Source organism: Plecotus auritus (genome assembly GCF_963455305.1).
Source record: "Plecotus auritus genome assembly, chromosome: 8".
Taxonomy (NCBI): domain Eukaryota; kingdom Metazoa; phylum Chordata; class Mammalia; order Chiroptera; family Vespertilionidae; genus Plecotus; species Plecotus auritus.
Genome location: NC_137782.1, coordinates 153,729,821 through 153,801,909, shown reverse-complemented (window position 1 = coordinate 153,801,909; position 72,089 = coordinate 153,729,821). Strand labels below are relative to the sequence as shown.

Below are 72,089 nucleotides of genomic sequence, written 5' to 3'. Positions count from 1 at the left end.
GAGTCCCATTTTATTCTTCTAAAAACATAAATCTTATTGAAATGGAATAAGAGTAGGTTGGAAAAATTTCAATTGTGATGGTGAAAAAAAAAAAGCAATGGAATACAAATGAAACTCAACAACTGGTAACGCGTAATGCAAGATAACATTTGAAGTTTAACTAATCCCTGAGTAGCTTTCAGAGTAACCAGACTGAAATATATTGGACTGACAGTACCTGATATTAAGTTAAAATGCATTACTAAAGTCGTATTTCAAAAAGACAAAAAAAAAAGAATTGACAGTACAGACAAAACTCATAATGATCATATAGGTTTGTAAAATCAAAACACACCTGAGGAATTAACTGTCCTTTGTATTTTAGGTTGGATTTCAGTGATGCTGACATGCATACATATCAATCACAAAGAAACGTTATGCTCCATAAAATGTGCTCATTCCAGGTTCTACATCTATTTTAAGAACACAATTTTTTAATGCAGTTGCATTTTTGTTAAATTAAACCATCTAAAAAGGAATGGCAGGTCTCTAAAAATATGCCATCTTTATTCTCTGTGAAGTCTACAGAATACAGTTAATTCTATTTCCACAGTGAGTAAACATCAAATGAGATTTTCTGCTGTTCTCTCCTAATGAAGAATTTTAATTTTTCCTGTGGGCCTTTATCATCAAAGAATGTTAAGTGTCTCTGGTCATTTCTGCAGTCAGAAGCAAAGAGAGCAGCTAGGAGGGCTAAGATCTCAGAGGGTCCATTGAAATGGTATTTCCACTGAGGACATGGCAGCCATCTGCCTGCTCCTTCACTGCTGCCCCTCTAGGCTTAGTGACAGCAACCTTGGGATCAAGTTCTCCTTAATTTCCTTCACACATTTGCACAATAAATCAACATGCCAGCAACCTATGCCCAGGGTAGTTATTCTGACTGAAATAATCTATATCTTACCAAGGGCAGGCTTAATGTTTAAATTTAGGCAGCTCAGACTCCTCCACTAGATTCAGAACCCACCTTCAAAAATAGTTCTTGTTGACATACACTTGAAGATTTAGACAAGTATTATCATCATCAATTCCCAATTATCTGAAGAAAGAACTGTGAGACTTTATAGTAATAAAATCTTTATTTGGGGTCTGTAATTCAAGTTCATTTGCCTGAGATTTTCTGGGAGCCCCATCTACTCCAATATGGCAGGGATACCTAAGGTAAGATCTAAACTACTTAGAAACTGAGTGTAGGCGTACATATTCAAAGTCTTATTTTGCAGCACTGGCCTGGATTCCTATTCAGGAAAAGGGAGAACAAACTTGAAATCTCCCATTTACACAATTTGTGGATTGCTCCCACCCACAAATCACTAATAACTGAGGAAAGATTATGCATTGCAGATCTATGAATATAATGATCAGTTCAAACTACATCCTGTTTTCCATTCCATTTCTATGCTCTTTATATCCAAAAATAATTTATGAATCTATTTCTTAATTTTGTTAAGTTTATAGGGGTGACATTGGTTAGTAAAAGTACATAGGTTTCAAGTGTACAATTCTATAATAAACTATCTGTATATTGCATTCTGTGCAAAGCACGTGGCATTTAAATGTGTATTGACCACGTGACTGTGGGCCAGGCACCATCGTAGGCAGCATAGACGCAGCAGCACAGACAAGTCCCATACTATCGTGGAGCTTACAGTCTACAGGAGGGACAGTGATAAACAATTAAAATCATAATTATTATCATTTCAGAAAGTGATCAAATGCCGTGAAGAAAATAAAACACAGGAATGTGCTGAAGAGTTAAGGAGTAATAGTAGGTTAGCCTGGGGGTAAGAAACATCTCTGAACTGAGACTGATTAACAGGAAGTAGGTACTCATCAATCCAATGTTCTAGGCAGTGAGAATAAATTCAGAAAAAACAGGTGGAATAAATTTGGCACATTCAAGGAACAGGAAGAAGCTTAGAGTGACTAGATCCAGTGAGAGATAGGGAGAATGGTTAGGAATGACATGAGAAAAAAAAAATAAGCAGAAACAGAGCAAGTTGGATTCTGTAATCCATTGCAAGGTGTTGGGTTTTATTCTAAGGACAATGGGAAGCCACTGAAGGTATTTAATGAAGAGAATTACATGATCTAATTTACACTTTAAATTTTCCTTCTAGACTCTGGGACCAGAGTGGTGGTTCACTCCGGGATGTCGGAACTTCCCTGGCCTGAGGTGACGTAAGGTTAAGTCACTCTGAATGCACCACAGGAGGTACTTTATTCAACACCAATACAGCACCCAAGCCTAGCTCCAGCCCATTCCCCAGCCTGAGGAGAGGTCACTCTTCCTGCCACTTAAAGCCGTATCATTTCTTGAAATAAAGCACCAACAATGCAAGTAAATCCACCAATTGGACTGTAGCTGGACTACAACTGCAGTTACAATGGAACAGGCATCTAAAGATGCTGGAAAAGTCAGTGTGCAGAGAAGAGAAAGATAATAAATCCTGGTTTGTATCATTCGGTGATTGCACCAAGAAGTAGCAAGTCTATTTGTCCTGAATATAAATGTGAAAGACAATGGAATGTTGCCTAGCAAAGGGGGAAAATGCTTTGCCTTACAATAGTTCTGATTGTTGTTTGTTAGAACACGAAGTGATTGATATTTGCTAATGCATATTGTTTAAAAGGCACATTTTTCTCTGGTGATTAGTGACATTGAGCACTTATTGGGTAGGGAGTTGGGGGGGGGGAGGCATGGGGTCATCTGTAATAGTATCAGCAATAAATAAAGACAAATATAACAAAAATATATAAGGCACTTTTTTATGGGTTTTAGTCCTGTAAACAATTTTTTAATGGTCATGAATGCTCAATAAGCTGAAGCAGGAAAATAAAAACAAATCTCCAAGGTGAAATAAGCCTACAGACACCAAGCACAGGAGGAGAGGAAAATAGGAATGACTGTGTCAGGCACTTTCAGTGATATCATTTCACCCATCTCTACCACTGAAGGTACTACCCCTTTATTAGAGATGGAGAAGCTGAGGCTCAGACGTGTTACAGAGCTTGACCAGTATCACGAGTAAACAACAGAGCTATACCCGAGTACAGAGCCTGATTTCTCTCCATTGCACCATGCAAGGTCAAAGCCAAGAATAAAGTAATTGGATGCTACATTCAGGAGTGAAGCAGGTGAATCTCTGGAGAACCGAAGCATAAAAAGAACTCATGTGTCCTTCTGGGAGACCTTCCATTCCCACCCTGCTGACCTTGGCTGCTACCAAGGTCTCAGGACAGGACTGAACATGATCTCTCAGCCCCCTCTTTTGGTTTTGTATCCTATCCAGCAATGCCTTCCTGTTTTGTTTTCTTGGCCTAGATAAATACCAACATCTGCTCTCAAATTCTTCATTCATGTTAAGATGGAAGTAACTCATACCAAGCAGACAAATCTAAAGGAGATATTCATTTTATAAGAATGAGAGATTTAAATTATTAAATTTACCTCCATATTTTTTTAAAACTGATTCCATAGACAGGGATAACTTGTAGAGAACCAGGACCAATCTCAGATCCTGAAATCAATCTGCACAGATGGTACTTAAGGTAAACTCTGGTCCAATAATTGCCCCATTAAAGTTTGCTTGACTTATCTCCTACTCCTCTCCCCTGCAACCAGCCCTTCTAAATATACTTTGTCCCTTTCCACCTCTGTAAATTAGCCACTGCCATAAATCCCCCCTGAAATTCTCTCCTTTCTCCTCTTTGTCTACAACTTATCCTTACAGCTCTTGCTTGGGGCCAGTATTTTTAAAAATAATATACTAGAGGCCCAGCGTACGAATTCATGCACAGGTGGGGTCTGGCTGGCCGGCCCCCAGCCAGGGGGAGAGGCCATGGGCAGTTGGCTGCGCCCCTGATGGGGGGGTGGAGGTGGGGCAATTGGAGGCGGGGCCAGCTGGGGGGAGGGGCCACAGGTGGTTGCCTGGCCAGCCCTGACCTCTGGCTAAACTCCCAGTTGAACTCCCAGTGGAGGGGACAATTTGCATATAAGCCTTTTATTATATAGGCTGTTATTAGTATGAAATACTTTCAGTGTTAAAAACTTTAAAACACAAAAACATATAAAGAGGAAAATTTTTTAATCAGTGTGATTCTATCACTGAGATAACCACTTTTTATAAGATTTACCTGTCCTTAGGGTTTTTCCGATCATTCCAGGTCTCTGTCCTCAATCTCTCCTATCTCTTTCCCTCTCCCTCTCTCTTTTCTTTAAACTCCTTCAGTTTACTAACTATAATAGGCAGTTGCTCATTATTTATTCAGTTATATATACCCTTAAGAAATGTTTATTAAGCCCACCTATTCTGTATTAGACATCTTGCTACTAGTAGATTCCAGAGTGGTAAATGGGACAGATACAGTTTCTGTCTGCATGATATTTGTAGTCTAGTACCTATAATTATGACTTACTACTTAATACAGCTAACTTACTAACTGAACAATCCATGCATTTTATAAGTGAATACTGTCTCCCAAGATTCTATGAATATTCCAGTGAACTGAAACTCCTTGAGGTCAAAAAACACATAATGTCATTGTGATCAAACACATAGCCAGTACTACTTATCACAATGCTCAAAGGATACAAAAAGTCATAAAACTAGCATTTTTTTCATATCAAAGATAGCTTCGATTATGTGGGAGCAAAGCCCTATTAATGAGCATATTGTTGATTTGTGAATCTTCTATTAGAGTCTATTACATTCTATATAGACCATTTTAGCTAACAATACAGGATGGAGCAAAAGTGGGTTTTTGACCATTTTCCTCCATCCCACAGAATATTAAGTACCTACTATGTTTTGCAGAAGCCTGCTAGCATAATCTTTCTGGACAATCACAGCAATATCCTAGGGGAAAAAATTCCTTTGTGTCTGTTATTCTTAAGCCTTTCTAAAAGATCACATTTAAACAAGACTATTAAGTCATACATACCTATTTGAGTCACAAGACACTACAAAGTCTCAGAGTATATCATAATAACCAAAGGACTTATATGCATGCATATTAGCATAACCAATGGACACTGACACTGGAGCGGTAGGAGCTTGCCCCGGGTGGGAATGGCTGGGGGGAGGGTCAATTGGGGGAAAAGGAGACATATGTAAAACTTTAGACAATAAAAAAAAAAAAAACAGTATTCTGTACTATCATAGAATGAGGAATTCTACAAAATCACATTGTCTGATTAACAAGAGATTATATACAGACCGCTATATGTATATACACATTTTATACTTGAATTTAATACTAAACATACATTGAACATGGTCAATTTTTCTTTGACTATAAAACACAGCAAAATCTTCCAAAATCTTGAGATTCTCTTTTTCAAGATTACCTTTTTTTTAATTGTGAGAGATCAACAGATTCACAGCAATGCCAGGTCACCGATACAGTATCAGAAGAGCTGGATGTACCAGTTTTCGCTATAAGTGGTGCTATAGCAACCTTTATTTTTACTCTAGCAATTGTCCTCTTACACAGGAAAATTCTCTGGTATTTCCAGGGTTAAATGCAATTTTATAAAGGGTTCTTGGTTAAGGTGATAAAAATCTTCCAGACAGTTGCACAATCTTGTGAATGTACTGAAAACCACCAATTATGTGCTTCAAAAGGATTTTATGGTATATGAAGTATAGTTCAACAAATAAAGGGTTACGCTTCTCCTTAATAAATAATCTGATCTATTTAATATGCTGTGCTTAAAGTATGAACATCTTACTGTGTAATTAATAGTTTACTTAACTAGCCTTACATTAAAAAATGAACTCCTTGAGGTCAAGGGTTGTATCCTCATTAAATTTTAAATTCCCAGCATTTAATATAATCATTGGCAAAGAATAGGCAACTAAGAAATGTTTGGTGAATAGACAACGTGAATAAATATTTAATAAACAAATACAAATTAAATAACACTGTCACATAAAGAAAAACAAGTGGTAGGAGGTGAAAGAAAAAATGTAATAACAAGAGGGGGGAAAAGTCTTCTAAAATGAAAAGAGGAAGTGTACTAAAGTAGCAGAAAAAGACCAACTTTCCCTTCCAGTCTGCAAATGGCTTAAATTGCCATCGTGGCAACTAACATGAGGACTTTAGATTCCTAATCCATTTTGGACTTGCCCCTGAATCTCAGATGGTTGGTCGCAGCACAGAATTCCCTTTAAATTCTGAGTCTGGTGGCAGAATTAACTGGAAGAAGCATGAAATCTTTTTTTCTCTCCTTAAATACTAAGAATTGTTTGCATTATGCTTAGAAAGACAAAGTCATTTTGCAGCTCCACTCTTCATAAATATGTGTCTTAGAAACTTGCTGAATACAGCAATAATAAAACATCCCATTTTCACTGGCTTTCTTTAGAGAAGAGAGAAAGCAAAATTTAAAAAGAATTTTTAATGGCTGCAGAAATCTTTGGCTTAAAAAAAACAACAACAAAGGTTCAAAAAGTATGCATGAAATTAAATCCAGTCCAAAAGCCTATGATTAAAAAGTTGCTGGGCTATTTTTCATGGCCACCTATGTGATCAGTTATGTAATATCTATGAACTTGGAGCCAAGAGACCATGATATCAAGTCTTTGTCTTTGGTAAATCATTCAAATGCTCCGAGCCCCAGTCTCCACATTGTAAAATAGAGATATCGTCCCAGCCTGCCTCACAAGATTATTTTTAAAATCAAATTCATACACTTGAACATTTATTTTAACAAGCACTGTTTAACAAACACTCTTCTGGCATCAATGACACAACTGTACATAAAGCAAAGTCCCAGCCCTTCTAGAGCTTACAATCTAGAGAAAAAGACAGACAGAAATCAAATAAGTAGATGAATATGTACCTGCAAGGAGTAGTGAGTGCTCACAAGAGAGGTAAGCCAGGATAAGGGGATAGAAAAGGGCAGGGCAGTCACGTGTTTGTTCTGGGAAGAGACATGTTCTCTCTGAGGAACTGACTTCTGAGAGGAGATATGAGTGAAGTAACCTTTTCCATCTTTCACTCCTTACTCCCCACCACACGTTACTACAGTCTAGTCCACTGTCCTCTGAACAGCTCACAGTATTTCCCTGCTCCTCTTCACTTGTGCCATAACCTATACTCAGATTTCCCTCCAAATCCACCTTTGAATATCCTGTTTCTGTTTTAAAGGCAATTCAAGCCCAGCCAGTATGGTTCAATGATTGAGTGTCAACATTATGAACCAGGAAGTCACAGTTCAATTCCCAGTCAGGGCACATGCCCAGATTGCAGGCTTGATCCCCAGTGTGGAGCATGCAGGAGGCAGCCAATCAATGATTCTCTCTCATCACTGATGTTTCTATCTCTCTCTCTCCCTCTCCCTTCTTCTCTGAAATCAATAAAAATATATTTAAAAAATAAATAAGGCAATTCAAAATACCACCTCAGGAAGTGATGTGATCTCCCTAGCCTCTGATTCCCAATAGCATAGCAATCATGCATGCATCTTTTTCACTCCTCGGCCATGTATTTAATGAGCGCCTACAATGCCTTTTACCTCACATTACAGTTATTTTCCTCTCTCTTACTTCCCTTTCTACCTACCCTACTAAATTGTAAGCTCACTAAAGACAGATACCTTTTCAGCTTTATGTCCTTTATAGAACCTGCCACAATGGCAGGCATCTAGGAGACTAAACTCATATTGTCTGAATGGGAAAATGTTTGATTGCTGTACTCTAATTAGGAGGCACTATCTCAGCTCTCTTAAAAAAAAGAGAGAAATGAAGATCAGCTGTCCCACAACTCTTCCAATCCATCTTAGAATTCTCCTACCTCAGAACCACATGTCCTATAGAAGGATTGTGTTCCCCCTCAAATTTGTTCTCACTTCCCTCCATTGGGGTCCATTAGAGTGTAGATAGGCAAGGGGTATGGGTCTATAGTGCACTTACATCCAGTTTGGAACCAACCCAAGCCAGGAGGATGCAGAATCCACTCTGAGCACCTCACAGACTTGGAAGTGACAAGGCAAGCAGAACAAAAATCTGTGACTTTGAGCTCATCAGCATTGGAGCCCCATCCACTACAAATTCCATGAGGTCCCAGGGAAGGAAAGGCTGGGGATCCAAGTCCTGGCTCTATTTAACTCCTCACTCCTGATATATGAAATCTGTGAGAACTAAAGAAAGAATACTGTGAGATACAAACAAGGTTAAAATAAAATAAAGAGATGTCCAAAAATGTTTATTGGAGGTTACAGAAACTGTATAACCATTTTGAGAAAACATCAACTTGTTCTGTCAGTGAGTGTAAAACTACCCCTGTCATTTGTCCACGTGCGCTAAAGCTACAAGAATATCTAAAAGGAAGTTAGTAAAGGAATTTGGACAAAATATAAAAGCTTGTGCCAATTTGCAATGTTCATACAACACTCTAATACTTCACTACCTGAATTCTACAAAAAGAAACCCAAATTTGATGAACTTTTGGGCTCCAGAGTTATGAGTATTTGATCTCGATGAGTACACATATATTTTTTTCTGCAATTCAACATGTTCTAAATATGCTACATTGACAGTCGCTGGTATAATTGGAGGTTACTTGTTTTGGCTGTTGTTCCCTGACTTTAGGTAAGAACAAAGAGTTAAGTGTAATGGCATGTTCATTTAGAATTTCATGTGCATTTCACTGATGTCAGTATTGCAATTAATTACACTGAAAAAGATTTGCTGCATCTGAAAAAAAAAGATCAGTCATGTGGAATAGTACACAATTTTTAAGTACAAATTCTGAATCTTAATTTAGAAAGCCCAATACTCACATAACCCCTACAATGTAAACTTTCTGACCTTCAGATAAAGCCTTAGAAATGTTTAACATTTGTTTCTTAAAACACTAGAATGGAAAGTGTATGCTCCCTTCCCTCAGGCTTCATCATTCTCCAGTGTTTTATGGAAACATTTGTTTCAATTTCTGAGTTGTGGGGTCAAAATGGTGTAACCAAAAGCTTTAGATCATATTTTCTTTGTATTAGAGAAGATCTGGATTGATCATCTTTTTGTGCACCGCATATATTAGAGTGGCAGGGAATGTTTTTCCATTGTATAAAACTTCCCACAACAAATACCACCAGCAATATATTTTTTTAACAACTAAATGTAACACACACACTATTTTCTTCAAAGTCTAACAATGAGTAAAGTTAAAAGTTTCCTACAACTTTTTAGAACTATAGCTGAAACTACAATTCACATTGCATGTTTGCACACACACAAACACACACACATTAAGTACTCTTTCAGCCACCCCACCCATGACTCCCATTGGTAGGTTCTGAAAACCACCAGAAACCGTTGGGGGTAGGATAAATTTGTGGCTGTAAAATGAGGAAGAAAAGAGATCCAGAGAGAATATTCTGGAACAGCCCAAAGAGACTATCCAAAGAAGCATCCATACAAGATAAGGGGGACCAGTTGTAAAAACATGCCCCTAAACTAAATAGAAACAGACTCACAGATACAGAGAACAGACTGATGGTTGCCAGAGGAGATGGTGAAAAAGTGAAAGGATTAAGAAGTACAAATTGGTAATTACAAAATAGTCACAGGGATGTAAAGTACAGTATAGAAATTATCTATCTACACTAATAAAAAAGAAATATGCAAATTGACCATACCTCTGTGACGCCCACCAGTCAATCAGGAGTGAGTATGCAAATTATCCCAACAAAGATGCCAGGTTAATTTGCATACACAGGCGTGGAGCGAAGACTGAAGGCTCCGGCCAGAGTGAAGACTGAAGACTGAAGACTGAAGAGGCTTGGCTTCTCCGCTCCACTTCTCCGCGCGGCTGGAGCAGAGAAGCCTTGAGGCTTGGCTTCACTGCTGTGGCCAGAGCGAAGGCCTGGGTCCCGGGTGCCAGAGGAAAACAGGTGCTGGCAGCCAGAGAAAGGAAGGCCTATCTAATAAAAGAGTAATATGCAAATTGACCATCACTCCAACACACAAGATGGCTGCCCCCATGTGGACACAAGATGACCGCCACAAGATGGCCAGCAGGGGAGGGCAGTTGGGAGGGACCAGGCCTGCAAGGGAGGGCAGTTATGAGCAATCAGGCCAGCAGGGGAAGTCAGTTGGGAGGGACCAGGCCTGCAAGGGAGGGCAGTTGGGGGCGACCGGGCCTGCAGAGAAGGGCAGTTGAGGGGGACCCAGGCCTGCAGGAGAGAGCAGTTGGGGGTGACCATGCCTGCAGTGGAGGGCAGTTAGGGGCAAACAGGCTGGCAGGGGAGCTGTTAGGTATCAATCAGGTTGGCAGGGGAGTGGTTAGGGGTTGATCAGGCTGGCAGGCAGAAGCGGTTAGGGGCAATCAGGAAGGCAGGCAGGCGAGCAGTTGGGAGCCAGCAGTCGTAGATTCTGAGAGGGATGTCCGAGGCAGTCGGACATCCCTCAAGGGGTCCCAGATTGGAGAGCGTGCAGGCTGGGCTGAGGGACACATCCCTCCCCCCTGTGCATGAATTTCGTACACCAGGCCTCTAGTATATATATAAAAGGCTAATATGCAAATTAGCCAGAGTTCGACTGGGAGAGCAGGTGTTCGATCACTTGCTATGACATGCGATGACCACCAGGTGGGACACGGAACAAGGTGGACAACCAGCAGCAGGGCGCTGAGGGAGCGAGGGAAGGAGGAGGTGGGGAGGCGGGAGGTCAGGCCTAGGGACCCTACTCTGCACGAATTTTGTGCACCAGGCCTCTAGTAGTCAATAATATCGTAGTAACTGTGTATGGTGCCACATGGGTACTTGAAATATCGGGATGATCACTTTGTAAAGTACATGATTGTCTAACCACTATGCTGTATACCTGAAACCAATAAAAATAATATTAAATATAAACTGTAACTGAAAAATAAAATTTTTAAAAAGAGGGCTGACAGACTACCACAAATTTGTAATTAAGATGTTATAAATAGTTGTAATGTTTTTCTTGTTTCATTTTCTGCATATTTGTGTTTCCCTAATTTTTTTTTTTTTGCTGTAAATTATTTTAATAATAAAAACGTACAAAGAAGTCTTATTTGTTTTCTAGGTTGTAACACCCATATTTGTGCTGTCACAAAAAGAGCTCAGAAGTGGGAATCAAAAGACCTGAATTTGAGTGAAAATCTGTTGCAGTCTAATGGAATGGCTTTAAGCAAGCCCCCTAACCTCTGCAACAATAACCATCATCGATTGGCCTAATGAACATGTACTCTAGATCAGACACTTTCCCAAGTGCTTTGCCTGTTACGAAGATCCCATCAATGAAGTAAACAGGTCTTGTGCCACCATTATATAGATGAGAAAACCGGGACCTAAAAAAATTAAATGATTGCCTAAGATTACAAAGCTAGCAAATGGTAAAACTAGGATTAGAACTCAGAATTGACTCCATGTCTCCTAACCTTTTCACCTGTAAAATAAAGAAAAACTGCTTCTTGAACTTTTCTACTCAGGAGTTCCCTGGAAGGCAGAACTCTGTTACTTAGAGCAGTGCTTAAAACATAGTAGGTACTCAGTAGATATTTGTTGAGTGTAAGTATCTGCAGAAGAGATTGAACTCATGGCTTTGAGAATTCTGGAAACATTTTCAAAAGTCACTGTTTCACCTGCAACCTTAAACTTCTTTAAAGTCTCAAATTTTAACTTGAAACTTTATGGGGGATTCATAGTTGATATTTTATAAATATCACAGACGTGGCTTAAATAATAATGTCACAATGTGTAGTTTAACCTAAAAATCGTTTTTCAAACTATTCAACTCTTACATAACCTTAATCTCCTTTCCCTCACCAATAAGTAATATTGATGATTCTACAAATCTATCCTATGGTATTTATCCTATTTATCCTATCTTGCATGCCTGGCATGCTTTACATGCCACCATAGGTACGTGCACTTGGACTATGTAACATGGATCTAAGTGGCCTCTAATGTTCTCACTAGCTCAAAAATATTATGCTTTTGGAAAAGAACACAATCCACCAGATAAAACGGAACTAATGAGAAATAGTGGAACTTCTTTGTTCTGGACATAAAGATTTTATGTCTAACATCTAAGACTGTATTAGTATTTTTTTGGCAGCTGAAATAAATTAGCTCATTTTAAGCTTGTAATGAATTAAAAGCCCTAGACCTTTCTCACAGGAACTACTGTAAACTAGATACACCCTACCGTATACTGGCATATTTTTATTTTTTAAAGCTCTGTGCAGGATTTTCCATTTCCTCCCTAATAAAATTAACCATTAGGTTCAGGGCATCACTCCAGTCTGTTGAGAGCTATATTAAATCCAATTATGTCATCTATCATAGTAGCCATAGGACAGAAATTGTTCACATATGCCTTCTGTGTCTTCATTCAAAGCATTTATTCAAAAACAAAACAGTGCAAGACAGAGCTTTAGGGCATGCCACTAGACACCTTCATCTAGGTCAAAGATATTCACGATTGAAAAGGACCACTTGCCTAAGTTAAAGAATATATCAAAATCCATGTGTGGGCATGAGATATTTTTATATTTTTAAAAAGATAAATTAGCTTTAAAGGACTAGACACACTGAACTAGGATGACAAAGAATAATACATCAACATGCCAGGTACTGCTGATGAGTTACCTGTGAATTTGCCCATCTGCACTTTCTTCCACTTTTGTTTGTAGAATATAGAAAATGGTTAACTGTATGAGCTTCTAAATCAAGAACTCTGAATGATTTAGTTTCATTGCTTTTTCTCTGAGAGTTCAAAAACAATACGCTGTTTTCCCCCCTGGAAATTAACATCCGTTTCACTGGTATAGATTCTGGAATTCTCCTTTTATACTTCGCTTCTATCCATCTGTAGCAGATGTTAACAAACCCCATGCATACCCCTTCAGTCTTCCCCAAAGGTCACTGCGAGGTTCCTTCATTCTCTGCTAAAGGAGACTGCCCAAACCCAAAAGCAAGGCAGAAGGAATTTGCCAGAGGGCTAATGCCCCAGGACATCCTAATAAGGGGTGACCCGTTTGGTGGATAAATACCCCAGCTGATTCTCCCTTGGTGAGACAATTCTGAGGCGCCTTCCACAGTCTCTCAGAAGGACACAAAATGGCATGAGCAAAATTTCCAACAGAAACAACGCACTAATCAATGCACCTTTGTTGTTTTTCTTCATCTCATTTCCCCATTCCCATTCTGTGCTTCCTGGAATCACTTCCCAAAAACCCTACTTGCACCCCAAATCCTTATCTCTGAATATGCTTTGGGGAGAATCAAAACTGAGACACTATCTCTAATTTCCCAAACTGATCCATCTGTATTATTTTTTTTCTAAAATTAGTGAGTTTGTCCTATCAGATCAAATATTATTTCACTACCCATAGATGCAATGCATTTGTGCATACAGACTGGACATTATTGAAACACCCATGTATGGGTGTTTTTTTACTACTGCTCCATCTCTCTGTGATTCAATGGCTCTTCCTCATGTTTATTCTACCTTTTACAATGTGAAATTCTTCTTGCCAGAGAAGAGGAAAACAAAATAAAAGTTAAACAGTATTGTCTTTTTCTCTCTCAAGATTCTGTAAGGTCATATTGAAAGTCTTCAAAAGAACCCACGGTTAAATATATAGTGTTAACACTAAGCAATATCCAAATATTCAGTTGAAAAGTCAAATTAACCATTTATAAGATAGCATCTATCTATTGAAATACAAAGAGACTAACTACTTTGGCAAGTGGGAATATTGTGTTTTTATCATTCAAGGATCTAAATTCCAAAGTAGGGTTTTATTATTCTTTCAACAAATACTTCTTTAATTCCCAGTATGTGTCAGGCACTGTACTAGAAAATGGAGAGCTACATCTGCAAACAAGTTATGGCCCCTGACTCTAAGGAGTTTACAGCTCAGTGAACAGTGCGGGGCTAGGTATGGAGAGGAGCCATCCATTTGACCACTCCACACCATTCCTATAGAGCCATTCAAGTTGGATCTTGAATTTCTGTATGACCATATTCCACCGGAAGTAAATTATTCTCATATAAACAGATACTTAATTCACATCCTAAAGCTTCTGGGTCCTTTTAATGAACTGGCATGTTCTTAATCCTATACTTTTTTGTTGTTGCTTTTTTTCACTTTTTTTTTTTCCATTTTACTTTTCCATTACAGTTGACATTCCATATTATTTTGTATTAGTGTTAAGTGTACTACACTTTTTTTACCCAGGTGATCACAGAGAATATAACCCACAGCTCCAAGAATTCTTTGTGATGGTCTATTCCCCTCTTAATTCTCTTCCATTGGAATGTTTGGTTTGACTGAAAGTGAATGGCACCTTGTTAAAGGCACAAGAGGATTATGCCTGAGGGCAGAGGCATTGAGGAGAGTATGCTGAGTCCATGTAAAAGGGCTGGTCCTCGTGGGAAGCCTGCCAGGTAGCACATATGCCAAAGGGCCACCTGTAGTCAAGAACAGCAGACTGCCTGCGGAAATAAACCACCAAGGGCACCTTTTCTGAAACTGCCACAGAGCAGATCTATTCCAAATGAGCCTAATGAGCACTCAACTGCATTGAACCTTGGTAAGAAGCCAAGTTCCCACCACAGGGTTTCATGTGCTAACTCTGAAGACGGACTTAGGGATATGTCACTTCAGATACTGCTGGTCTTTGCCAGAAACCTTTTCAGACTAAATACAAAACTAGTTCACTATAGACATATTGCTTGTGATTTTGTATACCGTTTATAATGACCATTTTCAGGAAATGTGCTATTGACACAACTCATTCCTTTTTTTAGAGTAGCATAGCAATTGATTTTAGAAAACCCAGCTATTAAAATACCTGAGTTTAAAAGACGAAATGCCACTTTCTATTATGCTTCTTTCATTAAAGTGAGTCGGATGTATCATTGCTGTTTAAGTAGAATCGTTTAACAAATTTATTCTGGGAGAAAACACTTCAGGAAGCACAGTAAGAGGTTTTTCAAGCTCTTGCTATGGAAAAAAAAAGTCTGCTTATGTCCCATTTCCCTGCCAACTGAATATCTATGATATCCACTGCTGAGCTGATGAACTATGAAGACCGAGACACTGATTTTCTGATCCCATACTAGCTTCGTGGCCTTAAGAGATTCACTTCGTCTTTCTGAGACTCCGTTTCCTTTTCTTGAGTGGATTCTTTAAGGATTAAAAGAGATGATCTATATATTACAAAGCCTGGCATAAAGCTGCTACTCTGTAGAGTAACTGGTGGTAATGGGGTAATAACCGCCATAGCAGTACCATACCCTGGTTGTATTCCCTGGTTCTGTGAGTCCACAGGTTGGGAGATTTCCCATTAACTTGCACTCCTGAATGCACGTTGGATAACTGAAGTTTTCATGCACACACAGTGATGCGGGATCAAGGACACCAGCCTTATCCAGTTTGTGAGGTTGTCAGCCCAATGACACTAACATGTCTACACGTAACTTATCATTGTTCACAGAGGTTTTTCTCTCCTTATGATAGAGGATAACGGAGAGACATCCTGTCCATCCCAAAAAGGTCTCTTCAGGAGATGCACCTGTTTAGCAAATATTGTTTATGTACATCAACTCTTACTTCTTAAGTGTTATTGCATATTCAGATTCTTATTAAAGTGGGAATTGCTTGGAACATTAACTCACTTGATATGGGTATTTTTGAACAATATTAAATACTGAAGAATAAAAAAATCTGTCCCATTCGACATACAGAATGTTTGATATACAGGTTAATGTCAAGGTAGTGACACTTCTAGACTAAGCACTCGGTATTTGTCAGCTTGTTTTACTTGTCAACTGCATTACCCTATATTAAAACACATAGTCAAAAAGCATTTTTTGAAAGGGCATTTCTTTTGTTGGTTTGCCTGCTTTTTCTGTAGAACTAATAAGCCATGACAATTAGCATAGGATCCAGTCCCAAATGAAACAGGATTAACTGAACTGAAACCATGCTACAGGCAAGTCACTCTAATAAAAATGAAACACGAGACAGAACACAGGCAAAAATGCTGTACTTCCTCAGGCTCATGGCAGCCAAATACATCCTTCCTGACACTTGTCAGAGTAATAAACGTTTTATGGGCTTGTAAGTTTGGGTTTTGTTTTTTTAAGAACGCTTACACAAATGGCATTTTAATACAGAAGACAATCCAAATTTGTAAATTGTCCACATTTCAAGGTAAACGTTCAGACAATATTAAAAAAAATTATAGATGAAAAAAATCTCAATCTGTAAAATTCAAAATTTATAACAAGAAAATCAACATGAGACCCCATTTTTTTGGAGGGTGTGGGTATTGCTGTACCACCTTAAAAGAATTCTTTATTGAATGTTCAAAAATATGAACTCTGAGCATGTAGCAGCAGCATTTCCATACACTGTGTTTCCGTAGTCTGGTCTAAGTAGAAATGTTCCACTGGGTACAAAAAGTATGTATTGGAAAAAGTAACCATTTGTCAATTGGTGGCAACTGAGACCTCTGCAGTTCTTTAACATGCTTTGTTGTTTAATTATCATATGATGTGAGAGTACATTGGGACCCACAGATTCCTCAAATTATGGATTTCTTTTTCTGATCAATGAACACTTTGGATTTTTTAATGAAATAAACAGCAAAAATGAAACTCCACTTGCTATGAAGGTGATAATCACCACCATGAGAATAAGTTCTTTTTAGTCAAGAATTGGGATGAGTTTAGGATGACCTCTTTAGGTAACGTAAGTTTACGATGAGCTCATATAGGTCCAACTTGTCACTTCTTACAGGTGAAGTTAAGCCAGAGAAAGATGTCATTGCTCAAGCAAGGGCCATTTTATGAATACTGAACAACCACCCTGGTATTTTATGCTCCTATAATTTGTTTCCCTTTCAATTAAAGAAATCCATTATTCTGAGCTTTCCAGTTTTCTTCAATGCTACATAAAATAAGAAATTTAGTTTTGCTGTTTGCCTCTGCAGATACTTAAGAAATTACAGTTAACGTCAATATATGCAAATCTTACTTTCCTAATGGGAAAAATATTGTTTATGATATTCTTACAACTACAAATTTGTCTTCACCTAAGAAGGTCATTTTAAGAAGAATTATCTATTATTCAAAATAAACACAGATTTAGTGCAGAATTGTCTACAGTGTTTCTTGGGCATATTACTCTAATGATGGGAAAATCTCAGAAAACTTACTGAGAAAAATTCATTCCAGGAATTCCAATGATCCATTTTACTGAGTCATCAGTGTCCTAATTACTCAATATACACTCTTGCTACACCCCATTTTTATTGGGAATGATCTCTGCCACCAATTTGGTGATTGGTTTCATTATTTTAATATGTCTTACAAAAAGGAACATTTATAGAACCATTTCATTTTAGAAAGACTTGTACCAATTTCAAAGAGTTTCGGGAAAAAAACAGAATTTAGGGAATCAGCATAAATTCAAGACCACCAGTACACTGCTTTGTTATCTGCCTGTTTGAAAAATCTCAATAATACACTGGAAGACTTATGGAGTGTTTTGCTTTGGTTTTTCTTCTTTGTTTTTTACTCTGGTGTTTGGTTAAGATAGCCAGAGTCCATAAAGTTGAAAAAAATTATCAAATGACTGGCCTGGGCAACAAGAGATTGTGAGTGTGTCATTAACTGCATGGATGACCTGCACTACCATTTAATCCTTTAGGACCTCAGTGTCTCCTATGCCAAAGGGACATGGTTGAACTAAACCATTCCCAATGTCATAGTTTATCTTTATAGCTGTTAAATATTAGGACTCGTCAAAAATTTTCTAATATAACAACCAATTTTTTAACAAATATTTTTAAAGATAATTAAGGTAAGAGCAAGACACCCATGAAAAACACATATGGTATCAAAACAAGCCAAAGGAAAATCGTTTGGGCAAAAAATGAAAAAGGAGCCCAAGTCAAATTTATAGAAAAGATTCCTTTATTAACTTTTGGTCGAGAATATGTTTGTATATTTTCAGAAAGCAACTCCAAGACCATGTGGATTCCTGCAATAGAGAGGAATTAACAGGACTGCTCCAGCCATGAAGACAGAAGAGAAACAGTCCAGAGATGGAAGATGCTGATGACACCTTGCCATACTAGCAGTCAGCAGCTGTGCATCGCTGCAGGTTGCCCAGGACCAAACCAGAGAGGATTGGACCTGCATTACCACCATTTGTCCACCATCCAGAACTGATATATCATTGCTGACATGTACACATAAGGAACTGTTTGACATTGAAATTGGGACTCAAAAGAACTGTTGGCCCAGAAAGAAACTCACTACAGACTGATTCATTTGCCTCTCAGCATAACCATTATTGCTTGTCTCATTTTTGGTTCTTATAAGTGTATTTCTAGTATCACATGATCTAACTCATCTAGGGGAAATAATGAACAACATAATCTGATGAACAAAAACAGACACAGAGACAGGGAAGCAACAATCAGACTGTCAAACCTCAGAGGGAAGGTAGGGGGGGGTGGGGATAAGGGGGAGAGATCAACCAAAGGACTTGTATGCATGCATATAAGCCTAACCAGTGGTCATGGAAAACAGGGGGGGGGCATGCGTGGAGAGGGGTCTGGGATGGGAATGGGGGGATGAGGACAAATATGTGATACCTTAATCAATAAAGAAATTAATTTTTAAAAAAAAGATAGTTAACAAAAAAAAAAGGTAAGAGGATAGCCATATATTTGCATGTATCTTGAAGAAAAGTTCAGAAGGATACATAAGACAGTTCATGGGAAGTGGGGGACGAGGGGACTTTATCTATTTACCTTATATTCTTCTGAAATGTAAGAATGTTTATACCATGAGCATGTAACTTTTGCAATTAAAATAACTTAAACTAAATAAAATATACATGAACACTGCAGTACATATATTAAATTTAATTATTTCTCCAAAATTACTATTTTTGAATTTCAAATATGCAATTATTATCCCATGGCTGTACTGATATTGTATGATCATTTTCTTCAGAAAATACAGAGGTTTAAAGTCATCTTAACCCTAATGTCTCTCCCTTTAGTCTGCTTATTCAGTTTCTACTTAACTTTCACGTCCTGCTCACATATCAGCACCTTCTCCTTCCTTGACTTTTCATCAGCAACTCCACTCTGGGACCTGCATAGTAACGTAATCATGTTCCTATGTCTCTCTAGGCCCCAAAGAGAGAGCCTTGTCTTACTCTTCATTACTTCCTCCCAAATCCTTAGCATAGTCCCTGGCATTGGGTGGTGGCTCTGTATATTTTATCCCTACCACACATTATGATGAAATCTGACACCTTATAAACTGTATTTGATATATTTTTAATGCCATTGAAAACTTAATAAGAACGGAAAAGAAAATTGTACTGCATACTATAAACATGTGCACCTTAGGAAAAGTAACAATTGGAGCTAAATGTTAGCGTAAGTATGTTAACTGAATATGGATCTAGTTCTTTAGGCCGAGTTTGCTTGGGCTTACAGAGTAGACTCAAATTCACTGACAATGTCCAAGGAATTCTGTCATTTCGATTTTTTAAGAATAATCGTTATTCATAGCCCACACTTACTATTATTACACAAAATTACACAAAAGTGGTTCCAAACAAAATTGCTGATCCTTGTTTATATACACAAAGAGATTCAAAATATAAATCTTCATATTAGCACAGTTTGTGAAATGTAATTCCATATGTGATCACTTCCTATTCTGTAATTTTTGTCAACATCTGAAAAAAAATATCATTAAATTATTACAAGATATTGCAAAAATACACTCTTTCCAAAAAAACTTGCCTTTTGCCAGATTTGAAACAAAAACAAGCTTGGAAACTCTACCCTGCTCCTTTATTTAAGGCACTACTATCCTACTGTGCTATAGTTACTTGTTCACATTCTTCTCCAACATTAGATCATAATCTCCTTAGGGCAAGGCCCATGCATAATCCATCTTTATAATTCATACAGCTTGGCACCTAGAAAGTGCGTCAAAAGTGTTTGTGGAATTGAGTTACATAACAATCCATCCTGGTCTTCATCTTCTGCATTGGCTTCCCCTACAATCTGGTGACACAATATTTGAGAAAGCATAAAAAAATACCTTCCTCATAAAAATGTTGAGGACTCTTTTCAGAAAAGGTAGTTTAAGGGCCATATTTGAACTTTCAAAGGGTATTCTTTTGAAAACATTCTGAATCACTATATTACATCTATAGATTTCATAAATGGCTCTGATTTTTTAAAAAATCTTCTCTCCTATTCCTACCTAATTAGCAAGAAGTTTAATCTTAGCATTAATAAGTCTCCAAGTCAGGCTCACTCAGGAGTGGCTCCCACTAGACCAGAGGAGTATAAAGGTAGCTGAGCTCAGTCAAAACCTGGTTAAGTATTAAGGCTTATCTTAGATGTGGGTACCATGAATCCTTTTTTGCTGTATTCACTGTACCTTTGTCCCTATGAGTCTTGTAGTAAGGTCTTTACTAGTATAGGGTAGAATCAAAATAGATTTCTGGGCTTCTGACTTTATCAGGAACCCCAATTAGTTCTGCTCAGGGGATGGAATCATGTTTCCATACCTTTCCTGGATTTTGGCTGACCAATGTTCAATTTAGTGTATACCACTGTGCCAATCTTTTTGGTTCACACCTCCCTATAAAGATTAATAATAACAAATCTCCATAAGATCTAGATTTAAAAGAAAATATTCCTTTCCGTGCATTTTCTCTTCAATACCTCTCATATTACACAGGGAGCCATAAACTCTACTTATATGTAGTCCCAAGCCTTTAAGTTTCAGGAGAAATGTAACCTTCACTATGCCAACACGCACACACAGCACCAGCACCATAACCACCACAACCACCACTCGCCACTACCACTAGGCCAATAGTACAATTTGGAAAACAAAATAGCAAATGATCTATATATATGAAAGGCTAAATGCAAAGTGTCCCCTCGGGAGTTCGACCGGGAGACTGGGTGTTTGATCATTCACTATGATGTGCACTGACCACCAGGGGCAGCATGAAACATGGAGGGCAACCAGCAGTGGCAGCAGGGCACTGAGGGAGCGAGGGAAGGAGGAAGCGGGGAGGCAGGGAACCTGATCGACCCTGATCGCCAGCCAGGCCTAGGGACCCTACCCGTGCACGAATTTCGTGTACTGGGCCACTAGTGTTACTCATAAAACAGCTAAGCAGATGAGAAAGAAACTTATTTAGCAGAATAAACTATAATGAACAACAACAAAAAAAACATTGTAAAATGTTTGAATAGGATTTAACACCATAAAAATGAATCAATATACTTAATTTTGGTTTGGAAATGTTATTTGTTCTGTCTAAAAATCCATAGTGTTTAAATAGGAAGGAAGGAAAGCTAAAAGTATTACACTTTCCCTGTACACCCCCAATCTGGAATATTTAGAATAGAACCAACTTCTTGCTAGCACTCTTCTCTCTGTCTTTCCCATCACTTTAAAGCCCCACATAATCATATGCTCAAGGGACTTTTCAGGAAACCCCTAATATTCTGAGAAAATCGCAGTATGCCTTTGTTGCGAAGGGAACCATGCTTCCCCAAAGACAGGCTGTTATGATTTCCTGCAAAGAGCATGGGTTTTGTAGTGAAGGCAGACCTGGGGTTAGCTCCTGGCTCTAGCTATGAAGACTTAGGTTTATTACCTCTCTAAGCCTTCTGCAAAATATGGTAATTTGATCCCATCTCTGAGTGTTACATCTACTTTAAGAAATATATGTGGTTTTTTATAAATGCTTTGCATATGATTTTGTTGCTCTTAAACTGAAATGGAGAAGCAGTTTCTGGACAGCATTTTAATTAAGTATAATTAATATCATTCAAATTTGTTATATAAGTGCTTTGGTTAAGTAGGCCTCATAAAATGGCCAAATAACACATCATCAGCTCTCACCTTTTCTTGTCACTTTTTAATTATTTGCCCTTTTGGTTTTGGCGAGCAACTGACAGATTATTTGCCCTCTAAAATCACCCAAGGAAATAAGAGTATTTGTTTTTATATCCTGAAGTTAAAAACATAATCAAGTTTCTGATAATCTGCTATGCTGGCAACCCCAAAAGAACATACGGGGAAAAGGTGATGAATAAGGCATTATTTCCCTGTTTGATCACATTTTCATCAAAACAGCGAAATTCAGCACTGCTTAGCAGCTTACAATTTTTAACAGTTTATATTATAATAGAAACAGAAAACTATTTCCAAGACCTTTTTTTTTTTTCTTTGTTGAAACAGTCTGCTTGGTAACCAGCTACATGGAAAATAACATTTAGGCAGCAGCATTCAAGAAGGTATAAAATCATAAATGACTAAGACCATTGTTGCAGTGAGTGAGGGAAGGGAAAAAAAACATTTTTCAAATGTTATGATGGTCCTCTCCTTGCATGCCCCATTCCAGAGATAAACCTCTTATAGGCCAGTTATAAATATACTAGACAGATACAAGCCTGGTTAAAACAAAAGCTTCAAGGGATGGGCATTATCTGCTTTAAACCACCTGAATAATGATTGCAATAAAATTGTTGACTTAAAAAATAGAGTCTATTTCAATGACCCTCTAGTCTAGCCACTCACTCCATAGAAATTCTCCTGTAACAGATCCAACCGCTCCAATGAAGCTAGACAGGCCTCCCCTGAATCACCATTGTTCCCTCTGTGGAGGAAAGACATATTTAATGACTTCTTCCTCACCCTCAGAGGACAAACTGAGGAAGCCTGTGCAGAGGAATTGGCTTTAATACCTACTGGGCTCAGTAATTAACAAGACTGGATATTACTATGGTGATAACTTCACAAATATTGAATCATTACGTTGTATACCTGAAACGAATATAATGTCATATGTCGATTATATGTCAATAAGAAACTGGCTTTACATTTAACTTCTCACATGAATTTTCTAATGAAAAATGTACTTCCAACATGTGAACCAGCAAGAAAATTAGACGTTACCAATAGTAGGCACTGAACTCCAGCAGGCCTAATCCAGTGGCCATGTCTTATTCACAATGTCCAGAGCAGTTCACAAACAGGCAGTCAACAAACATCAGCTGACCCTAAGCAAAAGGCTGAAATGCATGACCTTCCCAAGCATTTCTACACGTTGGGGATTATCAGACACAGGGGTTCTCTGCCAGTTTTTCCACATCTGCAATAAGGTTTCTGTACCCAAGAATTTGCAGAAGGCAAGCCTGAAGAGAGATTCCAATCTAAGGTGTTCAAGAATAGGAGTAACACACATGAGGAAAAATAAAACATACTCTTTCATTTTTCACTTGATGTGTGTTTGACAGAACTTTTCATATTTATAGAATATTTAGGAAATTGCTGAAGTAGGATATATCTAATAGAAGCAGAATTTCTTACTAAATCTCCGCATGGAGAGCTGTGGAAATTGGCTAAAATTTACTTCTCATTCTGGCCTTTTCTTAAGCCAAGTTGCAACAGTGTGGCTTAAAAAATAAAGGTGCTCTTTTCTGCAGGTGACTTAAAGTGAGATATAGAAAATATGGGTAATAATGAGTTCTTAGGGATCATTTAGCCGCCCCCTTGCCCAAGGTGGGTATGTGAGAAACACCTCAAAAGGGTGTCGGATGTGTGTGCATGGGCACATGTGTAAGTTTGCGGCGGGGGCGGGGGGGAGCACTGAGACCATTAGAGGTAAGAAATTTTCCAAAACAAAAGGATTGAAGACTTTGTTATTGTCTAGTGTATATTCAATATACATATGAGGATTATAGCAACATCGTTGGTTTAGTGAGGCTAAGGAGTTGTTGATAACAATTAAAAGAGAGGAATTCCTAACACCCACCTTATTGCTGCTAACTTGGTTAAACAAGCTCTAAGCAGATTTTGTGTTCTCCCACTGCTGGTATCAGATGAATGAATTCATAAGTCAATTTCACACAGGTGGATTCCAGCTTGTTTTGAGGGGAGAGAGGGAACTCTGCCTTAGAGATCTTTCTGACCTAAGTGTGATCCATTTGCAATACCTGGCACACAGTAACTACTCAACAGTGCATAAATGTTTGTCTGAATAAAATAACATTTCTCTTTAAAATCTACCTCCAGATATACTTTGGGAATGGTTTTCCCATTACTTCTCATTTGTTCTCCTACACGTTTCTTTCTTGTGTGTTTTCTCCTAATAACTTACATTCACTTTAGTGTTCTTTTGCATATCTGAAGGCTCCTGTCCAGACCTTGTCATCTTGAATCGTCATAACTCCTTAGTTTGGATAAAGCTCTCCTCTTAAAAGATGATAAAGTCTGCAGAGTATAAAACTGGCAAAAGCCTCTTCCCTCAGTTCCAGTGGGACTTCTACCTTACAGGGGTCCTCAAACTACAGCCCGCGGGCCACATGCGGCCCGCCGAGGGACAGTTATCCGGCCCGCAGGGTGCCGCTGCCTGTCCTGCTTAGCAGCCGACTCGTCCCGGGCCCGCAGTGCACATAGGAATTTGTTCATAGTTTTTTTTTAAACTATAGTCCGGCCCTCCAACGGTCTGAGGGACAGTGAACTGGCCACCTGTTTTAAAAGTTTGAGGACCCCTGGTACACAATTCTACCTGCCATGGCTAATTGTTCTAATAGTAGGCACTGAACTCCAGCTGGGCTAATCAGATCCTTTTCCCTTAGAGTTTTGATTCTAGTAGTACAGAGGATTTTCTTTAATGCAAACCTAGCAAGATGTGAACATAAATGTTCTACATGATGACCAAGGTTCTAGCCACAAGAATGACCTGGTCTGAAAGTATAAAGACAATACAAGAGGCAGATAATAGAAATGTTAATAAGAGGACCCTGAGGGCATTCAAATCCTTAGCTGCCATCCTGTCCAAGGTCCAGCTATACCCCTGACATTTTATTTCAGTCATTCCATAGATACTTAATACGTACCTACTATATGCCAACCATTTTGCAAGGCACTAGAGATGCAACAATGATCAAGACAATGTGGTCTCTGCCCTGGCAGGGCTTGTGAGCCATTAAATCTACATCCACTTTTTCGCTCAAATTAGTTTGAATGGGATCCAAAAAAATTCTAACTTCAGTTACATTATAAATTAAACTTCTGTGGCCTTACCTGTGAAGCTAATCGTAACAATTTTTAGGACAAAATCTACTTTCCAAACAACTAGATTACCAATAAATTTTGGATCTTGATGTTTGCCTAAATTGCTTAAAATTTCCCTGATAAAAACTAGAAAATCCTCTTCTCACTTACTCAACACCTAAGAAATCTCAAAATTTTTCTTTCACTACGTTTAAAAAAAAACATCCTGAATTTAAGTCTAATGTGATGTAATACATAGTTTTTCTTCAAGCAATATTATTTTATTTCCCCAACTACTCAGTAAACTGATACAGTATTTTACACCTTTTCCCAACCTGGGTTCTTTTAAAATAAAACATAAAACTCTATGCCTGTAGATGATGTTAGACCACATCTCCAAGGCCTTCCTAGTGCTAACATTTGAAGATGATAATAAGAATGGCAACTATTTTTAATGTACCATAATGTTAGGCAAAGGAAAGTGGTTCACCTTCTCCAATGTGATCTTTCCAGACTGTGATATGAGGTCACTGCTTAAGGTCCAATAAGATAGATTCAAAGGATGTGAAAAAACACCCCTTCTTCCTGATACCAGGCTGGGACGCCCCGCTGCCTGCCCTCACCCTTCATGCTCAGGCTGTCAGGACCAACCCATATGAGCAAACTAGTGGCCTGGTGCACGAAATTCGTGCACATTGAAATGGTATTAATTAGAGGAAATAATTTAATATTGCTATTTGCCCTTTCTCTGTAATAGAAGTGTGAGAGATGAAAGAAAATTAGTAAAATGTATATGAAAACTTTCCTCCTGTCAGAGTCTGGGGCACACCATGGGACCCAGAGTCAAGTCCCCGCCCACCCACATGCGCCTCAAAATCGCGTGAGACCCAGACCTAGCCTCCCCCCTACTCATTGGGATAGATCCAGACCTGGCTAGTCCCACCCTTGTCAAGCCCTGTCAGGCAGGGAATGTAGCCTCAGGTCCCCTGGCCCAGCGACAGGATGGGGGGCATGGCCTGAGGTCCCCCAGCCCAGACCAGGGTGGGGGGCATGGCCTGAGTTCCCTTGTCAAGCCCCGCCAGGCAGGGGGGGGCACAGCCTCAGGTCCCCCGGCCCGGCACCAGGAGGGGGGAACAACCTCAGGTCCCCTGTCAACCCCCATCAGCAGGGGGGTGCAGCCTCAGGTCTCCCCTGGGCGGGGGGCATGGCCTCAGTTCCCCTGACCCAGCACTGGGGGTGCACCTTGAGGTCCCCTATCAAGCCCTGCCAGGCAGGGGGGTGCAGCCTCAGGTTCCCTGGCTCGGTGCTGGGGTAGAGGATGTGGCCTGAGGTCCCCTGGCCTGGTGCCAGGGTGGGGGGCATGGCCTGAAGTCCCCTGTCAAGCCCCACCTGGTGGGGGGCGTGGCCTGAGGTCCCCCGGCCTGGCGCTGGGCAGGGGTAGCAGCCTGAGGTCCCCTAGCCCAGTACCAAGATGGGAAGGGCACCTTGAGGTCCCCTGTCAAGCCCTGCTGGGTGTGGAAGGCGGCCTGAGGTCCCCTGTCAAGCCCCACGGGGGCCGGGGAGGGCGTAGCCTCAGGTCCCTGCTGATTGCTTGTTAAGGCTCCTTATGGGAACTTGGCCTCAGCTGTGGGTGCAGCCATCTTTGTGATGGAGTGATGGTCAATTAGCATATTCCCTCTTCATTAGATAGGAGGATTCAACAAGGAATTCACAGGGACTGGGTCCACACTGAGCCACCCCCCCTCAATGTACAGCCCCTCACCACCACCAAGGAGGTGGCCTTCCCAGATTTCATGGCCCAGGGCTGCTAGCCCTCTCCCCCACTCCCACCCTGACAGACTTCTTCGTAGTTTTGTTTTTCAAAAAGGCCTTTGGGGAAAGGGGGGGACAAGCGGGGGCGGGGGAGAGAGAAGGAAAAAAAAAAGGTCTTTGAGGATCGCCAAATCCATTAAAGTAAAAAATTTAAAAATCATACCGTTTCTCAGCAGCATGAGGTTGCACATGGATCCTAAGGGATAAAGGATAACTAAACGCCTTCCCACATTCTTTACGTTCATTGCATTTCTCTCCCATGTAATTTCTCTTGGGCATAATATGGTTAGAATTCCTTCCAATGGCTTTTCCATATAGGTTATATTCCTGGGGTTTGTCTGCCGGTTGAGCTGGTGTCTGTTGATTAAGGGATAAGCAGTAGCTAAAGGCTTTCTCACTTCGCTAACTCACAGGAATGCTCCCCCATAGAAAGTCTGCATCTTCGCCTGCCATTAGATGGTTTCCCCCAATCTTCATTCTGCTTTTCAGTGGTCTGTTTTCACGTTGAGACTACAGTTCTGCACAGGTGTCTTGGAGAAGTCAGCCCTCCTCAGTCCTCAGCTGCTCCTGCTAAGCCCAAGTGAGCAGCAGGCCCCACGGGGGCCATGTTCCAAACGCTCTCCAGCATGTGGTCTCTGTCCAAGATTTTCCGAGCAGGGTCCAGCGATGCCCACGCATCCTGGCACCAGTCCACAGCCCCCTCCCCTAAGGTCACCGAGTCCTCTGACCGGGTTATCAGCAGCCGGGGAGCCATCACTTCTCCTCCACGTGCTCCTCCTGGAGACAGTTCTTGAAAATGTCCCCTCTGAAAGAGACAAGGACAGCAGCTGTCACCAGTTTATGTGGTGACGGTACTGGAGATCCCAGCCAGGAGGTAAGAGCTGGAGCTGCTTTTAGGTGCCAGATAGCCAGGAAAACAGCGGCGCTGGTACAGAAGGCAATGCGCTCTGGAGCCACTTGCGCTTCTGGTTGGGGCTGGGAAGGGGTGGAGGCCCCGCAGCACCTGGCACACCTGAGGCTGAGGCTGCGAATACACAATGCCAGAGCCTACAGGATAAACCTGTGTTCAAGTCTTTTTGCCCGGCCACTGCCTTCCTTCTGGCCGGCCTCTTTGCACTCACCCACCTCCACCCTACACTCTCATTACTTATCAGCTTCACCTGACCACACTGAGCCTGTCAGTTTCCACAAACTTGTGGTTCTAACCCTCTCTCATCCAGCCAAATTAACAGCAAGTTTCCTCTGCCTGCAGGAACCTCTGTCCATTCTTTTTTTTTTTTTAATCGTTCTTGTTGAAAGATTTTTTTCATTATGTTATCATGTGACATTCTATATATGTTAGACTTTTTGCCTTAAAATTCTTTTTTTTCCCTGAGATTAATGTAGCCACACCTGGTTTCTTTCATTAGTAATTGTCTGATAAACATTTCTCCACTGTAACTTTCAGCCTTTATGTGTCCTTAAGCTTTAGATGTATCTTTGGTAAATAGCATTTATCTGAATGATTTATCGGGACTAAATAAATAAAAACACCATTTCATCATTAGATAGAAAAATTATTGGGTGAGAAAGGCTTAAAGGTAACAAGACATTCATACAATGTCTCATAGCATCCTAATTAAAAGCAAAGAGAAAACTACATCTTACAATGTAGAGATTTCACATTCAAAACTTAATCGAATACGTATGCCCAACTGTGGGACAACCTGGTATTAGCTGTTCAGTGTGATGCAATAATAAATACCAACATTATCTATGTGATATCTTGCCAAAAACAGCCTGATTTTAATCTTGAGAAAAACATTTTCAAATTTCACAAGGTAGGACATTCTAAACTAGACAATAAGTTTATGCTCTTCAAAAAAAATTCAGTGTCATTAAAAACAAACAAGAAAATGGCAAGTAGAGTGTCTGGATCAAAAGACTGAGGTAACATAACGACCAAGTAGAATGTAAGAACTTTGAGTGGAACTTGGATTTAAAAAAAAAATACTGTATTTCACTTATGTGTAAAATCTTAAAAAAAAAACAAAGCTAACAAGTACAACAAAAATACAGAGAACAAACTGGAGTGAAGTAACAGAACAACCAAGTAGAATGTAAGAACTTTGAGTGGAACTTGGATTTTAAAAAAAAATACTGTATTTCACTTATGTGTAAAATCTAAAAAAAAACAACAAAGCTAACAACAACAACAAAAATACAGAGAACAAACTGATGGTTGCCAAAGGAGAGGAGAGTGAAGGATGGGTTAAACAATTAATGGAATTACAAAACAAATAAGCCACAGAGATATAGTGTACAGCACAAGGAAGTCAATAATATCATAGTAAATTTGCATGGTGTCAGATGGTTATTAGACTTATTGTGATAATCACATCATAAGCTATAAAGTATCAAATTACTATGTTGTACACCTGAGATTATGATACTGTATTCCAATTATACTTTAATTTTTCAAAAATGTAACTATATATTTCCCTAGTATCTATATATATAAAAGACTAATATGCTAAGTCTGACCATCTGACCGGTCACTATGACGTGCACTGACCACCAGGGGGCAGATGCTCAACACAGGAGCTGCTGAGCTGCAGTGACTTGGCAACGATGGTTCTCGGGTGACGTACTCTGAAACCAGAGAGAAGGGAGCCCGATTCCACCTGCGGCTGTGGGTTATGTTGTTGCTGGGGCACTGTCAGCCCCCAATCTGGTTTACTGCACACTTGCATTTGCATTCCACACCCTGTACGACAGCAACTTTGCAGAGTGCTCTTTCACACTCAGGGACCCCCTCGGGGGATGTCGGAGAACCAGTTTCAGACCTATCCCTATAGGCCAGGCCGAGGGACCCCACCTGCTGGAGGGACCCTGCTCACTCTGCAGACGCCAGGGAGGGACCGAAGGAGGTTGGCTCCAGGGTGTGTCCGGCCCATCTCTCCCAGTCCTGCCCTGTTTGGCCACCTTCTAATTAATTTCCTTTCAATGTGCACGAATCCGTGCACCAGGTCACTAGTAGACTATAATAGTATACTAGGTAATACTATTGAATTAATATTTTAGGTACGAGATTGGCATTGTAGTTATGCAGGAGAATGTCCTTATTCTCAGGATTTACAAGCTGAAATAGTTAAGGGTGAAGTGTTGTGATGGATTCAACTTAGAATGATGGGGGAGAGCAAGAATGAGAGAGAGAGAGATGACAGGGAAAAGAGAGAGGGAGATATAGCAAATTTGACAAATATTTACAATTAAATGAAAGATATATATGTCCATTTTCTTTAGTCTTAAAATTTTTCGAAATAAAAAGTTGGGGGAAATAATGTAGAAGATGATTCATTCACTCATTTCCCTTCACAAAAAAAAAAAAAAAAAAAAAAAAATCTAATTCTGAAATGTAGCCTAAAAGGATTTAGTAGGAACACATTTCATAGTGAAGGCTGATATACACTGAAACAACTCTCTACACAAGTTGGGGCATCTCCTTGTGGGGAGACCTTAAAACTTAGACTGGGGTTGTGATTGTCTAGAAGAGTTGATGTTACAGTCACCCAAGTTAAATATCTGGCTGAAAGCTAACAACTCAATGTCCCGTCTTGCTTAGGATTTTCTGGTTATTAACTTACTTCAATGATACTTATTAGCTTATAATTAGTTGAGAATTCTATAGAATGATACATCAAAATAATGTATTATTGAGAGTCTTTGAAACTATTATTCAGGCTTCAAAAATGTAGGTCAGCACACTGATGCAATAGACTTCCAGTAGTTAAATTGTGTCAATATTCCATATCTCTCAGAGAAGTTTAAAATAGAAGTCAATGGATTATGGAAATAAAATTTCTACAAGCCTAAAATCAACTTCTGGCCAATCTGGAATGTTGAGCCATTTTATGCTAAATATATTGTTAGCTAAGAATGTGTTTTACTATGTACATTGTGCCCTCTTTGAACAACCTGAGAATTTTAAGGTTGAATACACGATTAATGTTAACCTAAATATTGTCAATATGTTAGGGATCATAAAAGCTCTTGGGACAAATAAATATTTTACAAACATAAAATATTGTGAAAAAATGAGAAAGTTACAAGGGTAATTATGAAACAATGCAAATGTAAATATATATCAATTTCTAATTTTGTAAGTTATTTCTCATTTGCATTAAATACAAACATAAAGTAAGTCATTCCTATAACTACCAAAAATAGATGTAGTAATTAAACAGCAAGTGCTTTAAACGATCTACAAAAAATATACCACTAGGGCGTACAGCTGGTATATGAAATGTTGAACAAGTAATCAATCTGGCCTAGATATTGAACTATGTACATAATAAAATGCAATTATTTTACCAATTGATAAATTATCTGTGACACTTGTTAAATGGTCTATGGAGATATTTACTCAAGGCTCAAAAGAGCATTTTATCCAGCAAATACCTAAATCACCTAAGGAACTTTTGGGTATGTTTTTGAAGATTTCTAGGGTTGAAGATTTGTCTCGTTAATTAACACTTTTATCATCAAGAGCTTTCTTCTGTTTACAAACGTTATCCCTGGTTACATTTGATACCATTTTTCACGTTTAAAGTGAGCAAGTCAAAGTTTGTACTGATACAGTGCCATCATACTAATCAACTCCAATTTATTTCAAAAGGACTCATCTTGGATTCTGTTTTCCTGCTTCTCTGAATCTCTCTTGCAGTGGGGTGACTGACTGGTAGAGATGGAAAGGACCACTGGACCGCACAGGTCAGTGGTTTTCAATATGGACTCTGAGATTCTTCATGCTTTTCTCAGACACTTCTCTGTCTCCTAACCGGCAATCTGGGAAGCTGACATTTAGGGTAAAATCTTAACATATACATTTGAGGCTCGTGTACTTGTTTATTTTCTTTTATTTAGTTCTTAAACTTTTCAATAATTTTTTTTTTCTTTTCCTCTGTGGACCATTAATAACAAAGTTTCTGAATAAACCGTCAAATTTATCGACAGTAAAGTTGGACATATGGATATTTCCCCCAAAATTTATAGTTTTCAAGTGAAGTGCTGATCAAAAAGTAATTACAGTAAAATCTAGTTGTAATTTATGTCCCATATGTTGCAATTTGATTATTTACAATGCCATGGGTAAAAAGAACAAGATTAAATTTAAAATATATATATAAAAAAAAGTTACAGCTATGTTGCTTTAAGAAAGATGTCACGAGGATAATCATTTATTTTATTTTTAAAATTATAATTGTTTTTATTTTGTTTTAATTGATTTTGAATAAATAATATAATCACAAAATTCAAAAATCAATAAAGTATGAGAATGTCCAGTGACAGCCTTCATCCTTTTCACCCAGTCCCCCACCCTTCCCACAATTTCAAACAGGGTAACTGTCATTATTGTGTGTTTATGTACCACCTTAAACATTTCATACATATAAAAAGCAAATATGCATATGTATTTATCTATCCCCCTCCATTTTGCACAAATAAGATACTGTAAATCATTAATTAATGTAGGTTGGTATCGTGATAGACTTTTACACTTATCTTCAAAAGAAAGGATAATATTTAGTTGTATTAAGCATAGTTGACTCTGTAATTTATTTCACTTTTATTGTATAGTCTCTCTGAACAGCACCTTATATAATTTGTGGCCATTTCGGAATAATGAACAATAGCTAAACATATATTACATTATTGATTTTACGTTGAAGATCCTGACCTCAAGCAAATGCCTAATCAAAGTAATTTTCATCATGGATTTATTAATACTTGGTAATCCTTGCAATGTTACTCATCTGAGTTTCTGAAGCATAAAACTGTGAGGCGTTAAGGGCAGGCACCATGAATCATTCATAATTGTACCAGTACTGGGCCTGACATATAATAGATATTCAATAAATGTTCATTCAGATAAACTAAAGTATAACCAGAAGGCAGTAACCTGAGTGTTACATCAATTTCATTCACTGTTAGTAGAGGCATTCTGTGGTATATGTGAAAAGGCTTGCATTGGTCAGTTACTGTTTCACTTTACTTCCTCTTAGACATTTTTAAAATTCCAAACTGATGAGTAACCTCTCTAATCTCATACAATATAAACACTATGAATGTAATTACTATATTATTTTACTAATACATTACTTTAAGCCAAACAAAACTTAAACTCACCCTCCTCCCTTAGGGCTATTTAAAGGATAATTCAGTGGTCCTCAAACTATGGCCCGCGGGCCACATGCGGCCCACCGAGGACATTTACCCGGCCCGCTGGGTGCCGCTGCCTGACCTGCTTAGCAGCTGACTTGTCCCAGGCCCGCAGTGCACATAGGAATTTGTTCATAGCTTTTTTTTAAACTATAGTCCAGCCCTCCAACGGTCTGAGGGACAGTGAACTGGCCCCCTGTTTAAAAAGTTTGAGGACCCCTGGATAATTAAACATGTGCAACTAAAGAACAAGGTCCTTACAGGTGAAACATTATTGTTTCATCTACCTGGACAGACCATCAAGAAAGCAGAAATGCCCTTGTGATCACTACTGAGAAGGTAAGTTTATTTTTCCTGGGTTGTTGCATGGTGATGCATGTGACAAGGCCAACAAAGTGGAGGGAGAAGAAAGCTGACCTATCTGTGAAATGACCGTCACTGACATAGCAATTCTGGTTTCAAGAACCCTTGTGTGCAAATACTACAGAATTCATTTGGATGAAATTCCAAGCAGATGAAGAATATTTCTGACTAAACTCATCAAAGAATGAAATACTTTATATATACGTGCAGATTCGACATTAGGAATTTTCCCTTTGAAAAGATAAAGGCTAAAAGGAGGCTTGTTTAAAATAAATAAAATCATGTAAATGAACATAGATCGGGTCTACAAATGTGACAATACTAACTGCCATATACTTAATGTGCACCACCCCCCTTCAAATTCACATATTGAAACTTAATCCCCAGCATGCTAGTATTTGGAAGTGGGGCCTTTGGAGGTGATTAGATCGTGAAGGCAGAGCCCTCATGAATGGGATTAGGGCTCATACAAGACACCTCACAGAGCTCCCTCACTCCTTCCTTCTATCATGTGAGAACACAGGGAAAAGATAGTCATTTATGAAGCATCTGTGGGCCTGTATCAGTCACTGAATCTGCTAGCACCTTGATCTAGGACTTCTCAGCCTCCAGAATTAGTAAAAATAAATGTCTATTGTTTATAAGCCACTTAGTCTATATTTTGTTATAGCAGCCCAAACTAAGATACTAATGTAATATGTTACTTATAAACTTGAAATTTTTTCTGATATATAGTCTCAGGCAAGGGGAACAAAAGAAAAAATAAACAAATGGTATTATATCAAACTAAAAAGTTTTTGCACAGCAAAGGAAACCATCAACGGAACGAAGAAACAACCTACTAAAAAGGAGAACATATTTGCCAAGGATACATCTGATAAGGAGTTAATATCCAAAATTTATAAAGAACCCATACTACTCAACAACAAAAAAATCCAAATAAAAAATGGCCAGAAGTCCTGCACAGACATTTCTCCAAAGAGGACATACAACTTATATGTAATTTTAATAAGTAGAGTTTTTTCTTCAACACCCAGATGCTTCAACTGCCACCCCTACCAGCTAAATAGAAATGAGCACCAAACTCTTTCTTCCCATTGCTCATACCTGAAGAAGCATAAGCTCCCATGGTGCATTTGATTGGTGAAGCCCAGGTGTATTCTAGAAGCAAGGGAGGCTGCTGGGAATTTGAGTTCTGACTTCTGCAATAATAAGCCACCCTCATAACTGGGGATTTTCCAAAATATAGAACAACTAAACAAAAGATGACGGGTAAGCACAACTATGACAAATGTCCAATAAATAGTGATAGGGCAGGACTCACTGTACTCATCGTTCAGAGAAATTATGTGCAGTAACTAAGATCACAACCAGGATATGGCAGACTTCCCAGGACATTCTTTTCCTGATTGAATGTCCAAGTCTTCCAAATTAATACTTCTAAAGAGACTAACCACACACTAGATAGCCAGTGGACAAATTTTAACACGTAGAGGCAAAACTGCTTTCAGATCCAGTAAGCTGTGTTTTCTCACCCAAGGGAAGAGAAAACTATCAATGTCTGAGGATTCATCACATTTACACATGACACCATTGACATCTCAGCTTCTACTGAAGGCTTCAAAACAGTGAGTCTAAGGAGTTGGACAAAGGACAAATTTTGAACTGCGGTCCACTGGATGTTTCAGAGAGCTTGCAGCATATTTGATCATTGTGGACAAGCAGAACCTTGGTATTCATGTTTGTGGGAATTTTATGTGTGCTACTTAAATTGTGAATTGCAAATGGGCAGGAATCCCACTCTCACACTATTCCAATGGGCATTGGCTGTAATTCTTCCTTGGCGGAGAAGAAAACAATAAAGCCTCTCTCAGCTGTCCCTTATTCTCCTTTTCTTTATCCCTATCTCCCATTTTGCAGGTCTGTTCTTGCAGAACCATTTTTAAGACTGAAAATGATGACAGCAAAGCATGCCAATGCCTGATATGCTGAGAGAGGATTTCATACAGCTGCTGGCTTGACACATGCAGGACAGGCACCCTTTGTGCATGAGTATTGACTCATAAGCTCTCAGAGATAGAATAGTCGTCAAAACAATGGAACTCAGCTATGTTCTTCCTACAAATAAGACTGAGAAAATATAAAAGTAGATTTGGGGTCTCTCTGTTCATCAAATGTAGCTACTATGGTTCTCCAAATGACTTAAACTTTTCATCCATACCAGGGCACTAAAAGATACAATACAAATTGCATTTTTGAAATCTCGCTCTAATAAATATTGGTATTACTAGGAAAAGGTACTTTGGGACATGTACTAATTAAGGGGCACTGTGACTTCAAAGGACTTTTACCCTGAGGTTCTAAATGCAGACATATGGATATCTAAATCCTTCTTAATACCATAATGAGGAGGCTTGGTCTATATAATGAAGAAAAGCTGTTTTGTTCATTTATACTGATTGTGCCTTGCCCAGTACAACTACAGTGAAGCTAAACTGCAGTCTAGAAAAATCATTCAGGTAACTATCTATGTGACTGTCGATGTCAAATCTGCAAAAGTTACTCCGTGTTATATCAGCAGATGCATCTAAAAGTATAAAAATTGAGAAGTGAGGAAGCACCAAAGATCCTTTAAAAAAGCATTCAATTATCTATGATTTAAATGACTAGAGATTACTTAACAGTTTTCTAAAACAATTTTTTCAATCCAGCAGATTTTTTTTAAAAAACAAAGTTAATAGAATCCAAAATTTTTCGTATAAATTTTAAAAATTAACTAAATTTTCATGAAAATATTGAATTTGACCTCTTTATTCTGATTCCATGAAAAACAGTTTTAGATTAAACTAGAATATTAAAACTGCCACGGAGAATTTTGTGTTTTTGGACATCATTCCATATTTTATCTTGAAAAATCTATTTTCTTTGTGCCCTCCACTTTTGTCCTTTTCAACTCTACCCTACATTTTTATTTCATTATCGGCATACCACTCAGAAAAATAACAGTGGCAATGATTTATTGAAAATTTTATGAAATTCAAAGTGAAGTAAAATAGTGGGTTAGGAAAGAAAGTGCTATCCTGATTCTACCAACAGGTAACCTGATTTAATCTCTGGGGTGGTTTTGTTTTGGTGGGGGGGAGGGAGGGAAGAGATTCCAACAGAAATTGGACTAGGTAACTGTGCAAAGTCCATAAAATGTCTTTAAAATCTGGAATTCATCTGCAATCTATGCAGCCTTGTCATGGCTCCTAAAATTTGAGGTAGCATAACTGATCTTTGGCCATTACCACCTTCTTCAAATTCATTGGAAACGGAGTAGGCTGTAAATGTCTTGAGGTTAGGGAACCCCTTTTATAATCAGTTTTTATTTTTGTTTAAATAAAACACCCCAGACTTCACAAAGAATTCTTGATGGAGACTTGGGCTGGACAAAGAACATAGATTATGTTCTTTATCACTGAGTTATTAAAATTGAATAACATTAAGACCTAACCCAAAGAAGCAAAGAATTCCCAACCACCACTGATGTTCTTTTTTCTGCAGTTTCTAACATTCCGACATTTCATTTTTGTGTCCTTATTTTACTTTTTGGTCCTTAAACACATTGGGCTAAATCTCACTGGTAAACCACAGTCTAGGCTTTTTGCCACTCAGAGATTTAATAGAAAAAAATGTCTTACTCATAGTAAAAAATAAAATAGCCTTTATTCTTAATTATTCTATGGAAATATGGTCAGTGAGTTGCAAAGATTACATAAACCGATGAAAAACAAATAATTGCTCTTGATGAAATTCAGAAAATGAATAGCAGAATATATAACCAAGGGGTTTACCATGGTTACCTCTGAGTAAATAGAATATGTATTTTCACTTTCTTTTTATTAGTAGTAATTTCTAATTTAACAAAAGGCACATATTACTTTTGTAAAAAGGATAGACAATAAAATTCATGTTCAATTTTAAAAACACACAGCCGGACCTTAGCCTACAACAAAATTACAGAGATCCTTATTCTTTTATTCAAGCCTAGGGTCTTGAAGGATGATCAGGATTTAGGAAAAACACTTCACAATATTAAAAAAATTAATAAAACTAATAATTTAATAGTAATAAGATTAAACTTACTGTCCTTGACCACAACATTATGTGTCAAGGACTATGTGCCAAGGACTATTCTAAATGCATCCACCTTATTGAATTCTATCAACAACTCTACATGAAGTAGGTCATGCAAGTTTCCCATGTTACCTTTGAGGCAGCTGAGAATCAGAAAGGCCCAAGCACATAAAACCCTAAGTTCATAACTACTCAGCTGCATAGAGTCTCACAAGATATTCATTTTTGGTAGTGAATAATAATAATTTGTATTTATTGATTTTGCTCATTTGAATCATTTTGGAAAGTGTTTATTTTAGAAGTTCAGAAATTTAGAAATCTCTTGGCTCTAAATTTTATGTTAATTGAAACATACTTCAAAGGCTATCAATAAGGAGTAATAAAAAGGAAGTTAATTGGAAAGTTTGAAGCTGTGATTGATCCCCTGGAGGATATGTTGGCTTTTCTTCCAAGAGCATTTGGGAGTGGAGTTTGTTCTACTTAAGGAAATTAGCATTTTGGAGCTATTCCTTGGCCCCTCCACATGGCATGGCAGAAACTATCACTGTTTAAGCCTTGGTCCCCTAAATATATTTTTCTTCTCTTTAGAGTCCACGATGCTTTTATAAGAGACCTAGTAAGAAAGATGAATAGTAAGCCTTCCAGAAAAATCTGTAATTCTTGAGGATAAATGACAATATTCTGTTTTCTTTAGAATTTTCACTTTTTCTTTGCTAAGAATTAATAACCCTTCACATAATATTCTAAATTACTATCACTGAGCTTTCTCACTCAGATTATTGTGAGATATTAAAGAAAATAATCCTAACACCAAAGAAAAAACTTAAATGAGTTATTTTTATCGTGCATATGCAGAGCTAATTTATTTCTCTTAGATTGTACGAGGACTACAGTCATCCTTCAAAACAAGTGGGAGTTTTTACCTGCTGTTTCTCCCTATAGTGTAAAGCCTAATTTCACGTTTTTTGAAAGTATGTATAATTTATTTACAAGGGCCTCCAGACCATTTGTATCCACATCAGAGGACAGTAAAATAATGATAATCACTTATGGCAAGAACTTTTATAAACTGCAAAATATGAATGCTTTGTTTTAATTTACTCCTCTCTTGGGATCTGATAGTGATTGAATTCATAAGCTTATTCTGGCCTCTGGGCAAGTTCCATGCTGATTTATAAGGTGTGGAACTTTTAGTCAGTTCTGTTCTTTAGGATATTATTAATCAAAATCCAGAAGTAAATGGCTTAACCTGAGGCCAGAACGCCTGGATTTTCATTGTAGCTCTGACACTATCAAGGTCGTTAGGCTTGCATGAGTTTACATTTCTGGGCCTCAGTTTTCTCAACTACAAATTAAAAAACTTAAACACATGATTTTTCCAGTTCTAAAATTCTATGGTTTTTAAGAGATGTTCTGTTTCACATATGAGAAAATTATAAAGCCATCCTGACTCATCAAAACATGTAAACATTAAATGTTTAACTATTTGAGACATAGTAGTTACCTGTTATAAGTAATGATTATTTGGGGTTTTTTCATCATATCACCCTAGGCATATTGCCTAGAAAATACTGACTGTTCATATAGTTGCCTTAGGGTACTATATTATTCAGATGGACACACACCAAAAAATTTATTTATGGTGCATCTATATATATAAAACCCTAAGCGACCAGAACAACCGGAATGACCGATTGCTGTGATGTGCACTGCGGGGGGGCAGGGCCAGCCGGACCCCACCCATGCATGACTTTGTGCACCAGGACTCTAGTAAATTATGAAAGGAAACCACTTCTTAGCCTCTGCTTTCTCCAATCTTTGCTTTTTAATTAATTAGGTAGTCATTCACTCAGTAAACATTCAATAAGCATTTCTTGAACATTTATGTGTCATGTGATGGAGTAGACATTTTATGGTTTACATTATCTTTTCCTTGAAATTCTAAAGGGTAGAAAACTGAATATTAGAGAAGTTACATCTGGTTCAAAGATGGGGAGTTGATAAGTGGTGGGGCCACAATTTGAACCCAGATTTGTTGGATCTGTGCCAAATAGTTTTGTTTGCCCTCCAGAACCATTCTTCATTCTTTTCCATTTTACCCCCAACCAGGAGGTTGACCTGTATGATTATATCAATCAGCCATTATGGAAGCCCAAAAAGAGATACTAGGGAAGGAAGAGAGTAAGGACAGATGAGGTCTTTATGGCAGTGCCTCTTTCCTTCCAGGTTCATCTAGGACTAGTCATGTCCCTTCACCATAGCTCAGTGTCTCATTCAACTTGGCCCACCCTACACAATTCTTCCCTGCTAGGTATGGTCACAATCCTTACCCCAGCAGGTCCAGTAATGGTGACAACTCTGGGGTACTGTGCTTTTACCTATAATTTCCTACATTCAGTCCTTACTTTGGGAAATAGTCATTTTTAAGCCCTTGCAAAGATTATCCTTATTTAAGTGTGCCATTCCTTTCTTGCTTGGACCCTGACTAAAACAGGCACTGAAACTCTTGCTACTATGCCATGCCATGCTGTTCACACATCAGGACACACAAACTCCCTGATTTAACCAAGTATTTGGGATCAGATATCTTCCAAATGCAACAATAAGAGGTGCTATTTAAAAAACATTACTGTTCTGTTCCTATATTTCTCATCAATTAAAACCTGAAATCAGCGAAGTTACAGGATTCAAGGATGATTAAAATTCTGTTGTGCCTCAGAATGCTTTGCATCAGAATGATTCAAACAAATAAATCTAACCCACAATAGGACTAAATAACTGACCCACTATCAGTTTCCACCAGTGGAGGAAAATATTCTTGACATGTGATCCCTTCAACTGCCCACACTTCAATCCAGAGTCTAGGATTAAGTTTGAAAAGAGAATTACAATATAGGAAGGATTATGTGACATCACAAAAGAGCACTAACTTTTAATGTTATTTATATTGCCTGGGGGATTGACATTAATTTCTTTTTGTCTCAAAACATCTTCTATCTGAAAATAAATAGTGGGAGGAATTTCTATTGATTCTATCAAATAGGCAGAATTCTTAGAGTATAGGTGTCCTAACATCCTGCCTGAGGAAGATAGCCACACACCAACCTCTTTATTTGAATCAATTAGGTAATGAGCCACAGGTGCTAGAATTTCTTGGCCTGAAGCAGGCAAGAGCTGATTAATTTAAATGTCGGTGCACTAACTAAAAAGACTTGCTTACACATTGAAAAAGAAGTCTCTAGACTGTGCATCCCCCCTAACATAGGATCTTCTGACCTGGGATTTTATGCCTGGGTTTCCAGGAATTTTAAAACCACTGAAATGTGTGAAAAAACCTGTGTGCATGTGCTTTTGACTGGAGAGGGACTCCATGGCATTAATGAGGATCACAAAGAAGTCTAAGAACCAAAGTTAATAGTGTCTGCTTCATTGGCTAGACCAAGAAATACAGATTAGTAGACAAGATACTTCAATATTATTCTGATTTCATATACTCACCAGGCTACTTTCTGTTTTTGCTTTAATGTCCCACATAGGGTTTTAGAAAGAAACATCTTAACATTAATTATTGCATTCGCTAAAAAATCAATTTTATGGATTTGAAATAGATCCTTTTATCCTTTTCTCAATGCTTGAATCCCCCTGAATAAGTTATTGATCAAATTTGCAGACCTATTGAACTGGAGAACTGGACCTAGGAACAAAACAATAACAAAAGAAATCTCTGACATCTTTGAGATCTCTTCTGACCACCAATCATAACCCACAATCATGCAGCCTCTCACTACTAAAGCTTTAACCTGGAGTTTTAAAATGCAAACCTTGAATATTGAAAATGCTCAAATATTCTGGTACTATGTTTGGCATATATTTATTACTTTTTTCTCACCAGGGAATCAGCAATGTACAATTTAGTGACTATTAAAAAATATTTTTATTTGAAAAGTAGAGATCCTGAGGATATAATAAAGAATAACATATATTTTGAGGGAACAGGGTAGTAATTGCTCCTTTCCATCCAGATCAGTGGATTTCATTTTGGGAGCTATGTGGTAGAATTTAATAATGTATTTGGTCAGCTTTGTCCCCAAAGAGTTATTGATGTGACTTTTTTAAGGTTACATTTTTCTATTATTGTGTTCAGATAAAGGAGAACTCTCTTCAAAGGAAATATGCTAGAAAGAAATCCATTATGATACTGTAATGAATGTCTTTCACCAAATGAGGGATAGAGAATTAAGGCTATAAACTCCAATTCTCTTATCCATGCTGGAAAAAAACTTTGTATCTCTAGTTCCCATCATAAGATGCTGCCTTTTAGCACCATTATAACCCTATAGGGGCACTTCTTCTATAGTCTCTTCTATAACCCTCAAATTTCTTCCAAACTCTCTCAAAACCAGCACCCATGCCTTCCTGTGGGTCAAAGCCAATGGTCACTTATTGATCTTTATCATCCTTGAGTTTCTTCTACTATTTGCATGATCACTCCCTTCTCCAAACACTCTACCTCTTTGGTCACTGTTTAACTACTGAGATTATCTTCCTTTGGTCTCCTCAGATCTCTCTGTTCATTCTCCCTCATCGCCATTACTAATTACTCAGTGCCTCAGGACTTCCCTCAAATATTGTATTCACCATGGTTCTATCCTTGATACTTTTCTCATTGAGAAATCTCATCCACCACTCCCATGTGGCAACACCCATATCTGTATCTTTATGCCAGGCCACTCTGCTAAATATATAAATCCAGTACATCTAAATACCAACCAGGCATCCTTACACAGGTACTTCAGACTTGCCTGCCCCAGATGGAATTCAATCTTCCTTTACTTTCCCCCTAGTTCAGTGGTCAGCAAACCGCGGCTCGCGAGCCACATGCGGCTCTTTGGCCCCTTGAGTGTGGCTCTTCCACAAAATACCACGGCCTGGGCAAGTCTATTTTGAAGAAGTGGCATTAGAAGAAGTTTAAGTTTAAAAAATTTGGCTCTCAAAAGAAATTTCAATCGTTGTACTGTTGATATTTGGCTCTGTTGACTAATGAGTTTGCCGACCACTGCCCTAGTCAAACTAGTTACTCCTTCTATAACCTCTCCTTAGCTTACTATTTTCACCATCCACCTAGGCATTCAAGTCAGAGGTGATTAACTCTCTCTGAGACCTTTGAACAAGTAATAATCTTTGAACTTCATCCTCATGAATAAATAGAAACTTACTAGTTTTTTTAAAAAACAACACAAAAGAGCATTCCAAGAATGAAACAAGATTTTCAGAAAGTCAACAAGTTGAACACTTTTATGTGTTTTTTAATTTAAAGTTCATTTAAAAATTAAAAAAACAAAGATGGGGGAAAGTCATTAAGTCATGCAACAGTGTGTGTGTGTGTGTGTGTGTGTGTGTGTGTGTGTGTATTCATGCTGAGTGAAATCTAAAGGAGAAGAAAATATATGAAATGGGGGTTCCAAAAAGAGTTGTTTTGAACTGAATCTAAGGAATAGATCTGAGACCAATGTACAGCAAGACGTGTTTAGAGACTGATAAGAAACTATTGGCATAGGTTATAGAAAATATAGTAGAAACTGGCAAGGAATGAAATAGAAGTAAATTAGGGTTAGGTTGTAAAGGATCTTGTGTATCATGCTAAGGCGTTAAACTTCACTCTGTAAGCAATAGGAGGTCTCTAATGATCCTCAGAGAACTGTCTTTTTTTAGCAACACCTTATGGCTTTCATATTGTCTCTACTGGTTTCCAAGTTCTCATCAGATCTATCCTGAGCCATCCTTGAGAAACTTATAACTCTCAAAGAGCCATTCACTATTTGTTGTTCAAGGTTCATGAAGATTACAACAGCATAGTACTACTCCTAAAACCTTCTTAATAGGAAACTGTAGTGAATATTGTGTTGGATAACCACAATCTAAGTCCCTATCTTTTGGAAACAGAAACTCAATTTCCCTTTGAGGGTCACCTCTCTTTTACTGAAGTCTGTGTATTTCAACCAGAGATGACCCTTTGTCCAACTCCTGCATCCTTTCCCCCACCAACTGGGTCATTTTAACACACTGGCCACAGTAACTCTTTAGGAATAGTTCAGTCAGGTAAAACAATGTTGAGGTGTTTTGTTTGAACTATTAAGGAAGATGCTATTATTTCTATTGAATTTGAACTTGAGAAGATGTAAGTGTGAAACAACTGGCAACCAACTTATCCTCACCAAGAGCCTGCAGATGAAATCAACATGGAATAAAACAAAAGCAAGAGATGTCTACACCTGTGTGTTGAGTGCTGTGGAGATGCACTATAGTCAATGCCTGGCCCCTACCTTCAATAAGCTTAAACTATATCTGAGAATATGTAACTATGACAGTAATGGTCAAGTATAAAAAAGAAAACTTGAAGACTACGGTCCCTACTTTACATAACAGTGAGCCCAGAAAATTAGACAGGAGTTGTTTTGTTTCTTCCCTATTGAAATAAGCAAGAGAGGTACCAAGCTGCCCAAATTAGAGAAAGGGGAGTTTGAAGGAGTATAAATTAAGGCATTTAGGCTTTCATTTGTCTCTCAATTTTTTTCTCCCTTCTCGCATAAACTCATACTCTTAAATAGTAATGAATAAAAATTTTTTTTACTCCCTATCTGCCCTAGCATTTATTGTGAATTGTCTTATAACCATGATTTTTCTGTAGAAAGGAATGTTGGCATACTTATTTTATTATTTTTTGTAGCAAATGAATTTTTCTTCATGAAAAAAAAACCTGCAAATATTGCCCTGTAATCTCCACTCTTTTGTACACTGTAACATTATGGAAGAGATTATGTTTGTTGAATCCTTTTGGAAATTAAGAAATGAAGCCACGCCTCTGATTTGTCTATTGAGGTTAACATGTGGCCACTGTAGCTTTGTTTTTGTTTTGATTTTGCTTATCAGTTTGCTGTATAGCTAGCTCATAATTTTTAACAGAATTTTAAAACTGATTGACAGGCAACAAAAGTTAGACTGAGAAATGCTCACCTGATCCGAGCGCAATCCAGGGATGGTGATGGAAGAAAGATGTTTAAGAAAGCTGGAAACCAGGAGAAAAGGCTGATTGAGTGAGATAGTGAGATGAAGAATAGAGAAAGAATTTAAGGGGATCTGGACAGAGCAGACTGAAAACACCAATAAGTAAAACTATCTCCATTTATATTTTAGATAGCTCAAAATACACTTTCAAGGATGTGGAGGCATTAAAGGGTATGGCACATTTGTGAACTGTCAAAAATTTGAGTGTGTGTGTTAATAAATGGCGTGAGATTGGGTTGGTGGCAAAGAGAAAGCACCTAGAGGAGAGATTTTACATATAAAGGAGAAAATATACATATACATATATAAAATAAAATCATGCTGAGTAAAATCCAAAGGAGGGGAAATTATATGAAATCGAAGTTCCAAGGAGAGTTGTTTTGAACTTAACCCAAGGAGTAGACCTGAGATCAAAGTACAGAACTGAAAATCAGAGGACCGTAACTGCCTCATCGTGTAAATGCCCCAGCACTGTTTCTATCTGGCTCATACTGGATCTAGTAATGAGGCCATCTGCTTGTAATGCTTGCTCTGTGTGTGGCTTATGCCCAATAATCGCCACGCCTTCCAGCAAAGTCATTTTCACACTGTATTTGACAGACAGAGCATGTGTTTATGCTAAAAACACTGCAGGAAATGGGTATTGGGAGAAATCAAAAAAGCCTTGACCTTGGAAGAAGACAGCCCTGAGCTCTAAGGAGGTAATAGTAAAGAGCTAGAGGCAGTGTAATGCTGAGGAACCTTCTCTAAGCAACTCCTTAGACCCGTATCACACCATGGTAGGCAAGAACATCTGTTTGAAGTTGCTTTGGGGGAAGACAGATTATGATGGCCTCATTCTTTGCTTTTGAATTGGCTTTATTTTCTTCAGTAGTTAGTTAAAGGGAGAAAAGCCAAAAATGACTTTGAAAATATTAGTGGGAACCCCATAGCCAACTAGATAAAGCCCAAATTACTTATCATGATCCTTTACAACCTGACCCCATCTTACTTTGCTACCAACCCAAGCTCATACCATTTATTATCACATACACTCAAATTTTTTGACAGTTCACAAATATGGTATACCCTTTTAATGCCTCCACATAATTGAAAGTGAAGTTTGAGCTGTCTAAAATATAATTTTCACCTTTTCCCAAAAGGATCAAGGAAAGGTAAATTTCCCCAAGATCAGACAACTTCTGAGTGTATGACATGATAATAAGACATTTGAGATGAAAAAAGAATCAAAAGGAATGTTCATAAAGTTTGAATGGAGATGCTCAGGCAAGAGATCACATGCCATGGTTCCCCATAGTATTTCCTACATTTAGAGAACTGGACTGGTGTGATGACATCAACCTCTATGGAGGCTTATCTTCAGAAATATCTCAGTGGTATTTGTCTTTCATCATAGTGAGTCTGAGGATCTTACAAAGATAATCTGTTAGATTATTCAAGGTTCTATTGACAAGCAAGTTCTTTCTGGTCTTCATTATCAGGAATAATTTTTCTTCACCTAGAAAGCTAAATTTGTTTTGCTTTATAGAAACTGGGCCCTCATGAGTGGCCATAGTTAGATATCTGCATTAGCAACTGGAAAGGTTAGAAGCAAATTTGGGGCCCATCCTTTGTGAGTATATAGGATTCTTTTTCCAAGTAAAAATAAGCACTAGCTGTATTAAATCATCTTCATTATAATCTAATGAGACAATAAAATCAGCATATCAACAGATAATTTCATTTCTTACATCATAGTAATATTTTCATGCAGATAACAGAAGGTTTTGTTTCACAATGCAACTGCTGTAAGTTAAATTGATTCAATTTAATTAACAAGCATTTATTCGGAGCCTACCTGTGCACAGCACTATACTAGGCATACAAAAGAGATAGAAAATAAGATCCCTGCTCATTGGAAGCTTACAATCTGGATAGGAAAGATCCACACATACAAGAAACAATAAAGAACCATTACAATTTGCAGGAAAGTCAATAAATTAATAAAATCTGAATTAAAAACACAAGAGTCCAAATGAAGACTATCAAGGGAGTGATACAATTGGGAATAAAGACTAGTCTGGATAATTTGACCAGAGGAAGCAAGCCTTGAATTTGGTGTGATGGAAGTAATGAGCACGTGGATTGGTAGAGGAACAGGGTGATCATTCGATGGCCAGTAAAAGATAGAAAAGAAGGAGATATTCAAAGACAGGGCAATACAAACCAGCAAGTCAATTGCAGGGAATGGCAGGCAAATTGGCTTACCTCTGGAAAAGGATATGAGCTAGGAGGTGTAATTGAAGTCACACAGGCCAGCTAAGAGCATTCAAAGTCAAGTTAAACTTTAAATAAATAATAATGCTTAAGCACATCTATAAACTGAAGCTCCACCCCCCTATAAAAGTATTTTCCTAACCTTAACAAAAAGCAAAGCAAAACTATGCAATATGAGAATCTAAACTCAGGAGATATGATCATTGGAGGTCAAATGATCAGACTGTGATACAATAGTAATCATTTGTGGTATCTTTTTTTTTTTAACTCATAAAAGTTGGGTTGTCTAAGACCCATGTACCTCCTCAGCCCTGTGCTGATCTGGTCCTTAATTCACTTAGATATTTCTTCAAAAACAGCCATTTTATTTTATATTAAATCCAGCAGCAAATAAAAAGGCCTTGGGTGTATATTTGTATGGGTCATGGATGGGGAGACAAGTAGGGAAAAAAAAGAGAAAACAGGGTGTTGGTTTCAAACAGTGGGTTAACAAATGCTTAAAATGAGTACTTTATGAAGATATTTCTAAACTTGGAAAAAGTAGGTATAGTAGTCCTGCTCCCAGGCCAAGAACACTAAGGCAGAAGAAATGTACAAAGTGAAATGTGCATAAGGTTTCTAAATTAACCTATAGTGCTGAACCACATCCTCTTTTAAATTCAATTTGTTAGAGAAAAAAATGTCAAGGAAATGGGTCAGGGGAGAAAATGGCAGTTCGGGATCAAATCCTTAATTTGGATTAAGGTGGAGATCCTTCTTGTCTCAGTAGGCCTGGTGATGACTTATTGACCAGTCTGACCTTGATAATCCATCAGGGTTAAAACAGGAGCATAGCAACTCCACAATGCTTGTTCCTGAGCCTTCACATAAGTCATCGCCTTTAAACAGCAAGGAGAAGAGTACTTCTGGGTCCCCAACATATCTGTGAAAGTTACTGGCCACCATCTTCTTGTTTCACAGTTTGTTCTCCAGAGCTTGCTGTTTTATCTTCTTTTGTAGATCCAGGTTGGCTGCCTTCTGGCCCTTTGCAGTAGCATTCAGATAATAGATGGTAAAAACCATAACCAAAATCACAGCAATGACCAGTCCAGGATTAGAAAGCTGTCTCAAGATCTTCGCCATCCAGCTTGGGAAATCATGCCCCAGTGTTTCTCCAATGACTTCGAACATCCTATTTTTGCCACTGAAGGGGCCACAGTCAAAAGATGGCAGGAGGGAGATGATCATGTACAGGACGGGCATGGTGGACAGGAAGAGGATGAGCAAGAGCATACCCAGGTAGAAATCATTCGATCTGGAAGCTTTGAAGACTCTGGCCTCAGGGATGTTGCAACGCATCACGGCCCAGCACTGGAAGTACATGGATGTGTGGAATCGAAGGATATTGATGCCTGGGAGGCTGGGAGCAAAGAAAGAGCCCATCCAGATCATGCCTTGGTTGAAGACCAGAGCGAGGACGTTGCCACTGATGTCAAATTCGGTGTATGAAAGATATCCATATTCTAAATCCCAGCACCAGCAGTAATTGCAAAATCTTACAAAACATGCCCGGAGAAAGTCCCCAATCAGAAACAGTCAGCCGCACAAATTCCTGCCCCACCATTGTTTCCCAGCAGGGTCCTCGAGGTACATCTGCAGGGTGCACAAAAAAGGGTGCCCCAGTGCTATTTCCAGTGAGTATTGCATTGTAGGTCTTGATCAAGTTGGCTTCCTACAGGGTAATATGGAGCCTTACTAGCTTTTCCTCTTCAATCTTGTTGTTGATCTCATCCAACAAGGCAAGAATAAATACATACAAGTTGCCCAAAAGAAGAGCAAAACTGCGTATCAGTAGCCATTTTAGAGCAATGAGGGGATGGTAGTCTTCCAATTCAGCAAACAAGTCAAACCATGTTGGACAGCACATCCCCAGGAGGGACATGACCATGTTCATTTCATTTTTTTCCCACCACCCAAGGGTGTCAGGATCTTGCTGTGCAAATTCCTGGGATCTCTTCACAGCCCAAAAGATGAGGTATCCACTCGTGGCAAGTGTTAGAAACACGAAGAAGTTAGCGAGAAATCTCAGGAATCTGATCAAGTGGACGTTTTCTTCTACTTGGTCCGCTCTTTCTTCAATTATAGCTTCCTTAAAGTTCATTGTGATAGAACTTAATTTGTTGTCTGCTGTTTCCGGATTGCTGATCAGGTAGTCCCAGCTGGTGAACACCTTCCAGCTGAAGTTGAAGATGTTGTCATCACCACCCCCATCCTCACCAATATTTTGGGTCATTGCTCTAAGGACAAGCAGAAAGCTGTATCCGATGCAGCTGATCCCCCCCAGAAAATAGGAGAGCAGCAACCTGAAATTCATCCACCCAATCGTTCGTTGATTGTCATAATAGCCAGAAAAGAGGATGGAATATGGTGCCAAGCCGTTGAAGTCGTACAACACACCAAAGTTCACCGCCGTCGCCTCTTCAGCTCTGGGAACTGTCTTTCTAGGTAAACTGCCATATGGCAAACCCCAGAGGTACTCTGGCAACATGATGAGGCTAAATGTCAGAATGAAGAGAACCATATTTACTCCATACATCCATCTCCTGAAGAGGAAGTATGAAGCCACCGATGAGCCAAACTGACTTTCAATTGCTTTGATTTTATTTTCCCATGGGAGTATATAGGATTTTATGCCAAGAATCAGCAAACTTTTTATAAAAGGCCAGATAGTAAATATTTTCATCTCTGTGGACCATATTGACCCTACCACAACTAGTCAACTCTGCATGGTAGTGTGAAAGCAGCCATAAACAATGCACAAACAGATGGGTGTGACCGTGTTTCAATAAAACTTTATTTACAAAAACTGACAGTATGCTGGAATCAACCGCTTGGCTGTAGCTTGCTAACCCTGCTCTATGGCAGGTTTTTGTAACAAAGTCTCATTCATGATTCTGTTTTATTTCTTTCACTTACTTTTCTCCTTGTTCTTTCTCACTCTTTTACTTACGTTATATGGCTATGGCTTATGTAATTGTGCTGCCTTTTTTGTATTTTCTAACGTAATAAATACTTAAATAAAAGTGTTAAAATTAACTGGTTATAGGCTTGCCTTATGTTTATATTCAAGAAAGAAGGGACACTTGCCAAAATTAATAGGGCAATGAAACATGTCAGATGGGATGGATTATATTAAGAAATCTAGGCTAACCACTGAGCAGGGGGTTAGAGCATCAGCCTGCGGACCAAAGGGTCCCAAGTTCGATTCCGGTCAAGGGCACATACCTTGGTTGCAGGCTCTTCCCTGGCCTGGGCCCTTGGCAACCAATTGATGTGTTTCTCTCACATCGATGTTTCTCTCTGTCTTTCCCTCTCTCTTCCACTCTCTGTGAACATCAATGGGAAAATATCCTCAGTGAGGATTCACAAAAAAAAAAAAAAAAAAAGAAAAAAAAAAAGAAAGAAAACTAAAAATTAGAAAGTAATATTTTTTTCTCAAATTTTTTCCTCTGGGTATACATCTAAAGAAAAAGGCAAGAGGGTGCAAGTGGAGAAGGAAGTCAGCAGAAAAAAGATGAAGACTAGATAAGAAAGTAGGAAAGCACTGGAGGCTGACAGTAGACCATTTTTCCTCTGATTTTTTATTTCCAAGGTAGTGATATTTATTGCTTTCTGGCTCTTACTAGTGTATTTTTTTAAAATATATTTTATTGATTTTTTACAGAAAGGAAGGGAGAGGGATAGAGAGTCAGAAACATCGATGGGAGAGAAACATCGATCAGCTGAGTCCTGCACACCTCCTACTGGGGATGTGCCTGCAACCAAGATACATGCCCTTGACCGGAATTGAACCTGGGACCCTTCAGTCCACAGGCTGACGCTCTATCCACTGAGCCAAACCAGTTAGGGCCTAGTGTATTTTTATATTTCATGAAATCCATTTGGTAGTGCTGTGCTTCACATGTTTATTCCCACTGTGTTATTGCTCAGTCATCTTTGTTCTAAACCCCTTTAAATTAATGCACTCGATACATACTAAATATTGATAAACACTAATTCCAGGTGCTGTTCCAGAAACTATGTATATAACAGTGAAGAAAAGAGACAATGTCCCTACCCTTATAGTATTTGTTTCCCAGTGGAGAGGAACAACGAATAAATAAATAAACAATAAATAAATAAGTCTGTTGGGCAAAAGGGATATAGAAGGATAAAAGAGGGTAGAGAGTGATGGTACTGCTTTTTTATTTTGGGGTCAATACCTGAATGAAGTATTGGAACAAGCCATACAGGTACCTGAGGAAGAGAATCCTAAGGGAGAGAACAGAAAGTACAAAGTTCAAAGGCTCTGAAGTAGGAATATGTATGGCATTTAAAAATGTAACAAGAAGCCCAGCCAGTGTAGCTCAGGGTTGAGTATGGAATATGAACCAGGAGGACATGGCTCAATTCCTGGTCAGGGCACATACCTGGGTTGCAGGCTCAATCACCAGCAGGAGGTGTGCAGGAGGCAGCCAATTGATGTTTCTCTCTGATCGATGTTTCTATTTCTACCACTCCCTTCCTCTCTCTCTCTCTAAAAAAACAATAAAATATGTTGTTGTTTTTTAAAGTAACCAGGAAACCTGAATGGCTGGAGTAGAGTGAGCAAGGGGAAGAGTAGGCAATGAAGTCAGAGAGGGAATAGAGGATTGGTTCTCATAGTGACTCAAAAGCCCCTGTGAGAACATTGGATTTTATTCTATGGGATATGGAAAACCAATGGAAGTTTTCTGACCAGAGTTACATGATCTTATTTATATTTCAGAAGGGGCTCCATGACTGTTCCATAGAGGGCATACAGATGGAACAAAGGTGAAAAAAGATTGGTTGAGACACTTGAAATTGTCAAAAGAGGATGGTGGCCTGGACCAAAGTGATACCGTAGTAGAAGAGGTCATTTGTATCTATCTGAAAAAAAGTGTTCTGACAGTGTTGCTAATTGGGAGTGGGGATATGAGGAAAAAAAAGGAATCAAAAATGACTCCAAGGTTTTTTATCAGGGATAATGGAAGAATGAATTCACCAATTATCAAGATGTGGAATTCTAGGAGGTAACAGGGTTGGAAAGAAAAACCAGGATTTATTTTGAAATTGTTAAGTTTGAGGTGGCTAATCAGACATTCAAGTAGAGATTTTGATTATATGTGGTTATCTGAATCCATAGTTCAGGGAAGAGTTATAAACTAGAAAGATAAATTTGGAAATGGTCAACATACATAAGATACAGTATTTAAAGCCATAGACTGAAGGAGATCATCATGAGGTAGAAAAATTAAGAAGACTGAACACTAATCTCTGGGGTGCTTCAACTTTAGGAGGTTTGGGATGAATATGAGTAATTAAGCCAGGGAGAATAAAAGATGTAGAGGGTGGGGTTGAGGAAAGAGTACACTCCTGGAAATCAAATGCAAAAACATGTTTCAAAAATAAAGACATAATTACCTGTGTCAAGTGAAGCTAATAGGTCAAAGAAGATAAAAACTCAGAATAACATTTGGTTTTTGGCAACATAAATGTCACTGATCTGTTTCATTAGAGTGGTAAGGAATAAAAGCCTTTTTAAAATCTATTCAAGAATGAGAAAAGCCCTGACTGGTTTGGCTCAGTGGATAGAGCGTCAGCTTGCTGACTGAAAGGTCCCAGGTTCGATTCCAGTCAAGGGCATGTACCTTGGTTGCAGGCACATCCCCAGTAGGAAGTGTGCAGGAGGCAGCTGATCAATGTTTCTCTCCCATCGATGTTTCTAACTTTCTATCCCTCTCCCTTCCTCTCTGTAAAAAAGCAATAAAATATATTTTTTAAAAAATGAGAAAAGATCAACTGTACATAACGGGCATGGAAATTCTTTTTAGAAGTTCTGCTCCTTGAAGGGGAAGCAGAGAAATTCACACACACACACACACACACACACACACACAAACTCAATGTAAAGATAGGTGATATAGAATAAATATGGAGGTAGGTTTTATATGAAAAATTGTTTACTATCCTATGTGCTCAACCTCGTCTTGTTTCATTCTTTTCTCTCTTTCTTTCCATGAAATAAGTTCTGCCCTCTTCCATTCCTGCCTGATTTAAGTCCTCCCTCCGTCCATACCTGCCTGGACATCCAGGGTCCTAAAGGGCTTCCCTATGCTCCACTGTATCAATGCTCTCAGGAATAAAGACATGAACCCATTCCACTGAGTGGATAATAAGGCTGCATAGTTCTTCACTGGCAGATTGCTTTTATTTTTGACACTGATCAGTAATCCTAAACAAAAATGATGGATTCAAAATAGATTATCTCTAAACACTATCACAGCTCTACCAACCACCTCTATCTTCCCCCTCAACCCTACTGTAAAATGCTATAATACAATAAATAACATCACTAATTTGGAAGACAGACAAAAGATAAAAGGGTATTTTGAATTACAGATATTCTCTTTTTACACTATTGTAACATGTTGGATTTTGTTCTGAAAAGTGGTGCATCGATAATGGAAGCAACCAAGATGTCCTTCAGTAGGTGAATGGATAACCTATGATATGTTCAGACAATGGAATATTATTCAGCGCCTAAAAGAAATGAGCTATCAAGCCATAAAAAGACATGGGTGAACCTTAAAGGCATATTACTAAATGAAACAAACCTATCTGAAAAGGCTACTAGTATATACTGTATGATTTCAACCATCTGACATTCTGGAAAAGGCATAACTATAAAGAAAATAAAGATCTGTAGTTTCTAGGGATGGGGTTGAAGGAGAGATCAATAAGCAGAGCACAGATGATTTTTAGGGCAATGAAAAATACTCCATATGCTATTATAATGATGGATATGTGACATTATAAATTTGTCCAAAGTCGTAGAATGCACAATACTAAAAGTAAAGCCTAAGGTAAACTGTGGACTCTAAATGATAATGATGCGTCTCTGTTGGTTCATCCTTAGTAAAAAAAAAAATGTGCCATTCTAGTGAGTGATGTTGACAATGGGATAGGTTATGCATGTGGGGGGAGGGGCAATGGGAATATGAGAAATCTCTGTACCTTCCTCTCAATTTTTATAAACCTAAAACTGCTCTAAACAATTATCTTTGAAAAATAAAAGTGTATCAATAATGAGTGACACAAGAGAATTGATGTTGACTTTGAGTTAACTTTTAAACTTCATGTATATTTATTTAGTAAACATTTCTGGCATCTACTATATGTAGCCAAGGGTGCGAAACACTGTGTGGAGAAAAAAACAAAGAATGAATGAGATAAGAGTGATTATACTCTGAAGAGATTAGTTTACCCTCCTTCATTTTAGAACTGTAGATAATCCTAAATCGTAATTGTTTGCATCAACTAAGTGTTTTTAACACAAGCCACATTAATAAACTTCTGAATTCAGAAAAACAAAGTCTGAGGTGTGAGTGAGGTCTGAGAAGCAACCACCCCAATACCACTACGCAATGACCAACAATAGAGAATAGGAAGACTTGAACAAGCAGGTTTGAAAAGGATAGCGCCTTTTAAGGTATCCACTACAAGCTCATGTTATGGAAGGAGCCATGAAGGTTGCCCTGTTTTGAACTGGGGAACACTGCCTCTCCCCAACCATCCCTCTAAACTCCTGGTTCCCATTTTCCCTGCCATTGCACGCAACGCCCAGAACTCACCACTTCCAGGAAACTCTCCAACTGCATTGTGTTCCTTGCACTTATATCTTTGTCAGCTACTTCAAGGTGTACATGTCTGCCTCCACAGTGAGACTGTAGACCATCAGAGAGCAATTTCTCACATCTGCACAGACATACAGGGAAGAATGGCCACTGGATGTATGAATTAGAGATATTTTAGCCCCAAGAACCCAAGTTATAATTGTTATGAGTGTGCACTGCATGGGTAATAATTACTTTACCTCTTTTGCTGCCGAAATATATAAATTTATTTTCTTACATCATAACACCACTGAAGTTTTGTAAAGTTAAAGGCAGTGCCCCCTTGTTCTATAGCTCCTTACTGTATTTCATAATGAAGAATATTAGTCATCATCCCTGGCCAGCAGTATTAAATGCTTGGGTTGCACAATTCCTATTTTGTAAGTAACTGCTTTTTGGCTATTTGTCCAGTTTCATCTTGGTGATAAGTTATAATGTGAGAATATTCTTTATAAAGCACTTTGAAAGAGAAAAACTGTTGTTGGATTTACATATTTTACATGTCCTGATTTTACCTGCATTGTAATATATTAATAGCACATTCAAATATAGCTTTCAAGGAATTTTTTTCTACATGAAATTTTAATTTTATTCATTTCAAATCCACAATAACTGGCACAAAGAGTGGGTTAATTGGGACTTCATTTAATCTCAAGGTTCAATTATACCTTTGTCTTCAAAGTTCCTAAACTCACCTACTCTACAATAGGTACGCAAAATGCTGTGAGATACTCCTTGTCATTGTCAAAGCCCGACAGTCATTGCACTATCCTCCAAGAGAAAAAAATTGTTTAACCTACTTGGGTCAAGATACTTTATGCCATTTAGAAGGAAAGGAATGTTCATTTCAAAACCTCCACCAATACAGTTTTTTTATTGTCAGGCTCATGATTTTACCTGTAAATCTTGCTCAAGTAATGAGCTTTCACTGCAGAGTTAAATGTCATTTCAGTTTGAGTTTTTTGGTTTTTTAGTTTTGTTCTTTACTTTCAGTAGGTGCATTATTTTTAGTGGCTTTTTCAAAATCAAAATTTTTGGTACTTTAGAAATCTCATCTCAATGCACTGTTTATACAGAAATAGGCTGACTTTAGTTTTTTCCCATCTCATGTAACTAGAATCTCAATCTACAAAACAAAATAAAGTTATTATGATGGTGGCCATATTGCTTTTACTTTCCTTTTTCCATTTGAAATCCCAAAATAGATGAGTTTTAATTTTTCCTAATTTGGACAAGTTCAAATCCATAATTTTTCTCTTCATTGCTTTTTATTATATGATGCTGCCATCTATGGGTTATACTCAGAATAATTTTGGTTTGGAGTTGAAAGAAATTTAGGATTTAGAACCTAAAAGACTATGTAGTCCTCACCTTTTATTTATAGATAAGAAACTCAAGACTCTAAGTGGCTAAATAACTCCAATAGAGGCATATGGCTAGTCACTAATAGAGGCTGAATTATCTCCCACATTTAATATTTCATACCTGTACACGTGGCTTTAAATTTACATTTTTGCCTCATTTACAACTTGAACAAACAAAAATATCTCTGTTCCTAATATTTTAAGATGTATTCTTTAAAGTGAGGTAAAAATGAGCATTTTATTTATTTTTTTAAGTGAGCATTTTCAATATATAAATGTCTGACCACCTAAGCACCTTATTTTAATTAATTTGTGTATTTGTTTTGAGCATTATTTTAAACAATAAAGCAAAATTTCTGTATTTAAGAAAGTTTAAAAATCATTATTTTAAGAATATATTTGAATATAAAATTTAGGAATTATTTAGAAGTCAAAGGAATAAGAAGCCAATGTAATTTTTTAATTTCTTTGTAGTAATCTCCAAACACAACAGGATGGGGGAGGGGGGCAAAAGTATAACTATTATTTCTGACAGTAACTGCAAAAAATATTTCCAAAGTTTAATGGCAAAAAAATGTTTTTAAAGTTCAAATTTAACAAAACACATTGGAGCATAATGATTTTGGATCCTTTTTTATTTGGGGTGGGGTGTTCAATTTAACATGACAACATTTCATTAATAATTTTTACAATGCATATGAATGACACTGGTCTTTGGTTTGCTTTTTATTCAGCCTGGGAAAGTTTGGCGTCAATTTTATACCAGCTTCTGAAAATAAATTGGGAAATTTTACCTTTTTCTATGCTGCACAACAGTTTAAATGCTATTGAAAACATACTTAATGTTATTTCAAAGTCTGCCCTCCTTGTAGATCATCATGCTGTTTTTTCTTCCCCAGCTTCTCAGGGACTTCGGGAAATTGTTACTATACCCTGAATCTGTTTCATTCTTTTACCCAAGATGTTTCTGTTTCATTTTCTTTTGTTTTACAGCTTTATTAAGGTACAATTGATATACAAAAAGCTGCACAGAGTTAATGTGCACAATTTGCTGCATTTGGACATATGCATAAACCCAAGATGTCACCACTATTAAAAAGTTTCCTGGAGGTGGTGAGTTCTGGGCATTGCGTGCAGTGATATAATAAATCACTGGGCATATCCATCACCTCCAAAAGTTGCTTTGCAACCTTTTGGTGTTTTTTCATTTTGTTTTCCTTTTTTTTTCTTCTTTTTTTTTTCTCTGTGGTAAGAACATTTAGCATGAGATCTACACTCTTACCAAATTTTAAGTGTACATTCACTTCTTTTTCTGACACCGATACTATTTTACTATTTTCCAGTTGTACTAAATTAGTGCAATGACTCTGCGATATTAGCATTTTCTAAAATCAGATCACATAATCACTATTTAGTAACAAGTACTAGAAATTAAAGCCTATATCTTAAAAACCAAAATTTATAATAGATCAGCCCATATTGTCTCACCTACCTACTAATTCTCCCTGACCTATTTCTTAATAACTCTCTAAGTTTAATGTGAAACAAGGCAATTATGTGGTAGGTCACTATTCAGAAAAAAATAACTAAGGGAGGTTGAGCAAATCATAGTAAAAAGTACATTATTTCTTTCTATATTTATCTTCTAAGAAGATGCACAGTTATTTTAATGATCTTTTTGCAAGATACACAGTCAAGAAATTTTTTTGCTATGTAGCCTAAGCCTAAAAATCATATAGAGAAATTAACAGTACAAAAAAAAAATGGGTCTTACTTTCGACCTCCAAAAAGTAAAAGGCTTATAATGAATGTCCATTGTAAATAAAAAAATAATTTCTCAGTTCTCCCTATGTAAAACATGCTTTTTCTCATTTACTAGTCACTTTATAAACAAGATAGGAAATAATGCAAAACTGTTTCAAATGCAACCACATTCTGCCAGCACTTACTGAAGCTTTAATAACAAAAATATTATAATTAACATTTACAGTGTGCTTATTTACTATGTGCCAGAGAGTTTGAATCCCAAGTTCCAACTCTTAAAACAATATTATAAATTTGCTATATACAGAGTCTATGTTAGGTGATACAGGAATTAAAAATATCAGTAATATCCAGTAGTGTCCACCCCCAAAAACTATAGCCTCATTGAAGAAATAATTTTACAAATCACTGGGCTAAATGCACAACAGAGATGCAAACCAAGTGCTATTGCACAAAGTTTTTGGAAAAGCTATCTTTTGAGATTGAACTTTAAAAGCACAGGTAGTAGTACATAAATAAAAGTTGGGGCCAATAGTATACATCAGGGAAAAAAATAGCATATAAAAGACAAGTATGTGAAAAATTTCAGATGTGTTCAAATAATATCAACTCACCTATTTTGGCAGGAACAACAATAAGCTCAAAAAGTTTAGTAAGAAACATACTATAGAAGCCTTGTATATCAGAGTATATTTATGACTGATTTATACACAGAGGGTAACTAGAAAGTTCTATGAGCTATGATTTGGAAAACTTAGTGACAAATAAATAGCTACAGACAGCAGAACAATGAAGGAGACTATTCAGAGTGGTTGGGATGGAATGAAGATGGTGGTGAGGGGAAAAATAAGTGCATAGTTATGGGAAGCACTATGATGATGGAATATCCTATGACCTATCATTCACTGATTGGATGCTGGAAGGAGGGAGGGGTCAAATACTACGCATAGGTTTAAGTCAGAATGACCTGGAAAATGATGCTGCCTGCCATTAGAAATAGAAGAATCAGGAGGAACACATCTAAATGGGAAAAAATGACAAGTTTCTGGCAACAATAATAAATTCAAAGTGCCAAAAAAACATTGAATGGCCCTAACCAGTTTGGCTCAGTGGATAGAGTGTCGGCCTGCGAACTGAAAGGTCCCAGGTTCGATTCCAGTCATGGACATGTACCTTGGTTGCGGGTATATCCCTGGTAGGAGGTGTGCAGGAGGCAGCGGATCGATGTTTCTCTCTCATCGATGGTTCTCTCTATTCCTCTCCCTTCCTCTCTGTAAAAAATCAATAAAATATATTTTTTAAAAAAACAACATTCAAATGGAAGTCCCAGAAAGGCAGGTGGAAGTACAAATCTGCAAGTAAGGGCTGTAGAAGGTCATTTGAGTTATTTCCACATTGAAGAGATCATTGAAATCTTAGGAGGAGTTGGAGTTGGAATTGCTTAGCTGTAAGAGGGACAATGAAAGAGTAAGTGGAAAATCCTTTTTTCAGAACAGGAAGAAAGGTAATTAAAGAAGGTATACAGAGGTCTTCAGATAGGTATGAAGAGAACCAGGAAAAATACTACAGAACCAAAGAGGAAATTGTCTAATGCTTCGGTCAAGGAGAAGATAATACAGCAAAATAAACTGCAGATTATACTACACGAGATGGCCAATGAATCATTAACAGAACATTTTTATTAGAGAGACCTTCCCAAAACACTAATTTTTACCAACAGTGTCTTTTACCAGTGATATTAAACTGCATTATGTGTTCTCAATTACTCATTTTCTTCCCACTTTTGCCATGCTTTTCAGTAGGATGGGTGTACTTCCCACACCACTGACTTTGGGCTTCACCTTATGACTTGTTTTGGCCAACAGAATGTGAGCAGACGTGTGCCACCTTATATCAGAGATGTAGTTTAGGCTTACATGGTCAGGCTCTGCTTCTCCTGCATTCTGCCGTCTGCCATGAGAATAATATGACCCAGATAGGGGCTATTCCTTCAGCCTGTGTCCTGAAATGGGAAGACAGACGGCACTGATCCCAGCTGAGCCCAGGCAAGACTGCTCAGCCAAATCACAGCCCTCTTGTAGTTAAGTGAAAAATAAATATTTGTTCTTATAACCCATTGAGATATTGGAGTTGTTTGTTATCACAGCAAAAGCTGACTAATACACCAATTTTAGAAAACCAATAAACTGTTTAACATTTTAGAATCTTTGGAAATGTTGCTGTGTGAAGTTCCTTGAGGTATACAAATTAAGCATATTTCACCTTAATCACTGTCATAAAGCTGAATCAAAGTTTGAAATAAAAGTCATGCCTACTAACCTTTGGTCATGCATTTGGTCACAGAGAGATATGAATCTTTGTAAAGTACAGTTAATAATGTGATATGCAAGGTAAAAGGCATGCTTTCTCTTAATTTGTCTCCAAGGGCTCTTTAATATCCATAGAGCCACACTCTCCTAGTACTTGGATTTACCATGGAAAGTATTTTTTTTCCCTGTTATTGTTGGCAAAAGCTGCATCATTCTGGTCTGCTCAGAACTCAACAATCTGTACTGCCAATTGTGCTATTACAGTGTCTCTTAAGATTTCCTCCACTGTTCCTTTATTCTTGGTACCCCCTTGGTGACTTATGAGCTGCTTTATGGCACTGTAATGTAGCTGTTGACATGTAGTGCAATACACTAAATTACCCTAATTTAAATAAACAACTTACATGTGCATATGTTCAGGCATTTTTAAGTGTGGTATTTTCCCCCTTGATTTGGCCTGAAATATCAGTGACATAAAAATTAAAACAGAGTGTCTTAGCTTATAATCTTCCTTTGCTACTCCTATTTGTGATATTACTAGAAACTAAAATTGCATGTTTTTGAAGAAAGATAGTGTATTGCTTTACAACATGAAGGTTTCTTTCATTTATCATTGAAATGTTACTAAAATCCTATGAGGCTTAGTTACCTATATAAGAATATTCTTAATTTTATGTTCCATATCAAATAATAAAGATGTAAAAGATAATATAAATAATAAACAACTGTTGACTATTTTCCTTTTAAATATTTAAGGACATCCCCCTCCCCCACTCCTGGCCTGATGGCTCAGTTGGTTGAAGCATCTACCCAGACACCAAAAACTTGCCAGTTTGATTCCAGGTCATAGGGTAAACAACTGATTAATGTTTCTCACATTGATGCCTTCCTCTCTCCCTCTCTTTAAAAATCAATGAAAGCATATTCTTGGGTAAGAATATTTTATATAGGGCAGTGCTGTCTGATCAGAAGCAAGTGGCTGATAGTAATCTGTTATATCTGAAAAAAAAAAAAAAAGATGAAAGATATGCTCCCGATGTGTTATTCTCTTAAATACAGAAGTCACAGCTCTTACCATTGTTGACACAAGTAGGAGGCAGCAGATGGCAGAATGGGCCACTGTGGGGGCAGCTGGAAAGTCCAGGAGACAAAGAGGCTGGTAGAGAAACATCAGTGAAAAGATGAGAGGGTTTTTTTTTTTAAAGAAAGAAAACTCAACAGCTTCCAAGGCCAGGCAAACCAAGGAGGGAACGCTCTCAATGGGAAATACATCAGGAGATTTGCTTCAAGAAGTACTTTTAATAAAAGGAAATTTGGATTCTTGAAAACAGTGCCTGTCCAAAGTCTCTTTTCCCTTTTTCATTACTTAAAAATGTTTAGTTCTCATTATTCATTAAATAATAGCACTACCAGCCTAATTATGTTCTCAAGAGTATATTTAATTGTAGTTTCTACATTCAATGATTTGGTCATTAAATCAATATACTCTGACATCATGGTATTCCTTTCTACTGGAACATACTCAAAAAGCACAACCCACTCAGCCCTTGGATTTTTCTTTTTTTCCCACAGAATGTTCCTTTTGGATACATATGGGAAAATATGGCATTCCAATTCCACTGTAATTTCTTTCTTCTGCAATAAAACACCTGTGACTTTTCCTTAAACTATGAGCCACTCACTCATTTGAGCCTCAACCCCATATGAGTAAGTAGGACTAGTACTTCTTGAATATCCATCTCAGCTCCACCTCCAAATTCAGCTCTTAGTTCCACTGTGGAAGCTAAGGACAACAGGAAATTTTTGACCTGAAAAGTTCATTTTCTCAAATAGCTCCACATATCATTAACGTCAATGCCATATTTCTACCTAATTTTTTTTCTTCAGGAAAACTTATAGCCTAGAGATCATAAAAGACCAAAAAAGTTAAATTTTTTAGTAGAAACAATCAAATGTAACAATGCAGTTTATTTTCTGGTCTGTTGTTCCAATAAAATCTTGGAAACCACTAATAATAATACCATAAGATCTCATATCATGCGATTCCCCAAGAACCTACTTCAAGAAACGGTGAGGTACTAAAATATGACTGCTTTAGGTTCATTACATGTTATGCAATTTTACCATGAGATGAACTACCAATAAAAATTTTAGTTAACACTTTAGGAACAGCTTTTTGTCCAGTACCATTAATTTTTCTAGAATATTCGCTTATTTCACTTAGCCAATTTAAATTAGTCTGAGAACTTAACTACTATTTTACTGTCAAATTTAATACTCTAACAACAATCTTATTTTACCCTGTAAATATTAGTGGAAAGGATTATTTGCCTTCTTAAGTAGGCTCTGAGCATTCCTGGTGCTAGGTTGGATTTAGAAATCAAAAACCCACTTCCCCAAATTTAAAAGCTATCAAGACTACATTATAAAATTTCCAAAGCCTTCTAATATTTAAATCAAAAAAGGGGGGATAGTAGAAGAATATCATGTAAGGAAAAATATCCTGTAAGTAAATTACATCTAGAAAATTTTTACTTTAGAAAATTAACTTTCATTTGTAATGCTAACAGCAAGACACCCATGAAAAACACACATGGTGTCAAAACAAGCCAAAGGAAAATCGTTTGGGCAAAAAATGAAATAGGATCCCAAGTCAAATTTATAGAAAATATTTCTTTATTAACTTTTGGTCGAGAATATGTTTGTATATTTTCAGAAAACACCTCCAAGACCATGTGGATTCCTGCAACAGAGAGGAATTGACAGGACTGCTCCAGCCATGAAGACAGAAGAGAAACAGTCCAGAGATGGAAGACGCTGACGACGCCTTGCCATACTAGCAGTCAGCAGCTGTGCGTCACGGCAGGTTGCCAAGGACCAAACCAGAGAGGGTTGGACCTGCATTACCACCATTTGTCCACCATCCAGAACTGAAATATCATTGCTGACATGTACACATAAGGAACTGTTTGACATTGAAACTGGGACTCAAAAGAACTGTTGGCCCAGAAAGAAACTCACTACAGACCGATTCATTTGCCTCTCAGCATAAGCATTATTGCTTGTCTCATTTTCGGTTCTTATAAGTGTATTTCTAGTATCACATGATCTTACTCATCTGGGGGAAATAACAACATAAACTGATGAGCAAAAACAGACTCGGAGACAGGAAAGCATCGATCAGACTGTCAAACCTCAGAGGGAAGGTAGGGGAGGGTGGGGGTAAGGGGGAGAGATCAACCAAAGGACTTGTATGCATGCATATAAGCCTAACCAGTGGTCATGGACAACAGGGGGGTGGGGGCATGAGTGGGGAGGGGTCTGGGATGGGAATGGGGGGATGAGGACAAATATATGATACCTTAATCAATAAAGAAATTAATAAAAAAAAGAAATGGTGAGGTAAATAGGAGATCAATATAAAGATGCCAACCCATTTCATGAGGTTAGATAACATTTTATTCATTAATTTTATCCTTTAGTGAAAGTGTATAAAAGACAAAATGTACATGTTCCTCTCCTTTGTGAGTTTAAATGTTTAAGCTCAAACTTTAAGTATAGCTATACTTAAATGGTCAAATTATCATACATAAAAAACAAATTGAAAATGTTTTATTTCTTTGTCAGAATTAGAGCAGTTTATAAAAACTCCTTCTTATATCCTTTTCTTTTGCTTCTATTCTTTTCTAAGACCCACAGTTTTCTTTCTTGTAGGCATAGCTTCAGTGTTTATAAGATTTTGTATAAAATCAAAGTATTGCTTTAGATTAAAGGCATATGTTATCTTTTTAGGTTCTAAGAAGCTGATAAATTCTGGACTTATTTCACATCAATATTTTAATAAAATGTATAAACAGAAGACATAATTGAGCTTAATTTAAAGTAAAAAATGTACTTGTATGCATATAAGCATAACCAATGGACACAGACAATAGTGGGGGTGAGGGCCTGTGCTTGGGGTTGGGGCAGGCTGGAAGAGGTCAATGGGGGGAAAGACACATATAATACTTTGAACAATAAAGAATTAAAAAAAATAGTCAAAAATGTAGTTCTGTGTTAGGTACTGTCACTACCATTTTACAGATGAGAAATTGTAACTCAGTGAGTTGGTTGTTTTTCGTTTGTTCTAAGCTTGCTTTAGGTTAAAATTAGTAGGTCGGAAGCACCACCTAGGTTTGTCTCTTTTTGGAACATCACTTTTTCTCCCTGATCTGGTTCTATCTAAAGATTGCATTTCAATCTCTGACCCTCCTTCTCTCGCTGCCTGACTCCCCTCCAGTCATGACTATCAGGCCATACCCCAAACAGCTTTGCTCCTCTGAGCCTTTCCCTCACTATTGCTGGAATGTCTTATTCTGCTTATGCCTGCCTTAAAACTCCTAAATAATTTTGATAAAAATCACAGCTCAAAAGTCACCATCCCTCAGGAGAGCTTCCATGAACTCCCTCTTACATTTTCCACCTACCACATGCGTTATAGTCTGGCTTCCTCTCCCTCTCTCAATCCCTTCTCCTCCCTGCCCCTGGACCTCCTCCCAGATGGGGAACTCCTTAAGAACAGGGACTAAGATTATTATCTCTGAATCCTCAGTGCTTAACTACTTAACACATCATTGCCCTCCCTGAAGTTTGTTAAATTGGGCCCTCACCTGTGGACAACAATCATCAGTGGCTATACTACAGTCAACTTTTACAACCAGCTAGTGATTCAGTCCTGTTTTGAAGCAGGGTCTGTATAAATAGTGGGTGAACTGAAAGATGATGTTTCCAGAAGGAGCAAATTACACTTGTGCTCTGTATTCTTTTTCTTTTCTTTTTTTTTAAATATATTTTTATTGGCTTCAGAGGGGAAGGGAGAGGGAGAAATAGAAACATCAGTGATGAGAGAGAATCTTTGATTGGCTGCCTCCTGCACAACCCCCACTGGGGATCAAGCCCACAACCCGGGCATGTACCCTGACCTGGAATTGAACTGTGAGTTCCTGGTTCATAGATCGACACTCAACCACTGAGCCACACCAACTATGCATTCTTAATGATTTAATAGCATTTTGTATGAGCTATTCCCGTGGTCGGCAAACTGTGGCTTGCCAGCCACATGCAGCTCACGAGTTGTGGTTTGCCGCTCTGTTGACTAATGAGTTTGCAGACCACTTACCTAGACTCTCAATTCCAATAATTACAGGGTGTTGTTGTTCCTTGTGATTAAGCCCCTATTCCAACCATAAATAAGAGAAAAACATGGGCCCTGACTGGGTGGCTCAGTTAGTTGGAGCAAGCATGTCAAACTCAAAGGCTAACATGGGCCAAATAAATGAGGCATGCGACCTGTGAGCCTCGAGTTTGACATGCTTGAGTTGGAGTGTCTACAGGATGGCTCAGGGTTGAAAGTTTGATCCCCAGTCTGGGCAGATACAGGTACCAACCAATGAGTGCATGGAGAGGTGGAGCAGTCAATAAATGTGAATCAATGTTTCTCTCTCTGTCTCTCTCTCTAAAATCCAGTAAGTAAAAAGAGAGAAATATGTGTATCTCTTTAAATATTCCTATTCTCACAAAATAAGAAGTGTCAGCAGATGACTGTTGACGTCCTATGTAATGACTGCCTGAAAGAAAGATTGCATCCATTATTCCAAAGTCATTATCTTAACCAGTTTATAGCATACTAGAGTCCTGATGCACGAAATTCGTGCAAGGGGCTTGGCCCTCGCAGCTGCGGCAGCTGCCTTGGCCCTCGCAGCCCTGGCTTCATCCAGAAGGTCATCCGGAAAGACATCCAGAAAGTCGCTTTGCTGTCCGGTCTAATTAGCATATTACACTTTTATTATTATAGATACTCCCATATGGAATGAAATACTAATTATCTATCCTATATAATAGAAGGGTAATATGCAAATTGACCCTCACAGCGGAACAAATGGTCGATGACGCGCACTGACCACCAGGGGGCAGACGCTCAACGCAGGAGCTGCCCCCTGGTGGTCAGTGCGCTCCCACAGGGGTTGCTCCGCTCAGCCACAAGCTGGGCTGCCAGCTGCGAGCGCAGCGGCGGTGGCAGGAGCCTCTCCTGCCTCCTGGGCAATGGTAAAGATGTCCGACTGCAGCTTAGGCCCGCTCAGTCAGACATCCCACAAGGGCTCCCGGGCTGCCAGAGGGATGTCTGACTGCCAGCTTAGGCCTGATCCCATGGGGAACGGGCCTATGCCAGCAGGTGGACATCCCCCATAGGGCTCCCGGGCTGCACGAGTACACCAGGCCTCTAGTGTATTCATATTTTCATGCACCAGGCCTCTAGTGTATTCATATTTGTATTAATCACTTATTGTTGCATAACAAACTACCCCAAAATTTAGTGGATTGAAAAAATAAAGTTTCGGAGGGTCAGGACCCCAGGAGCAGCTGACCTGGGTGGCTGTATTTCCCATTAGGTAGTAGTCATCTGTTGGCCAGGGCTGCAGTCCTCTCCAGTCTCAAGTAGAACCAGAGGATTGACTCCCAAACTGATTGACAGGGTTGTTGGAAGCCTCAGTTCTGAGGCTTATGCCCATTAAGTGCCTAGAATTTTTGTAAATATTCAAGTAAAAATGTTTTGATGTTATTGAGTAAGGCTCCCTACATATTTAATACTGCTTTTAATTTACCATAGGAGTTACTTCCCAAAAAATGTTAATCACAGCTGGACTGAAAGAGTATTTGGAGAATGTACCAATGTTGTTTATATAACTAGACCACATTATAATTCTACTGAAGATCCAGAGGGATTTACCTTTGTAGGATTTGAAACAAAAGAACAAGCAGCAAAAACTATTGAGGTATGACCAGAATCTTTTGGAAGAAAGTTCTTCTGAACCTTCATTAATTACAGTTTTCCAAGAGTCCTGTTCTCCTCTGGAAGGTTATGCCAAGGGTTTAATAGTGTGCATTTCTGAGTTAGTTCCAGTCCTGATTCTTTTTATGATCCTGTTATTTTTAGCCTTCCCCCTGGCTTTATTCAACTACTTCCAATTTGCTACCTTTCTATCTTTTATGCATCTTGCAAACCACTTTAAAATACTTTCTGGAACACAGCATCTTCTAGGTGGATAAATGGGTACATAAAAGATAAATCCTCCTGGACCTCATTTTTCTTGGTTATAAAATGAGAATTCAGAGGGTTGATCACTACTGTACCTTCCACATATAAAGCCCAAAATTCTATAAGAAGTTTTAGTACAACAATGAAATCTCCTTTAAAACATATTACATTTCCAATGTATTATTGCAACCATTTTCTAACCAAGAGCATAGTCATAAAAGTAAAGAAATATATATTTCAAAAGGCATTTTATATCTACAAAGTACAATTGCTTTTACTCCATCTTTTTTTATTTTTAAATTAAATTTATTGGGGTGACATTGGTTAATAAGATTGTATAGGTTTAAAGTGTACAGTTCTATGATACATGATCTGTATATTAGATAAAAATCAAGTCATCTTCCATCACCAGATATTGGGCCCCCTTTACCCTTTACTACTTCCCACCCCCTTCCCTCTGGTAGCACCATACTGCTGTCTATGTCTATGAGTTTCAGTTTTATATCCCACATATGAGTGAAATAATATGATTCTTAGCTTTTTTCTGATTTATTTCACTTAGCACAATATTCTCAAGGTCCATCCATGTTGCCTCAAATGGCAGTATTTTATCTTTTTTCTTGTGGCTGAGTAATATTCCATTATATAGATAAATATATTCTTTATCCAATTATCTGTCAAATGACACTTTGGTTGTTTCGATGTCTTGGCCACCATGAAAAATGCTGCAATGAACATAGGGGTACATATATGTTCAAGAATAAATGTTTTCAAATGTTTCGGGTAGATACCCAGAAGAGGGATTGCTGGGTCATTTTGGTAACGCCATTCTTAATTTCTTTAGTAATCGCCAGAATGTTTTCCACTGTGACTGTACCAGTTTGCATTCCCACCAGCAGTGAAGAACAGTTCCTCTTTCTCCACAACCTCCCCAACTTGTCATTACGTGTCTTGTTATAATAGCCATTCTAACAGATATGAGAAGGTATCTCATTGTAGTTTTTATTTGCATTTCCCTAAAAGCTAGTGAAGTTGAGCATCTTTTCATATATCTGTTGACTATTTGTATGTCTTCTTGGGAGACATGTCTGTTCCGGTCCTCTGCCCATTCTTAATTGGATTGTTTATTTGATGTAGAGTTGCATGAGTTCTTTATATATATTGGATATTAGCCCATGGAGGAGCTGTTGTTTGTAAATATCTTCTCTCATTTGGTTGATTGCCCTTTTGTTTTGTTGACAGTTTCTTTTGCTTTGCAGAAACATTTTAGTTTGACATAGTCCCATTCATTTATTTTTGCCTTTACTTCCCTTGCCTTAAGCAAACTTGGGGAGAAAAGCAGAAGAGAATTTAACCTGATATTCATCAAAACCTTTTTTGCTTTGCAAGGTGTTTAGAATACAAGGTCCCATTGAATTTTGATACTCTAGACTCAAAAAATGCTAGCATTTGAGACAAAGATTGGCACTGCTATCTCTCTCCTACCTTCTTCATACCTACTTTCATATGATCACCCTAACTGTAAACTCTTGGCTCCATTGCATTACTTCAAGATATGACATTAGGATCTTCCATAGCTATAACATCATTAGAGAGAAACCAGCACAATACAGCGGCATCACCTGTTTCCTGCTGCCATCGACAGGATGAATTCATCCCCAGGTCACCCACCTCGCCTGTCTCTGAGGAAGACTTGCTTCTTCCTGTGTGTATGCTAATAGAAAAGTATCATCCTGGCCCAGACAATAACCTAATGGCAAAAGTAGAATGATTCTGCAGCTGCAAACCCTCACCTGGTATAATAATTTGGAAAATCATGGAACTACAAGTAGTAGCCAGTGGTCTCCTAATTCACATCATAGTAAATTCAAGGATAATGTGAAACTTTGCAGATTTGACCTTGGTCCAGCCCCAAATGGTCCTGTGTAAGTACAGACAGTGGACAGAGGCTCCTTCCAGGAGTCAGCCTCCAAGAAACCCTCTGTACACATTATCAACTCTTCCTGTGGCCTCTTGCCTCTTATAGTTGGATCCCTATGTATTACTATTGAGCCACTCACTGATCCAACAGTCCCCACCCCTCACTTTATCCCTGGGTTCTCTCACTAGCCCAGATTCAAGATGAAAAAAAAAGGAAAAAGAAAAGAAGGGAGGGAAGGAGGGAGGGAGGGAAGCAGGGAGGAAGGAAGAAAAAAAGTGATCACTTTTTAATATTCTCAACTATACTTTAAATAAATTGAACTGGCTCTTAAAATTTACCTTGTCAAGTACCACTGTTAGAGCCTGCATTTCCTCATAACTCATGGTTACTAACAAGACCTTTCATTAAAGCAAACACTCTAAACAGGAAAAAGAAAGGGCAATGATAAGCAGGTTTTGAATGTATAGAATAGAGTCTGTAAGAACAGTCTCTTTTAAAATCCTTTTGAAGTCTTTTACTGGAATAACCTTAAATTTAATTCACTAGCATAATGGCAATTAAAAGCTAAAGCAAATAAGAAAAATGGAGCAAGTCTCATTGCCACTAATATTTTTGTTGCCCTTTTAAAGATTTGTGAAATACAAGGTTGAACACAGTAATTTAATGCCTTTCAAACTGTCACCTAAATCTCATGTTCCCTTTGAAATTACAATGTCTCTTAGTCCTAATGAATCATAAATCCATTACTGTTAAACTCATGACTCTGATTTCAGGTTAAAGAGCCACCACATTGTTGATTTGCATTTTTTATACCCCATTAAATTGCTTTTGCTATGTTCTTTCAGATTTTTAAAATGTATCTTTTACTTACTATATAGTGATTTTATATAGTAAAAAAAATGGAGACAATTTTTTAAACTAAAAATTTAAGCTAAGTTTCAGAATAAGAAGACTTCATCTTATTCATCTTTATAAGACTAGTGCCTAGCACAGTACCTGGCATATGGCTGGCATCTAATAAATGCTAATTAAATTGAGAAAATATAGTTTCTTGCACAATCAACTCCTCCGTGTATCTCAGCTAAAGTTGTACTTAGACCATGACACTATTCTCTAGTCCTGCCCATACAGGGCTTGAAACTTCTAAGAGGACTGTTTGTTTTTGGTTGTTTGCTTTCTTCTCGCTTCCAAATCAAAAAATGACATATTTCTTCAACTTTAAGGCTCCATGGATAATAATGGAAACAGCAATTTAATAACAGATTTTCAGATTTTAAAAAAGGGACTACCAAAGTGAGTGTACATATCAATTTTATGATACATCCCAATCTGATAAAATCTAAAATGTAAAAATTTAATGCCTTGGAACCAAGTAGATAGAGTATAATGGCAGTGGCTTGTCTTGTTATTATCACTAGTCTTTGTTTTATTTTGCCAGCCCATAAAATGGATTTAGAATAGGATGTATACTTTGAGGAAGCATGGTGCAGTTTTGTACTCATGATGCTGTTTGGAGGAAGTCTATGGCCAATACTAGATAGAGCTATGTCTTGCTATGGCCTTCTGATCACTGTCTATTGCATCATGGATTCCTAACAAATAGGAAATATCGAGCATCTCGTGTCACAAGGGAAAGGGTAATACTTTTTACCAAGCGTAAGTATCAAGAGTACCTTGAAAGAAAGACCTCTGGAATGTGTTCATTGAAATATATGTAATGGAAATGTTTTCACCTAAGTAATTATGAGGGTATTATTTAAAGTTCAATTGTTCACATCTCTCCTTTCTTAGAACCTCCTCTGTATGACTCTATTTTGTAAACTTGAAAGGTTCAAGCAATTATCAGGTTTATAAAGGTAGGTAAAAATAACCTGAGAAAATAAGAAGAAGAAATGGAGAGAAGAAAAGAAGAAGGAGGAGGAGGAGGAGGAGGAGGAGGAGGAGGAGGAGGAGGAGGAGGAGGAGGAGGAGGAGGAGCGGGGGAGGAGGAACCAAAGGTAAAACACAGGCATAAAGAGTTCTTGCGAACTGTGGGACATTCTAACCCAAACCAGCAGTTGTTACTTGTCCAATGCAAAATGCCTACTCTGCAATTATTTCTGGATTTTTAAAAGCCCTGAAATTAACACCTTAACAAGGCACACAAAACAAAGCACAAAATTCTGCCACTGAGTCCCATAAACAAGATGTTTCATTATGCCGAGATGATTTTTTTAATACAACTTTTAATTCTCCCCTGATGTTTGGCATGCTTCTAAGTTATTTCTCTGTAATAAGAGTTACCATATACCTAGGAAATAAAAGCTAATTTTACTTCTCTTCTAAGCAAATCCAAGAGGAAGATAAACATGATCCTGCAAATAAAATAATTCAATGCATTCTAAATTCTCATCTAAATGATATAAGGCTGCCGCTTAACTTATTTGTGAATGTGAATAAGCAAAAGTTAATTATACAGCAGTTGGGAAAAATAGATATATTTTTTAATTCCCATCATCCATTTATTTAATGACATTCTTTATGTTTTCAAAGGAATCAGTCAGAATGATTTGTTTGTAGAAATTATGTGTGTAGTAAAAATAATTCTCAAATGATTTTCTTCTCTAAATAGGAAGGAAATATGTTTGAATAATGATCAGAGTCCTATTAGGACAATTCCTAATTTTTTCAATTAATGATTATTGCAATACAAAGGTGATGGTTGTTTTGAACAAAGTTCTGATTTGTAATGAAAATACTCAGTGTATCAAAAAATTCCATATTTATGGTAGTATAAACTATCTGAGGATCATTTAATTCATTCCCCCAGATTTCTATGTAAGTGATGTTTTTCAAAACATCATTTACATAGAAACCTGCTATTCTTAAAAATATCCAGTGGAGATTCTATTTTTCTTGAACAATAGTTAGTTCTAGTGACTAATATATGAAAATTCTTAAAGTAATTCCTACCCTTGTTGAATCTAAATTCCTT

General features: G+C 37.9%; 1 protein-coding gene across 1 annotated transcript; it reads right to left on the bottom strand.

Moving 5' to 3' along the window:
* Positions 1 to 27,513: 27,513 nt before the first annotated feature.
* Positions 27,514 to 49,689, bottom strand: LOC308256703 (transmembrane channel-like protein 1; the record flags this gene model as incomplete). Its single annotated transcript, XM_080684962.1, is given in 6 exon segments — positions 27,514 to 27,768; positions 44,661 to 44,712; positions 47,767 to 47,921; positions 47,925 to 48,531; positions 48,533 to 48,678; positions 48,682 to 49,689. Coding segments are annotated over 6 exon segments (2,223 nt in total).
* Positions 49,690 to 72,089: the final 22,400 nt, after the last annotated feature.